The sequence below is a fragment of the Chelonia mydas genome, chromosome 1, assembly GCF_015237465.2.
Source record: "Chelonia mydas isolate rCheMyd1 chromosome 1, rCheMyd1.pri.v2, whole genome shotgun sequence".
Lineage (NCBI taxonomy): Eukaryota > Metazoa > Chordata > Testudines > Cheloniidae > Chelonia > Chelonia mydas.
Window position 1 is genome coordinate 33498983 of NC_057849.1, and position 60948 is coordinate 33559930.

At 41.6% G+C, this 60948-nt stretch overlaps 1 protein-coding gene, 1 non-coding gene and 2 pseudogenes across 2 annotated transcripts; all 4 read right to left on the bottom strand.

Moving 5' to 3' along the window:
* Nucleotides 1-2260: 2260 nt before the first annotated feature.
* Nucleotides 2261-4490, bottom strand: LOC122465478 (annotated as a pseudogene).
* Nucleotides 4491-25524: 21034 nt separating this feature from the next.
* Nucleotides 25525-34480, bottom strand: LOC102940155 (collagenase 3). The gene is made up of 10 exons (XM_007057352.4): nucleotides 34181-34480; nucleotides 33847-34088; nucleotides 32536-32684; nucleotides 32312-32437; nucleotides 30926-31087; nucleotides 30191-30308; nucleotides 29232-29365; nucleotides 28711-28870; nucleotides 27812-27915; nucleotides 25525-26676 (listed from the first exon to the last, which is right to left on the bottom strand). The coding sequence occupies exons 1-10, from the start codon at nucleotides 34301-34303 to the stop codon at nucleotides 26576-26578; spliced, it is 1419 nt and encodes a 472-aa protein (XP_007057414.1). The 5' UTR covers nucleotides 34304-34480; the 3' UTR covers nucleotides 25525-26575.
* On the bottom strand, nucleotides 33503-33575 carry TRNAK-CUU. Its single transcript has one exon. It is a non-coding gene; the product is annotated as a tRNA-Lys (tRNA).
* An 8040-nt stretch (nucleotides 34481-42520) lies between the features above and the next one.
* Nucleotides 42521-54345, bottom strand: LOC102938749 (annotated as a pseudogene).
* Nucleotides 54346-60948: the final 6603 nt, after the last annotated feature.

A 60948-nucleotide genomic window follows, 5' to 3' on the forward strand; every position in this document is an offset into this window, starting at 1 on the left:
CACCAAGACCACTTCTTACAGATTAATGAGTCTTCTACAGCCTTAGCTAAAAGCCATGTGGATTTTAGCTCATGCAGTAGAGGCTCAAGCACGAAGTTTCAGAAGTCCGACGTTCAATCCTGCCCTCTGACGACCGGGGTCTGTCGGTGTTATATGTGCAACAACCAGTTCCCCATTCTTGCCAAATGAAGGATGGCAGAAAACTGCATTACTTAGGGCTACACTTATTTTTCCCTAACAACTCACAGTTCAGTTGCTGTTTTTACTATCTGTTTTAAAAGATGATTAATATGTTTAGTGTTTATTCCAATTAAGCTTGGCATCTATTCCATTCTGTTATTATCTTATACACTGGGTTAAATATGTCATTGATTTTTAATAAGCCAATGGCAAATAGAAAAAAATTCTCTAAGTAATAAGGGTCATCTACTTGGCTGTCATTTGTTGATCTGTTATTGTAGATGCATATCCAGTACCCTGTTCTCTACGGTAATTTCCTCTCATCAAGTGATATCAACAACAAAGGTTAAAGTCGGTTCCTTAACATATAGCTATCTAGGAACAAACTACAGAGTTACGATGTATAAAGAATGAGCCTGACAATAACACTGGAAATATTATAGGAGTTGTAGTAAGATAAGGCCATGAAACATAAACCCTGGTATCAAAGGCCCATTATGAGGCCTAAGGCCTGAACTAAAGTAATGGTCAAGACTGTTAACATAAAGCAAAGTTAAACTGTAAGCCCGAGGCAGGCCCTGCTCACAGAAGCTGGCAAGAAGAAGGCTGATATTGCACGTATACACATACCTAAAAGGTACTAAGCACTGGTAAGATAAATATGTGCCAGGATGGCACCAGAACATTCCGGTACTAACACATTCCACATAGATAATAAGGAACAGGCTGACCCATCCTAAAGACACGGTCAAAAGGCTAATATGATGGATAGAGTTGTTTTGTTCGAACCAACATGTACTAGGAGAGAGGCAGCACCCTTACACGTAGAGGGGTTGTACCTCAATACATCAGGAGTGATGTGTAACTTGTTTGTACCTGTGTATAAGAATGCACTCCTAAGGAGTTATCTTTGTCTTGCCTAGAGGGCAGTGGAGAATCCTGCCACTGACTGAACTGGTCCATTGTCAGGGAGCACATAGGTACTAGCAGACCTGTAGACATCTGATCCGGGGAGCTAGAGACTGTGTTTCATTTGGCAGTAAACCTGGCTGGGTACCTTAGTGCCTTATCGGAGTCTGTGGTCCTTGGGGTTTCTTTCGGGGTCTGCTGTGCCAGCTATCTGCGCAGAGCCGGGGCAGCACACAGAGGGAGCACATGCACGTAGCCGATTGTGGGGGCAATTCCTATGTTTCTAACTTTGATCCTTAGAATTCAGGCTGAAACTGCAATTTTCACACTGTATTGTGCAAGATGTATTGTAGCAGCATGACACATAAGTCAATGTTTGGAATCCATCAAAAAATTAAGTGCAAAGAGAACTAAGAATGTAGTGAGAGGCAACCTTGGCACTATTATCAATGAGGTTTCCAGGGTTTACTCAGGGCTGAGTCCACAGCACTGCATTTGTCAAGACTGATTTTCAGAAAATATTTCTGTTCTTTAGTTAATGCTTGTGCAGTCTCATATGCACGTGTTAAACCCACATCCGATATTTATTTGGTATATCATGTGAATCACTTTCGGAGTCTGTAACTCATAATGCTAAGTCCAAAGTACATCATGCAGAAAATTTCCAAATGCAAAGTAGTGAGTTATAAGTTTCCTTAGCTGTGTCCAACATAATACTGCCAACCTGCCTCTGATTTCATCTGTTGGAGATACTTAAATGTCCCCTGGGACCAGTGGCATTGCTGCATGGCATGCCAACAAAATTCATGCAACCTGGTGACATTCCTCAGCAATCTGCTGTTAAAGGTGAGGCTGCCCATCTGCAAGGAATGCAACCTATTCTCACTCACCACTGAACCAAAGCTCACTGAAGTCAATGAAAAGACTCCCCAATGATTTCAGTTGGTTTCGATCAGGCCCTTAGATGCCTCCTAGGTGATTAGTTCTTGCATTGTGCCTAGAAGGTTAGATGTTCAGGATAGTCATCGCCTTGATCGGTCGGTCCTCGTACAGATTGCACCAATCACAACACGTCTTCCATTCTTCTTGTATCCTGGCCTTCCTTCTCCATGTGCAGGATATCTTTTCATGATAAAATCTTCCCATCTCTTTGGAGGTGGGCCGAGTGGTCGTTTCAGTTCCCGTGGGTACCACTCAGTGACAGCTGCAGTTCATCGGTCGTCAGCGAGCCTCGTTATAGCCCCGGCCCATCACATTTTACTATGCCTGCTCTCAACAACAATGTCCTGCACTCCACTCTGCTGTCTGATCACTTCATTGGGGAATCAGTCACGGATTGAAATTCCCAGAATTCTTCTTTCCATCTCCTGCTCCGTGACAGACAGTTGCTGCTCCTCTGTCTTCATCACTGTTCATGTTTCCCTGCTGTACAACATTGCCGGCAGTACTGTTGACTTGAAGAGGCTGGCGCGTGTTGCCTTGTTGATTTTTCTTTGGAGGACATCCTTGATAGAATTGAGTGCACACCAACCTGCTTTTTTTCTTCAAGAGAATTCACCTTCCTGATTGTGGTGCATGTTAATTTCTTTGGCCCAAATAGGCGTATTGCTCAATTTCTTCTATTTGTTCTCCCTTGATTGTTATTTGGGTTTTTGGCAAGGTATCAGACCGCATAAATTTCCTTTTGGAGCTATTAATTTTCAGTCTGACTTGGCTGCTTTTTGTGTCAAGTTCTTGCAGCATTTTCTGTAGTTTGATAGTATTTTCGGCAATCATCACAATATCGTCCACAAATCTGAGATGGTTTAACTGCCCTCCATTGATGTTGATTCCACCCTTCCAATTCATCCACCTCATTACCATTTCGAGGCAGGCAGTGAAGAGTTCCAGTGAAACCATGTCTCCCTGTTTCACACCTTTCTTCACTGGGATGCGAAGGGGAGTATCAAATAAAGTTATATCTGTAGTTCTGTCAGAATTTGCTTCCTTTAATAGTTTGATGTAGTTTGTGTCGATGCCCTGCTCTGCAAGAGCTTTCAAGACTGCATTGATCAAACACTTTCTCATAGTCGATGAAAGCAATACACAGAGGGAATTTTTATTCCCTTGAGCATTCCAATAGCTGGTTTATAGTGAAAATATGGCCCATTGTGCTGAAATTCCTTCGAAAGCCTGCCTGCTCACTTGGCTGCTGCTCGTCCAGACTCTGTGAGAGCTGGTCTGGTATTATTTTGGTGAACATCTTGTAGACATGTGAGAGCAGGGCGTATTGGACGATAGTTCTTTAGATCTTCGTGATCACCCTTCTTGTACAGCAGAATAGTGTTGGACTCCTTCAGGCTACATGGAATCTTCTGCATTTCCAAGTAACGGCTAAACCTCTGAGCAAGGATTTCCCAGCGGTCTTGGCCTCCAGCTCTTATCGTTTCGATTGTCAGTCCATCTTTACCAGGGACTTTTCCTTCCTTCATTTGGTGAATTTCATGTCGAACTTCACTGACAAGGACTGGGAGTACATGCTCGTTGGTCTGTTGAAGTGTTGGTACTGGGACAATTATCTGAGACACGAACAGTTCAGTGTCATAATTAATTGAAAATAAACTAGCTTAAGTTATTCCCTCCTCTGGGTTTCCCTCCTGTTTACTTTTAGATTATAAACTCTTTGGGGCAGAGATTGCTCTTATTTTTTTGTAAAAGTGGCAAAGAGTCCTGTGGCACCTTATAGACTAACAGACGTATTGGAGCATAAGCTTTCGTGGGTGAATACCCACTTCGTCAGATATACCCATGAAAGCTTATGCTCAAATACGTCTCTTAGTCTATAAGGTGCCACAGGACTCTTTGCCGCTTTTACAGATCCAGACTAACATGGCTACCCCTCTGATGCTTATTTTTTTGTGTTTTACATCACTGAGCACATATATTTAGAGCAGTGGTGGGCATCCTGCGGTTCATGGGCCGCGCGCGGCCCATCAGGATAATCCACTGGCGGGCTGCGAGACATTTTGTTTACATTGACCGTCCACAGGTATGGCCCCCCCACAACTCCCAGTGGCTGCGGTTCACCATTCCCAGCCAATGGGAGCTGCGGGAAGCCCACCAGTGCCCACCACTGATTTAGAGCATTTACAATTTAAAAACCAGTGTTGCACTTACCAAATAATAGTAATTACCTAGTAATATAATTAATATAACATATGAAGATGATTCTGCCATGGCAGAAGGGTGGTCCACTGGCTAGGGTTCTAACTTAGGACGCAAGGAACCCAGGTTGAATTCTGTGCTCTGTCACAAACTTCCTGTGTCAGGTAGGCCCAGATCTTCAAAAATATTTAGGGGCCCGACTCCCACTGAAATCAATAGCAATAGGCACCTAAATACCTTTTGAAGATCTGGGCCATAGCCACGCTGTACTTCTGTTCCCTGTCTGTAAAATTCAGATTACAGCACTTGGCTATTGTGAGAGAATGAATACAACCAAGATGGCGAGGAGCCCTGATGCTATGGTAACGGGGACTTATAAGTACTTTGGATAGATAGCATATAAGTCGGAAAATGACATGTTTTTCTCAGTTGCCTTGCCTTGAAATATTTCTCTTAGAGCAAAATGCTCCTCCATCCCTCTTCTGTGTGGAAGGGTGTAAATTAGTGTGAAAGGCCCAGTTAGCATTATTTGTAGAAGATTTGGGAACTTCTGCTCTGCCAGTAAAGAGCTGCAAAAGGAATAATGACCTAAGCCAGCATGCGTATAACAGCAAAGGGCTGGGCTTTTTAAGCATTCCCAAGCAACACTGATTGAAAAGGCAGCGTGCAGCCTCCAGTTATCTTCTGTGACCAAAAAGGATGTTGTCCATGCCACATGAAATGTATGCTACACCTGGAAAGGAAAGGGTAGGGTTCAGAACTCAAGCCTCCAATGAGCAGACTACTACCTCCTGTGTCATCATCAGCCCTCTCATTGATAGCCGTGGAAATTAAGGAGACTCAATGCCTTTCAGGATCAGGCCCCTGTTCCCCAGTTATTACTAAAACACAAGGCTGGAAGTGTCAAATCCAAGTAATTGTTAAAGCCTGTTTCTAATGTGTCTCTGAATGGCGCTGATTATCCCTTCACTGCATCAAAACACGGTCATGTACCTTAAACTATGTAAATTTTGGGAGGTACTAATATTGTCCTACTTGGGTTTCTCTTAACAGAGCAGTCAATGTCCTTCTGCTTTATTTTCCAGAGTCCGCTCCCTGGACTGGTTAATTTTTATCTTTTCTGAAGACATGAGGCTTGCAGCCTACACACTCTGATGCACTCTCCTGTAGCTATACGCTTGGATCATTTGCCTCTGTGTGGGTAATGGGGTTAAATTCAGAGATTATGATATTCCTGATACTGTTTAGGAAATACATTGTTTACAACTGCCTGGCACTGGTGTTGAAAAAAGAAGGGATATTAGTGAATTGAAAAACTAAATGGACTTGCCATCCTTTAACACATCTGACAGCTGCTGCCCTGACATCCTCCCTCATTCCCTGTTCCACTTTGAATTAATCTTTCTTAAATATGGGAGACCAGAACTGCACACAATATTCCAGATGAGGTCTCACCAGTGACCTCATTCCCTCAGAGGTCCACTTGCAGCCCTTCGTGTATCATAGAATCATAGAATATCAGGGTTGGAAGGGACCTCAGGAGGTCATCTAGTCCAACCCCCTGCTCAAAGCAGGACCAAACCCCAATTTTTGCTCCACATCCCTAAATGGCCCCCTCAAAGATCCACTCTCCACTATATCATATCCATTGTGGTTGTTTAGTAGCTTCACTAAACTCAAGCAGTTTTCCTTGCTGGAGCCCATAAAGACAATCTCTCTCTAGGAATGAGTAGTAACTTTCTAATCAGCTGCGCCACTCTTACCAATCCATGCATTTTATTGGTTTCACAACACTCCCACTTAGTATTTCTGTGCCTTGTCCTCTGAGAAAAAGTACCACCACTGCCATCTAGTGGATCTGTAGCAGTTTTGCATTTAGTACATTAATGTAAAGTCTCCTTTAAATTAAAATTATTTTCTTTCTTAGTAGCTGGTCCATATATCAGACCACAACTTAGCAGTTACCCCAGTTGCTGCCTTTCCAGAATGTTGCTCAGTTTTAATGAGTCCAGTATATTTGTAATATCAGTTCTATTTGTCTCATTTTTATTTTGTGAGTGGAACTGTGCTTCAAACAGTTATGTTTCATCTAATTATCTCTCTCTTTTCACTGGCTCTAGTATGCGTTAGATCTATAGAACAGAACCTTTGTCTAGTGATACAGGGTTTTACAGAATAGACTCACTGTCAAGGCTGAATCCCCACTCTGTCACTTTGAGTACAGAAGGTGGGAGTCTGCAAGGATTTAAAAAATTAATACTTACAGCTTTTCTCTGACCTTGGCTTGGTAAAGGCTGCCACCACCCAAATGCAAAAAAACCCCATTGGACCCAAGAAGGAGCACCTGGGAATTTCTCCCTGTGGGGTACCCTCAAGCCTTTTCACCCCCGCCTTCAGGGAGGAGCTGAGAAAGAAAACAAAGGAAATTAGCTGTTGCTACCAGCTAATCAAACAACATGCACAAACCTCTTAGGACACCAAAAATCCAATCCAGTTCTTAAGAAAGGTAAATTTTGTTAAAAACAATAAGGAAGAAAATACATCTGGAACTTAGGCTTTTGCTAGATTTTAAAAGAGCAATTCCAAAAATTAAGCAACCAAAATAGCTTTCTTGGGGTTTAGCTTTAAGGTTACAAGCAAACAAAAGCATCTGGGGTTAGCACAGAGGAGTCCACAAGCTTTAAAAAATAAACAGAAATAAACCTAATCGCGTCTTTTAAACATGCCCTGTCCAATGATTTCTTCTAGGTATGGAAGATAAATTTTTATACCTGGTTCAAGTCTTACACAGTATTCCTGCTTATAGCATTGCTGCTCCATGTCTCCTTCTCCGGAGATCAACAAAGGCAAAGTTTCTTTCCCAATTTTAAAAAGTTCTATCTTCCCATTGGCTCTTTTGGTCAGGTCCCCACTTTTTTTTTTTCTTTACGTGGGGGACTTTTTAACCCTTTATAGGTAAAGCAAGTAGAGAACAACTACCAAGAGGGATTTTACAGCTAACTGGCTGGCTGCATGTCCATCAAAGGGAGCTATTCCCCCCGCCCCACAACTTCATTTATCACACTCAGCATGAGCCTAACCCTGTTCTATTGACATTGCTACTCTAATAGGTCATTCTGTAAGAAGGGTGTTTGGGGTTCAATGTTTATGGTGTTACAGTGATTTCCAGGCCCTATCAAGTATTCCCAGTTTGCAGGGTAAAGGATGGTTTTTCTCACTGCAGGACCTGAAAACTCAATGTACCCTTGAATCAATCAGTGGAAGCTGAGTTCTTTCTGACACCTGGATGATGTAACTTGCCCTGGGCTTCCTATGCACCCAGAGAGCTTTTCCAGCAGCCAACAATAGCTTGAGCACAGCAGTGCTTCCACCATGCACAATTTCCCTGGCTACACCCCCAGTTCCCCATGATGGTGTGAGTAATGGCATCAGAGAGGAAGTGAAATGGCTCTGTGCTACCCAAGGAAGGTTATGAAAAGGGGGGATTTCCTTGTACCTCCAATCTTTAGATTTTCTACCTTCTTTACACTGCCAGAGCAGTACAAAGGGGCCATAGCACAAAGGAGAATCAGGTCAGGAATTCATATATGAAATGTAGCCAACAAGATATGTTCAAAGAGGAGCATCTAACTGGGCCTTGAATGGATCAAGAACCTTTATGACTCAGGAGAACATCTGTCTTTTGAGGTTACTGAGGTGAAGTTTAATTATATCAGAAGACTGAAGTCTTTGTATACAGAGGGATGAATTTTCTGGGAGGGGAATGTTTTGAAAACTTCTCCATGCCGTTGTGCATTACATGAAAAGAAAATCATGAACACAAATACTTCCTGCTGAATGTTCTTCACATTTAAGGTGGTTGGGTCATTGTATTTGGTGGATGAGATACTATGCAATTACTGTGCAGTGCTGCAGTGCATTTTGTTCTATACTGATATTTGTTTGCATAATAGGTCAAATTCAGTGCTATCTGCAGGTACAGATTCACCTGAGGGCTATAATTGGCCCTGTGGCTATTATTTTGCAGCTGTACATAGTTCAAAAGTGTTGTCTAACGGTTAGCACCGATGGATATGAGTCAAGACTCATAGGATCTGTGCCCAGTTCTGCTTCTTACTCTTCTGTGAGACTTTGGGAAAGTCACTTTAACCTGTTTCTACCTCAGTGTGCTTATCTGTACAATGAGGATAATACTTACTTAGCTCACAGGGGTGCTGTTAGGCTTAAATTAATCTTGTTCTTAAATCATAGAATCATAGAATATTAGGGTTGGAAGAGACCTCAGGAGTTCATCTAGTCCAACCCCCTGCTCAAAGCAGGACCAACACAAACTAAATGAGCTCAGCCAAGGCTTTGATAAGCCTGACCTTAAAAACCTCTAAGGATGGAGATTCCACTACCGCCCTAGGTAACCCATTGCAGTGCTTCACCACCCTCCTAGTGAAATAGTGTTTCCTAATATCCAACCTAGACCTCCCCCACTGCAACTTGAGACCATTGCTTCTTGTTCTGTCATCTGCCACCACCAAGAACAGCCTAACTCCATCCTCTTTGGAACCCCCCTTCAGGTAGTTGAAGGCTGCTATCAAATCCCCCCCACACACACACTCTTCTCTTCTGCAGACTAAATAGCCCCAGTTCCCTCAGCCTCTCCTCATAAGTCATGTGCCCCAGCCCCCTAATCATTTTTATTACCTTCCTCTGGACTCTCTCCAATTTGTCCACATCCCTTCTGTAGTGGGGGGACCAAAACTGGACACAATACTCCAGGTGTGCCTCACAAGTGTTGAATAGAGGGGAATAATCACTTCCCTTGATCTCCTGGCAGTGTTCCTACTAATACAGCTCACTATGACGTTGGCCTTCTTGGCAATGAGGACACACTGCTGACTCATAAGTGGGCAGAGTAGGCCCGTTCAACATAGCTGAGACGGGGGCCGGTGGGCAGCTATCCCACCCTAGAGGGGGCAAGAGAGGTCTCTGTCAGAGAGGCAGACTGCCTTCCAGAACTCCTTGGAGTTCTGGTAGGACTGCAAACTGCCACACCCCTTTAAGGGTACAGAGTAGTTACCTCGTTGTGGCTGTCCAGGTCTTCCGGCCAGCACATAATGCAACTTTCTCGGAAGAGTATTTTATATTTTTATCCAACTTCTTTCTATTCCAGGACCAACTAGAGAACTACTGCTCTCATCTTTGATCTCTGCAAAATAAGAACTACCCTTCCAGGTGCTGAATGTGTTGCCTCTGCAGTGCTTCCAGCCATGGAAGAATCCCTTCTGTCAGCCAGCTGGGCTGTGATGTCTTTGTCTCTACTTCCATTGAAAGAGGACATAGGAACATCAGCTGTTGATTTTTCATCATGGTGACCTCAAGAGGAACACATCTTCCTCACTTACGTGGTCTCTTATGGGTAAAACTCAGGGATTATCATCCAACAGGACCTCCCCTGTGTTCTTATGATCAAACCATTGGGTCACAAGCCTCTCACCCCAGCTGTATTGTCCAGTCTCATTAGGTGTTGTCATTCTGACTCTTGGCCACTATTAGGGTTCTCCTTTTAGGGTCCTGTTTCTGAATCATGTCCACCAGTCAGTGTTTTCCCAAATAAGGAACATTGAGGGACTAATAGGAGGTGATGACTCCAGCAAGATGATCTCAACCCTTTGTGTTTAGGTGAACAGCTGAGACTCTTCAGTGGCATCTCGACTAGTGGGGCCTGTCATCTTCCTGGCCACAACTCATGTCCCTTTGTCCTTTAACTTACAAATGTACAAAAGTACTTCCTTACCCATTCACACGTCTCCTTCTTACACTTCCTCAAGATGGACAAGGCCTCTTTAATAATATAAGAATTTGCAGAACTGTCACCGCATCTGATATGCTGGGTGAAAGGTTGCTTTAGTCTATCAAGGCTCAAAGTCAAGCTGCATCAAAGCTACTTATTAATGCCATTAACATAAAGCTCAGTGTCTCCATGACTGCATGCCTATATGTCCTGCACAGGTCTTCTACGTGGCAGTAAAGAGCATGCTGCTAGGTCACTAGGCCAGGGCAGTCTTTCGTCTCATTATCCTAACAACTCTATGGTTGCTGTTGACATGGGGCTATGGTTGTCTCTGATCCTCTCAAGTCATGAACGCCCATTTGTGATTTTTATGGACCTTGGGAGGGGGACAGAGTTGTCCTTAATTGTTTGCTCTTTACTGTGAGCATTTAACTAGATATCCTTTTTCTAAGTGGGTTTACCGATATTTCAGCTTTATGGGGGGGGAACTGAGTTTTTTATTTGTTTTTGGCATCTATTATGCTTCAATCAGGTCTTTTCTTGTGCTTTCTTTAGGCATTTGACTTTGTCCTTTTCCCAAGCATTGCTTTTCCTATTTAATTCTGGTAAGATTGGGCCTAGTGTGTGGAAAAAGGGCCTGCTCTTCATAGATTCATAGATTTTAAAGCTAGAAAAGACCATTACATCATCTAATGTGACTTCCTGTACAACACAGGCCATAGAATTTCACCCAGTTACCTCTAAATTGAGCCCAATACCTTGTGTCTGACTAACCTATGTCTTCCAGAAAGACATTCAGCCCTGGTCTACACTTGGGGGGGTGTCGATTTAAGTTACGCTACTTCAGCTACATTATTCATATAGCTGAAGTCGACGTACTTAGATCGACTTACTGTGGTGTGTTAACCGCGGTGAGACGACTGCTGCCGCTCCCCCATCGACTCTGCCTATGCCTCTCGTGGTGCTGGAGTACAGGAGTCGACGGGAAAGCACTTGGGTGTCGATTTATTGTGTCTAGACTAGATGCGATAAATCGATCCCCGCTGGATCGATTGCTGCCTGCCGAGCCGGCGGGTAGTGAAGACATATCCTCAGTCATGAGATGAAGACTCTCCCACTTCTGTAATGCCCCACCTGTTCTGGAGGCTGCTGGGTCAGGAGAGCAAAGGAAAGAAGCAGCATAAGTTGGCTGCTCAGAAGTAGCCTTATGGTGTTTAGAATGTGTATGTGTGCATGTGTGTGTGTGTTGGGGGTGGGGGTGGGGGTTAAAAAATGTGGGGAGCCTGAAACAGCTGCTCTGGGAGCAAGGGGTCTGGAGAACTCCAAGGACTCTGAGGCAGTTGTAGCGGGCTGAGCTTCAGCTCGGGATGGTTTTGGGGGAAAAGAGGGGGGAAAAAAACAGCAGCAGCTTCCCCTCTCCCCCCAAAGCGCTGCTGCGAGCAGGCCAAAAAGCCAGTGGTGGAAATGGCTGGTGGAGTCTGGAGAGAAGCTGCACGGTGCTGGGAGAGAAAGAGGCCAGAAGCAGGCGAGGCAGCAACTGGCACCAGAAAAGAAGGGACACAGAAGGAGGCCAGTGGATAGGTACCCTGGTGGCTGAGTTGTGGCGATGGAGAGGCTGAAAGGGAGAAAGTCCAGGTCAGGAGGGACAGGTAAAACAGAAATAGTAGGAACAGTAGGGATAGTAACAAAAGGGACTGTAGCTAGAAAGAGGAAAGGCAGGTGGTATAAGGGGAAATGGGATAAGTTTAAAGGAAGAACAGTGCAGTTAAACAAGAGGCAAAATAACTAGAGTTTTAAATTATATGCAGTGTTGTTGTAGCTGTGTTGGTCCCAGGATATTAGAGAGACAAGATGGGTGAAGATAAACGTTTAGATAGACCTAATCGCATCTATCTAAACATTCCCTGTCCCAGTGAATCTTTTTAGGTATGGACGATGAATTTTCATACCTCGTCCAAACTTTACACAGCATTCCAGCTGCCCCCAGAGAGAACAACAGAGAGAACAGAAAGAACAAAAGAGAGACAAAGGGAAACCCTCTTTCCCATTTTAAAAAGTTCTAGCCTCTTTTTAAAATTGGCTCTTTCGGTCAGGTGCCCACTCTCTTTTCTTTACCTGTGGGATATGTTAACCCTTTACAGGTAAATCAAGCAGCTACCAAGAAGGACTTTATAGCTAACTGGCTGGCTGGGTGTCCATAAAATGGAGCCCCTGCCCCATCCCCGCTTCATTTATCAAACCGGTTAAGAAGGCTTGCTTGCTTCTTCTCCGGGCAGTATGGGGTCAGACTGGTTCTTGTTACATCTTTCTCTGCAGGGCTGAAAAACCCTCCATTATCAGATTTCTGTTTTCCCTGTAGGTACTTACAGAATGTGATCGAGTCACCCCTTGACCTTGTCTTTGTTAAGCTAAGATGACTGAGCTCTTTAAAGCCTGTTTTCATTCCAAGGGCTATTTTCAAATCCATTAATCATTCTTGTGGCGCTTTTCTGAACCCTCTCAATTTATCAGCATCCTTCTTGAACTGTGGGCAGCAGCAATGGACACTATTCCAGCAGTGCCAGCACCAGTGACAAATACAGAGGTGATATAACCTCTCTACACATCCTCAAGCTTCCTCCATTTATACATCCTTTGGGGATGAAGGCTATCTGTTCAGAATGATCCCACTGACTTGTCCACTTCCTTACTTTGAATCTTTAGTTATTTCCCTCAGGTTTCTTAGAGGTTGCTATATTTCCATTCGCTTCCACTGCTCACCTCTTGGGTCTCTGTGCTAACTCGGGAATCCCATGCCATTTGCTGTGTCCATTAGTCCTGTTGTGCGTTGCGACACCTAACTGTTAGGTGCCCTGCCAGCCAGTGAATGGACAGCTCTGAGTCAGGTGCCCAGGTTCTCTATACAATGAATGGAGAGAGTTAGGTGCCCCAGAATGGGATTCACAAAAGCCAGAAAGCTGAGTGGGAGCTGTCAATACTAGGTAGTAGGAAATGCCAAGGAGAGGGGCCTAAGTCCCACCCCTCAAAGAATCTTAGGTGCTTAACTCCTGACCGGAGGGAGGCATTAATTTCCACTTGAGACTCTCAGCTGTGAATTCCCTCCTGCATTTAGGTGCCTAAACCAGGTCAGCCCTTTCTTGCAAAGACACACTGAAGAGGTGCCCTTACCTTGTGGTCCTGGGGTTACAGCACTCACCAAAGATGTGAGACGTACAAGTCCCCACTCTGTCTGATTTGGAGCAGGGACTGGAGCTTGCATTTTTTTACCTCCCAGGTGAGAACCTCTGTGCTGTAGAGTATTCTTGGGTAGATCTTTTGCAGTCTCACCTGTTGAAGCTGTTCCACTTTGTACAAAATAGTTTAATATTCACGGGAGCAGGGACTGGAACTTGGGTCTCCCAGGTGAGTGAACTAACCGCTTAGCTCAAGAGTAATTTTTACTCTCTCAGCTGGTGAAAATTGAAGTATTCACACAAAGTGAAACAGCTTCAACAGGAGCGAGCCAGTGAGATTCACAACAGAGGACTGGGTACTCAGCTGGGAGGTAAAAAGAAAAGGAGTACTTGTGGCACCTTAGAGACTAACTGGGAGGTAGGAGTTCAACTCCCTGTTCTGAACCAGACCAAGTTCAAGTCCCTGCTCTGAACCAGATGGAGAGATGACTGGAATGTGGGTCTCCAACATCCTGGGTGAGTGCTCTGGGCATAAGGGGACACGACCATTCTCACGGCAACAAATTCTTGCAGGATTTAGGAGGCTTTGTGCATGTCCACTGGTAGAAATTTAGGCGCCGTGGGACTTTACTGGTAGAAACATAGCTGCCTACAAGGCGAGGCAGCAGCTCAGCAGAGGTTTTGAGGACCTAAAGTTTGCACTTAGGCACCTAAATCCCTTTGTGGGTCTAGCCCATTGTAGCTGCAGGAGAAGAGCAATGTTAAGGTTTCAGGACTCTGAGAAAGTAAGTGGAGAATGACATGGCTACAAGACAAAAAGGGGTTATATGTAAAACAGGCCTGGCAAACATGCACTATTACGGTAGTGTCCAGGGCCCCCACTCAGGATCAGGATCCTATTCTGTTACACCTTGTCCAAACACTGTTCCTGCCCCAAAAAGCTAAGAATCTAGGGCAGAAAAATGTTCACCCTGAGCAGAGTTATTCTTTTCTCTCGGCACCAAGCTGGTCTTATCACTATGCTCCCATAATTGCTGTGCAAGTTTTAGCAAGTGTTGCTTCCTGTTACATAATAGCCTAATGCTCTGGTACATCTTTTCTTTTACTGGGTGTGTCAAGGCTCTCACGGTCCTAGTTCTTTAACCCTTTCGTCTTGAGCAGGGAATAACTACAACTGAAGAATACTGACCGTCTTTCTCTCCACCCTACCTGATATCAGATGGGATGCCTTAAAGGTGGTCATTTGAGGAGAATGTTTTTCATTTACATCCCATCTGAAAAAGGATTGGCTGACAAAGCAAATGGCAGGGGATGTCTGGGTTAGCAAGAGACCAAAGTGGTGAGAAATGGAAGAGACTGGAACTATAGCAACTTCTAAGCAGACTGAAAAAATAAGTAATGATTCAAACTAAGGAAGTGGACACATCAATTGGATCATTCTAAATGGATACAACACCCACACGGACAAAGCTGGGATATTCCCTACATACAAGTTGAAAGCAATAGTTGCTTATGCAGCTCTCCAGTATTAGAAATCATTCAGGAAAAGTAGAGAGGAATCCACCTGGTGTTTAAGTCTACAAGACTTAGACTCAGAGTTTAAGGCCAGAAGGGCCCATCTAGATAATGGATGGTCTAGATAATACTTAGTCCTGCCTTGAATACAGGGGACTGGACTAGATGACCTCTCAAGGTCCCTTCCAGTCCTATGATTCTATGATCATGATCATCTCTGACATCCTGCACGTCACAGGCCACAGAACCTCATCCACCCAGTCCTGTAACAGGTGCATAACCTCTGGCTGCATTACTGAACTTCTCAAATCTTGATTTAAAGACTTCAGTTTTCAGAGAATCCACCATTTACTCTAGTTCAAACCAGCGAGTGATCCAGGTCCCACGCTGCAGAGGAAGGCAAAACAGCTTTGTATAACACTGATAAGAACAGGTTCTGTACAAGGTTACATTGATCAGGTGCTAGCTGACTTTGCATTTATGTAGTCAAACAGCAGCTGAAAAAGCCAGCCTGGCGGCTTAAACTGGGTAATAAAACATTGCTGGAGGGAATTAAAGCAAGGCAGTGTGGGAAATCTACGGGCCAAATAGCATTAAAAATGTAGTTCACGCATAATCCCATTACTTATTTAGTTATTAATTAGGGCTGTCAATTAATGACAGTTCTCATGATTAACTCAAAAAAATTAATCGCGAGTAAAAAAAAACACTGTGATTAATCGCAGTTTTAATTGCACTGTTAAACAACAGACTACCAATTGAAATTTATTAAATATTTTGGATGTTTTTCTACATTTTCATATATACTCTATTCCGTGTGGTAATTGAAATCAAAAAGTGTACAAAAACAAAACAATGCAAAACTTCAGAGCCTACAAGTCCACTCAGTGCTCCTTCTTGTTTGGCCAATGGCTAAGACAAACAAGTTTGTTTACATTTACAGGAGATAATGCTGCCCTCTTCTTAGAATCATAGAAGATTAGGGATGGAAGAGACCTCAGGAGGTCATCTAATCCAACCCCCTGCTCAAAGCAGGACCAACCCCCACCCAATCATCCCGGCCAGGGCTTTGTCAAGCCATCCCTTTAAAGCTTCTAAGGATGGAGATTCCACCACCTCCCTAGGTAATCCATTCCAGTGCTTCACCACCCTCCTAGTGAAATAGTTTTTCCTAATATCCAACCTAGACCTCCCCCATTGTAACTTGAAACCATTACTCCTTGTTCTGTCATCTCCCACCACTGAAAACAACCTAGCTCCATCCTCTTTGGAACCCCCCTTCAGGTAGTTGAAGGCTGCTATCAAATCCCCCCCTCACTCTTCTCTTCTGCAGACTAAATAACCCCAGTTCCCTCAGTCTCTCCTCATAAGACATGTGCCCCTGCCCCCAAATCATTTTCGTTGCCCTCCGTTGGACTCTCTCCAATTTGTACACATCCTTTCTGTAGTGGGGGACCCCAAACTGGACACAATACACCAGATGTGGCCTCACCAGTGCTAAGTAGAGGGGAATAATCACTTCCCTCCATCTTCTGGCAATGCTGCTACTTTTTAGCCAGCTTTGCAAGGTATTTATGTGCCAGATATGCTAAACATTCGTTTGCCCCTTTGTGCTTCGGCCACCATTCCAGAGGACATGCTTCCAAACTGATGACGCTTGTTAAAAAAATAATGTGTTAATTAAATTTGTGACTGAACTCCTTAGGGGAGAATTGTATGTCCTCTGCTCTGTTTTACCTGCATTCTGCCATATAATTCATGTTATAGCAGTCTCGGATGATGACCCAGCACATGCGGTTCATTTTAAGAACACTTTTACCGCAGATTTGACAAAATGCAAAGAAGGTACCAATTTGAGATTTCTAAAGATAGCTACAGCACTCAACGTAAGGTTTTAGAATCTGAAGTGCCTTCCAAAATCTGATCGGAACGGGGTGTGGAGCATGCTTTCAGAAGTCTTAGAAGAGCAACACTCCGATGCGGAACCTACAGAACCTGAACCACCAAAAAAGAAAATCAACCTTCTGCTGGTGGCATCTGACTCAGCTAATGAAAATGAACATGCATCAGTCAACACTGCTTTGGATAGTTATCGAGTAGAACCCGTCATCAGCATGGATGCATGTGCCCTGGAATGGTGGTTGAAGCATGAAAGGACATATGCAGTGATGAGCTGCCAGAAGCTGAAGAACCAGTTCCTTCAGTCGCTTCGGGTCTTCAGCAGCACTTCAGCAGCACGTCCTTCAGTTGCTCCCAGTCTTCAGCAGCACTGAAGGACCTGCCGCCGAAGTGCCGCCGAAGTGCCACCAAAGGCCTGGAGCGAGTGAAAGAACCACCACCGAAGTGCCACCGAAGGCCCAGAGTGCCGCTCAGTGAGTAAAAATTCTCAGGGGAGCTTACCCAGCCAAGAGCTCAGGCAGGACAGAAAGGACGGTCCCGCGGGCCACACAGTTAGCCCACCCCTTTAACAACCGGTTCTAAACTGGCTTCAAAATTTAACAACCGGTTCACAGGAACCGGTGCGAACCGGCTCCAGCTCACCACTGGACATATGAATCTTTAGCGTATCTGGCACATAAATATCTTGCGATGCTGGCTAGACAGTGCCATGAGAACGCATATTCTCACTTTCAGGTGACATTATAAACAAGAAGTGGGCAGCATTGTCTGCATTACCAGTCAGCTTAACTTCTGTAGCTGGAAAGATAATGGAGCAAATAATTAAGCAATCAATTTGCAAACACCTAGAAGAAATAAGGTGATGAATGACAATTTTAGAGGCATAGCCGTGTTAGTCTGTTTCAGCAAAAACAACAAGGAGTCTTGTGGAACCTTAAAGACTAACAAATTTATTAGAGCATAAGCTTTCGTGGGCTAAAACCCACTTCTTCAGATGTATGGAGTGAAAATTACAATGGGAAGGCATAAATATGAAATTGGCCTCGTTAGCACTACAAAAAGTAATTTTTACTCTGTTGACATTCATACCTTCTTGTCAACTGTTGGGAATGGCACCCATCCACCCTGATTGAACCATTGACCCCCCCACACACACACTTGGTAAGGCAACTCCCAGCTTTACTTGTCCTGTTCTGGGACATTGACAACATTGTAGGAAAAATATAATAAAATTATAGATTGGGGGGGAAAATGTTGGGGCTTGATCGTGGACTGCTGAAGCTGATCAGTGTTTTGCCCTTGATTTTAATAGGTGCAGGAGTGGGCTCTTATTGTCAGTCTCGACACATGGTGTTACTAAATATGGTAAATTAATACTCAGACCGCATCTGCTTCGTTCTTGTTTCCGGATGAGACAGACACACAGTTTGTTGGCACACAGTCATCAGAGACAGAGGAAGAGAGTCTAGTTCTGCAATTGTGGCATGTATACAAAGGGCTGCTTTGCCAAGGGAAGTGTTCTCGTGAATGATTTTAGAAATCAGTTCTTAATGACAAATTGCCTCCTTGGAAACCTCCGCAACTGTTCTGATTATATCATCTCATCACAGCACAAGGATGGTGTTGAGTTTATACTGTTGTTCAGGTGATGTGATTAGGGGGTTATAACTCAATGTACTGAGAGATCTGAAAGAATAAGCAGGCATACTGAGCTGGACAATCTCCATTTAAAATAAAAAATTCTCTGAGACTAGCCTGATTGCTATTTTCTTTGTAAAAGGTGCGCTGTCATCCCATGCTTTTGCAAAAGAACTCATTCACCAAGTCAGCGCTGACATCAAGTTTTGGGACTATTTTGTTGTACTACCCAGTATGACGAATTATAGAGAGCTCAGGGCACTTAAACATCTAGTTAGTCACTACTCCTGCCTTTCATAACCCCCTCCTTCCTCCTCTCCCTCTTCCACCTTACCTTTCACCCCTCATGCCCTTCCCTCTAAGGTCCCTCTCCCTTCCTTTGTCTTTCTGTCAATCTAATCAACTCCCAGCAAAACCGGACTCAAACATTTTTTTAAATAATCATAACATGACCATGACATTTGCAGGCCATCATTATTCACTCTGTATGTGTGTTATATATCATTCCCCTGTGGGGCTCAGGCTGCAGGTCTATAAATCACTGTGTAGATATTTGGGCTCAGGCTGGAGCCTGAGCTCCGGAACCCTCCACCCTCATATGGTCCCAGAGCTTGGGCTCCAGCCTGAGCTCAAACGTCTACACAATTTTTCAGCCCCGGAATTGAGCCCCAAGAGCTTGAGTCAGCTGACCTGATATCCCTCTGTAGCCATTGTCTAGGCCTCCCCTCCTTCCGCTGTCCTGCCCCTATTAAGCCTTCCTCATCTCATCCCCTGAATTGGGGGAGGAGGTGACATAAAACCAACCCTGTCTACACAGCGATTTGTAGCCCTGCAGCCCAAGCCCCACAAGCCTGAGCCATCTGACCTGGGCCAGCCATGGGTCTTTTAGCCCTGGGCAGATGAACCCTTAGAGGTCAAAGAAAATTCAAATATAAAGGGTTGAAATGCATTCCATGTTCATTGTAGGATCCAGACCTTGTTTATACTATCACAGATACAGTCTACAATAACTGACAGGGCCTGATCTTTAACTACTGGAGTCAGTGAGTACTGGCCCCAGCTCTGTGACAGGAACATTGTGACTTTAGGGGCTGCTTTTCTTGTGAGACCTGGCAAAAACTCAGAATTTCTTCTGCTCAGGAAATTTTGACAATTTGAAATTTCCGGGGAATAGGAAATTTAAAAAAAAAATCCATTTGGGAATCACTGACACACAGTGCTTCCAAAATGAATTATGTTCCTCAGGACACCAGCAGCTGCTGCCTGAAATGGACGTGATTCTTTCCAGTTTCACTACTGTCAACCAGTCTGCAGGAGCCAGAGAGCCCAAGGATCCCCCCAGCAAGGTAGGGCTGCCCCAAGTCACATACTCTAGAAGACGTGAAGTCCCTGGCCCGAGACCAGAACCTGGCCTGTGAGTCAATTAATGTTCATCAAACCCAACTTGTTTCTGTGAAATATTTCAGGATTGATGAATCAGCATTTTCCCACAAAACAGGGAAAACTCCTGAGCTGATCCAGTTCTGGTGGTCTGGTGACACTGGACCAGTGAAGCCAAATGGGGGTTTTGCCATTCATTTTTAACTGGCTCAGGAGAAGGCCTTTATTAGCAGTCTCAACAGAAGGTATTACTAAATATGATAAATTAATTCTCACACCACAGATGCTGTGTGCTTATATCCTGATTAGACACATATACAGTTTGTTCACACACAGTCATCAGAGACAGAGGAAGTTAGGTTAGTTCCGTGGTTACAGTATACATAAGAGGGTATGTTTGCCAAGGGAACTGATCTAGCAAATGATCTCAGAAACCAGTTCTTAAAAACAAATTATCCTGCCTGTGTGTCTGTCTGTCTGTCCAGGAAGTTCTGCCATTTCCTGTAAAAAGACCAGGGATTATCATCCCACAAGACCTCCCCTATGTTATTCTGATCAAACCATTGGATCATAAGCCTCTCATCCCAGCTGCATTGTCCAGTCTCATTAGGTGTTGTCATTCTGACTCTTGACCATTTTGGGCGTTCTCCTTTTAGGGTCCTGTTTCTGAATCACAGAATCATAGAATATCAGGGTTGGAAGGGACCTCAGGAGGTCACCTAGTCCAACCCCCTGCTCAAAGCAGGACCGATCCCCAACTAAAGCATCCCAGCCAGGGCTTTGTCAAGCCTGATCTTAAAAACTTCAAAGGAAGGAGATTCCACCATCTCCCTAGGTAACGCATTCCAGTGTTTCACCACCCTCCGAGTGAAAAAGTTTTTCCTAATATCCAACCTAAACCTCCCCCACTGCAACTTGAGACCATTACTCCTTGTTCTGTCATCTGCTACCACTGAGAACAGTCTAGATCCATCCTCTTTGGAACCCCCTTTCAGGTAGTTGAAAACAGCTATCAAATCCCCCCTCATTCTTCTCTTCTGGAGACTAAACGATCCCAGTTCCCTCAGCCAATCCTCATAAGTCATGTGTTCCAGTCCCCTAATCATTGTTGTTGCCCTCTGCTGGACATTTTCCAATTTTTCCACATCCTTCTTGTAGTGTGGGGCCCAAAACTGGACACAGTACTCCAGATGAGGCCTCACCAATGTCGAATAGAGGGGAACGATCACGTCCCTCGATCTGCTGGCAATACTCCTACTTATACATCCCAAAATGCCATTGGCCTTCTTGGCAACAAGGGCACACTGTTGACTCATATCCAGCTTCTCATCCACTGTAACCCCTAGGTCCTTTTCTGCAGAACTGCTGCCGAGCCATTCGGACCCTAGTCTGTAGCACTGCATGGGATTCTTCCGTCCTAAGTGCAGGACTCTGCACTTGTTCTTGTTGAACCTCATCAGATTTCTTTTGGCCCAATCCTCTAATTTCTCTAGGGCCCTCTGTATCCTATCCCTGCCCTCCAGCGTATCTACCTCTCTTCCCACTTTAGTGTCATCTGCAAACTTGCTGAGGGTGCAATCCACACCATCCTCCAGATCATTTATGAAGATATTGAACAAAACTGGCCCCAGGACCGACCCTTGGGGCACTCCGCTTGATACCAGCTGCCAGCTAGACATGGAGCCATTGATCACTACCCATTAAGCCCAACAATCTAGCCAACTTTCTATCCACCTTATAGTCCATTCATCCAGCCCATACTTCTTTAACTTGCTGGCAAGAATACCGTGGGAGACCATGTCAAAAGCTTTGCTGAAGTCAAGGAACAACACTGTTTTCCCCTCATCCACAGAGCCAGTTATCTCTTCATAGAAGGCAATTAGATTAGTCAGGCATGAGTTGCCCTTGGTGAATGCATGCTGACTGTTCCTGATCACTTTCCTCTCCTCTAAGTGCTTCAGAATTGATTCCTTGAGGACCTGCTCCATGATTTTTCCAGGGACTGAGGTGAGGCTGACTGGCCTGTAGTTCCCAGGATCCTCCTTCTTCCCTTTTTTAAAGATGGGCACTACATTAGCCTTTTTCCAGTCATCTGGGACCTCCCCCGATCGCCATGAGTTTTCAAAGATAATGGCCAATGGCTCTGCAATCACATCCGCCAACTCCTTTAGCACTCTCGGATGCAGTGCATCCGGCCCCATGGACTTGTGCTCGTCCAGCTTTTCTAAATAGTCCCGAACCACTTCTTTCTCCACAGAGGGCTGGTCACCTCCTTCCCATGCTGTGCTGCCCAGTGCAGTAGTCTGGGAGCTGACCTTGTTCGTGAAGACAGAGGCAAAAAAAACACTGAGTACATTAGCTTTTTCCACATCCTCTGTCACTAGGTTGCCTCCCTCGTTCAGTAAGGGGCCCACACTTTCCTTGGCTTTCTTCTTGTTGCCAACATACCTGAAGAAACCCTTCTTGTTACTCTTGACATCTCTTGCTAGCTGCAAGCCCAGTGTGATTTGGCCTTCCTGATTTCACTCCTGCATCCCCGAGGAATATTTTTATACTCTTCCCTGGTCATTTGTCCAATCTTCCACTTCTTGTAAGCTTCTTTTTTTTGTTTAAGATCAGCAAGGATTTCACTGTTAAACCAAGCTGGTCACCTGTCATACTATTCTTTCTACACATTGGGATGGTTTGTCCCTGTAACCTCAATAAGGATTCTTTAAAATACAGCCAGCTCTCCTGGACTCCTTTCCCCCTCATGTTATTCTCCCAGGCGATCCTGCCAATCAGTTCCCTGAGGGAGTCAAAGTCTGCTTTTCTGAAGTCCAGGGTCCGTATTGTACTGCTCTCCTTTCTTCCCTGTGTCAGGATCCTGAACTCGACCATCTCATGGTCACTGCCTTCCAGGTTCCCATCCACTTTTGCTTCCCCTAATAATTCTTCCTGGTTTGTGAGCAGCAGGTCAAGAAGAGCTCTGCCCCTAGTTGGTTTCTCCAGCACTTCCACAAGGAAATAGTCCCCTACAGTTTCCAAAAACTTCCTGGATTGTCTGTGCACCACTGTATTGCTCTCCCAGCAGATATCAGGGTGATTGAAGTCTCCCATGAGAACCAGGGCCTGAGATCTAGTAACTTCCATGAGTTGCCGGAAGAAAGCCTTGTCCACCTCACCCCCTGGTCCGGTGGTCTATAGGAGACTCCCTCCATGACATCACCCTTGTTGCTCACACTTCTAAACAGCTGCATTGTCCAGTCTCATTAGGTGTTGTCCTCTAACTCTTGGCCACTTTTGGGGCTTTCCTTTTAGGGTCCTGTTTCTGAATCATGTCCACCAGTCAGTGTTTTTCCCAAATAAGGAACATTGAGGGACTAATAGGAGGTGATGACTCCAGCAAGATGATCTCAACCCTTTGTGTTTAGGTGAACAACTGAGACTCTTCAGTGGCATCTCGACTAGTGGGGCCTGTCATCTTCCTGGCCACAACTCATGTCCCTTTGTCCTTTAACTTACAAATGTACAAAAGTACTTCCTTACCCATTCACACGTCTCCTTCTTACACTTCCTCAAGATGGACAAGGCCTCTTTAATAATATAAGAATTTGCAGAACTGTCACCGCATCTGGGATGCTGGGTGAAAGGTTGCTTCAGTCTATCAAGGCTCAAAGTCAAGCTGCATCAAAGCTACTTTTTAATGCCATTAACATAAAGCTCAGTGTCTCCATGACTGCATGCCTATATGTCTTGCACAGGTCTTCTACGTGGCAGTAAAGAGCATGCTGCTAGGTCACTAGGCCAGGGCAGTCTTTCGTCTCATTATCCTAACAGCTCTATGGTTGCTGTTGACATGGGGCAATGGTTGTCTCTGATCCTCTCAAGTCATGAACGCCCATTTGTGATTTTTATGGACCTTGGGAGGGGGACAGAGTTGTCCTTAATTGTTTGCTCTTTACTGTGAGCATTTAACTAGATATCCTTTTTCTAAGTGGGTTTACCGGTATTTCAGCTTTATGGGGGGGGACTGAGTTTTTTATTTGTTTTTGGCATCTATTATGCTTCAATCAGATCTTTTCTTGTGCTTTCTTTAGGCATTTGACTTTGTCCTTTTCCCAAGCATTGCTTTTCCTATTTAATTCTGGTAAGATTGGGCCTAGTGTGTGGAAAAAGGGCCTGCTCTTCATAGATTCATAGAATTTTAAAGCTAGAAAAGACCATTACATCATCTAATGTGACTTCCTGTACAACACAGGCCATAGAATTTCACCCAGTTACCTCTAAATTGAGCCCAATACCTTTTGTCTGACTAAACTGTGTCTTCCAGAAAGACATTCAGTCTTGAGACGAAGACTCTCCCACTTCTGTAATGCCCCACCTGTTCTGGAGGCTGTTGGGTCAGGAGAGCAAAGGAAGGAAGCAGCATAATTTGGCTACTCAGTAGCCTTATGGTGTTTAGAATGTGTATGCGTGTGAGGGGAGCGGTGTTTAAAAAAGGTAGAGAGCCTGAAACATCTGCTCTGGGAGCAAGGGGTCTGGAGAACTCCAAGGACTCTGATGTAGTTGAAGCGGGCTGAGCTTGAGATGGTTTTGGGGGGAAAGAGGAAAAGAAAAAAATATCATCATCAGCTTCTCCTCTCCCCCCAAAGTGCTGCTGTGAGCAGGCCAAAAGCCAGTGGTGGAAATGGCTGGTGGAGTCTGGAGAGAAGCTGCACAGTGCTGGGAGAGAAAGAGGCCAGAAGCAAGCGAGGCTGCAACTGGCACCAGAAAAGAAGGGACACAGAAAGAGGCCAGTGGATAGGTACCCTGGCGGCTGAGTTGTGGTGTTGGAGAGGCTGAAAGGGAGAAAGTCCAGGTCAGGAGGGACAGGAAAAATAGAAATAGTAGGGATAGTAACAAAAAGGGACTGTAGCTAGAAAGAGGAAAGGCAGGTGGTATAAGGGGAAAAGGGATAAGTTAAAGGAAGAACAGTGCAGTTAAACAAGAGGCAAAATAACTAGAGTTTTAAATTATATTCAGTGTTGTTGTAGCTGTGTTGGTCCCAGGATATTAGAGAGACAAGGTGGGTGAGCTAATATCTTCTATTGGACCAACTTCTACTGGTGAGAGAGACAAGCTTTCAAGCATACTGAGAGCTCTTTTTCAGGTCTGGGAAAGGTACTCATAATGTCACAGCTCAGTATGAGGTGGAACACATTGTTTAGCATAAGTAGTTAACACATATTTCAAGGGACCATTCAAGGTAAAGTGTTGGTATCAGTTATTTGTTCTTTATTCATCATTCAAGTTAGAAGGAAATTATATTCACTTCAGGTAATTTACTAGTAATTGTCATTTCTTATATTCTGTGCAGTCATGTAATTTATACTTGTTTCTTGTTCTACTTATTTTGGGGCCAACACTGAATACTTTTTGCAGAATAAAGCAAACTATTTTAATAAATTTTGAAGGGAAAACAGAATTCTCCTGAAAAATCGAACTATGGGTAAAAAAAGTAATTATTAAAAACCCCAAGTTCTGTTACCGGATTTCTTTTGTAAATACCCTGTATAGTAGAACCTCAGAGTTACAAACACCTCAGGAATGGAAGTTGTTGTAACTCCGAAATATTCATAACTCCGAACAAAACGTTATGGTTGTTCTGTCAAAAGTTTACAACTTAATACAGATTTTAACTTTATTATGAAGAATGCTGCTTTCCCTTGAATTTTTAGTAGTTTATGTTTAACAGAATACTGTATCGTATTTGCCTTTTTTTTTTCTTTTTCTTTTCTGCTGCCTGATTGTGTACTTCCAGTTCCAAATGAAGTGTGTGTTTGACTGGTCAGTTCATAACCGGTGTTCGTAACACCGAGGTTCTCTTTTGCCTTTTTGGCATGCACTAGTCCATATTAATGAATAAGACTCAAAATTCGCTTTAATTCATTCAGTTTATTTAATACCTTTTAAAGCTGAAAAGTAATCATAGTCATGCATTGTTTGAGTTGACTGAAAAAACAGAGGACTCATAAGGCACTGGAACAACTGAAATAAATATCAAGTGGGTGAAAAACTTTGACTTAAAACACCAAACGGCATAATTTTAACATTATTTTGAAGTGGATTGACAGATTCTAACTGTTGTAAGTCAGCATAACTCCAGTGAACATCCGTGGAGCTGCATCAGTTTACAGCAAGGGTGGATCAGGCCTGGTGTGCTCTCAATTGATCTATATTAGTGCTAGATTGCAGCCGCCTTCCCTGAGTATCTCATAACTCTTGGTGTTTGCCATCTCTTCCTGGTTTACACAGTGTATTCAGGCTAGTGGTTTCCTCTGAGCCTAGTTTAGGCACATTGCTGTTTCACCATCCTCACTCTGGCTTCTTGTAAAGATGCCATGGTCAGTGGTTTCCATGGGGACATGCCAGTATGAAAACATTTCCACATTCGATAGCTCCAATATCTTAAGCTGGTGTCTCCACACTCCTGGTGTTAGTCCTGCTGTCCTGACCCATTCTTTACATGCATGAAATCCCCAAATGATCTAATGGATTTTTTACTAAAGTACAGACTGCAGGATTAGCCCTAATTACTTAAATAGCAGTCACCATTGCTCTGTTCCTAAGAGGTACCAAGAACCTCTTGCAAGATGCTCAGCACCCTCAAATTATTGGAATTGTTTGTACTTGCGATCTCACAGGATGCATTCAGCATCTTGCAGGGGGATCTGGGTTAGTTCTGCATTGATTTTAAATGGTCTAATGTCCCTTGAAATGCTAATCATTTTCTTCTCTCCGCCTATTAAATTAATTCAGTTCCAGACTGACATAAGCTATATAGTTCCCATATATACAGTACAGCTTTGGTGGTAGATAAACAGAGTTTGTTCACAGAATCATTCTCTATAAATCCCTATTCCCACAATAATATTTCCATTTGCTATAGGCTGTTCTACAGCCTGCAGCATGGTACCCAAGTAGAAAGCGATTAGCACCAGAACATGGAGTTAGTTTTCAAGACACGAACAATTCTTTTACTCCAGATGCTATATTGAAACTGCAGTGGTCCGTTGAAAAAGTAGATGTAACCTATGGGGGAAAAGACTTGTTAAAAGGAATTGCAAGCAGAAATTAATGCCATTTGTTAAAAGTATTACTCAAATAAAAAGAAATCCTGGGTCTTCAGACTAAGTCTATTCAGCAAAATGATTTGCTATTTGAAACTCTGAGCTAAATTTTCAAATTAGCCTCATTCTGGCTCTTAAATTAGTGCCAACGGTCAATATTTGGGATGCTCAGAAACTTGGTTCTTCTCTTGTACATAGCACATGCCTGTGAAAATCATGTGGTTACTCATTTATTTAATTCTCTGATTTGCAAATGCTATTTAAAGACGATATAGTCTGGTCTCAGAGACATGGACACATTGTGTAGAGTTCTGTCGCTGAGTTCTGACCCAGGTTTTACCAGAGACCTGTTGGGTGGTCCTGGAAAAGATACTTCACCTTCCTTTCTGACAGGTTTCAGAGTAGCAACCGTGTTAGTCTGTATTTGCAAAAAGAAAAGGAGGACTTGTGGCATCTTAGAGACTAACAAATTTATTTGAGCATAAGATTTCGTGAGCTACAGCTTATACTCAAATAAATTTGTTAGTCTCTAAGGTGCCACAAGTCCTCCTTTTCTTCCTTTCTGAGTTTCCCTCCTACAAAATCCTAAAACCTGCCCACCAAACTCACTCTTTTGAAAATATATAAAGCACTGTACAATGACAAGTGTTCCTATCAAAAAGGAAGGAAACAATTTAAAATATCAGGAAATAATACATGGTGATTAGAGCTGGCTGAAACTTTTCAAATGGAACACTTTTCTATCAGAAAATGTTGAATGAATATCACGAGAACATTGATTGCACTGAAAATTTTGACAAAATCATTTAAACATTTCCTTTCTATAAGATCAATATTCTTTGTTTCAACTTTATTGCTTTGATTTTCATAGATTATGTTACTTGAAATTTAACATTTCTATAAGATCAAAATGAAATATTTTTAAACTGAATGGGATAAGGTTGTTTCAAAATTTCCAAAATGAATTTTTTTCAGAAATTTCATTTCACAGGAAAATTTCAACTTTTTGTTTTGCTTTGGGACGGAAGGAAATTTGTAAATGCTGGGAATTCTGAATTTGGACCACTTTAATGATAATAATGAAAGGGAAGAAATACCATTTTTTTGGTAGACTGCATCCACTCTATTGCCAATTCCTGGGAATTCTTCCTCTATCAGTTTGGGGTAGCCTTTTTCCATAACTTGGTTTTCTTCATCATAGCTATGTTAAACATGGAAAAAATACAAATTCAATGAACCTGCATGGCTTGCAATCTGACAAAAGTCCTATCACCTTTAGGTACCTTGTTCAAAGGTACCCAAGTTGTAAGTGGCTGGAAGTCGCTAGATTGTCTATGCCAAATGAAATGGTGAGTATAAGTTCAATCCTCCAGGCCTCCTTATACCAGAAACACAACCTCAGCTGGTACAAGAACAATAAAGGTAAATTTTTAAAGGTTGGTTAATAAACTACAGAATTGAAAGGCTAGATTCTACATGGATTGTACGTAGGTATATAAGGGTGATGGTGCTGCATGTCTGTCACTGGAGCAGGTAGGCAGAAATTGTCAGGGGATGGATGGAACATTGGCTCTAAACCCAACTCATTGGCCAGCACAAGAAAACTAGAACAAAGTGGGTCATATTGGCTGCCTGTTTAGGGCAGCAGTAACCCGGTGCCACACATATCCAGGAAGAGGGAAGCAGGGAAGGAATTGTGTCTAAGAGGTATATCTGAGTTACAGTTTCTCCTGGGGATAAATTCTTATTACCCTCTTCTCAGGGTTGTGCTGAATGTCATAATTTAATCTTAAGTGTTTATATAATTTTGTTACTTAAATCTTTATGGTACATTCTAAAGAGCTGTTATCCCTATAAAACTTTGAAACGAAAGAAAACATATGATCCATGAGGCCATAAGTGTTTACGCTGAAACAAATAAACAAAAAATTGGCCCTTTTGCACACAATTAAGCTTGGCAGAACTGAAAATAAGAACTCATAAATCTCTAACATACCTCCAGTACTTGTCTCCAGTAAAAAAGAGAGTCTTGCCAGTGTCTTTAATGTGGACAGCCCCATCTATTGTTTTCATCTCTCTGGGGAATCCCAATTCATATATTTTTTTAGGGTACCCTTCAACTATGTCATAGCCATTCAGAGCCCAGAATTTCCTGCCTGTAAATAATGATGACAAAATGTTAATCTTTTATGAGCATCAATGGAAAGGTATTAGAAGAGTAAAACCCAGCAATAATTATTACATTGTTATTATTTGACATTATTAGTTTTATGTGACTTAGATTATATGGGGCCAGATCCTCACCTGGTGTAAAATGAAGCTGTTACACCAGATGAGGACCTAACCTTCTAGTCTAAATTCTGTACTCTCTAGCCCATTGAAGATCTTGTAGTATTGCCTGGGGTGAAACCAATAGAAGTTTGTCTGAGTGAGGACTGTAGATTTAACCCTAAGTAGTTTTATTCAATGAGACTGATTAAGATACTTCCACTTTTCTGCCATTTGCAAAAGGCTTACCCCTAAATATGAACACATGATCTTTCATGGGGTTTTCATAGGCAGCATCAATCTTGTTTGGAAGTTCTGGCCAAAATGACTTAATTAACACCAGTTCTGCGTCAACCACCTGAGGATGTAGGCGCCAGAAGAACCTAAGTCAGAAAGAGAAAATGGGCTTTTTATCATCTTCTTTATGATATCATGTTCACAGTGTTTCACAAATATTAACTAATTTTGGGTTCTCAGTCTTTTCTACAACGTGGAACACATTTTAATTCAAGAAGAATCTTATAGACCTCCACCTCCTCTCCTAGCCATGATGGTTCAGACTACCTAGCTCATTCATAACATGAACACTTTCACAGAAGAGAACAAACCGATGTCTTGATTTCATTTTGTCCAACCTTTTTTCCTTAAGAAGAGAAACTACAGATAAACGTGGCAGTGCATCACATAAGATTGCTGCGTGCAGTGCAATTTTGCCCAGAAAATTAAATAGTTTCTGAATTTTAGAGAAAAATCCAGTGCAATCCCATGAACCAGTAAGTATGTCTGCTTGATCACGTGGAGACTGAGCCCAAGTCACACCAGTTTCACATCAATTTAACTGCATTGACTTCCAGGAATTCTTGATTGTCACCAGTGTGACAGGGAGTCAAGCCCATATTTATGTTATAAAGGCTGCTTAAATGTGAAATGCTGTATGGCCCTTACAGTTATTTCTGTTGATTTTACAACCTATTTTAGTTGCGCTTAGAAAAAGAGATTAACTTCTAAGGGAGAAATATAGCAGGTTTTTTGGAAGATAGAAAAAGATCTAATCAATTATATTTTCAGAAACAAACGATAAAGTAATGGAAATTAAAAAGGTTTTTGGGCCAGTTTCTTTTCTCAGTTGTACCAAGTGTAGTTCTAGTAGTGAGTTGGCTGGGCCCTCTACAGCAAAAGAAGCATATAGGTAAACCACACATTGCAACCTGTCCTTGAAGATCATCATTTCTCCTCGAAGTTCTGTTATTGCATCAAGTGACAAATTTTCATCACATTTCTCTGGAGTTTTGGGGTGTTCGGGGTTGGGATCTCTGTCTCCTGCACCTGTAACCGTAAATTATAACTTAGCTTTGACTGCTTTTGTTCTTCTTCCATGTAAGATAACTATGTACTAAATGGGACACTGAAGAGTCCACCAGTGCCAGAATGAATACAACCATCAAGGACAAACTGTCTGGACTAATGATATTCAGTTTCCCTTCTTATTCTTCTTCTGGCAAATCATGTCCCTATGTTTTGGGGTTTAGTTACATTGCAAAGATATTTGCGGCTAAAACTAAATGGGTGCCATTGACACCATGTCTTTAGGGCCTCTGAGAAGATTGCTTCCTCCCAAGGTCTCCCCTATGGGCATTTCTGTTTCTCCTACTTCATAGTCTTTGATCACCCTCCCATGGGAGACAGCTCAGAGACCTTAAGTCCACTAAAGCAGGTAACCAGCCAGCAGCAATCACCTGTGCAGTTTCTACCTGAATGTTAAATGTGGATATCTTCTGACCCTGAGGCCTGGTTCCCAGGATCCAGGGTTTCTATCTTAATTTACCATGGTAGTGACCATTGAGCAATAGGAACAACAACAGCAGATTGCTCACCCTAAGGTAAATTGCAGTGCAACATGTAATTCCAAGATACATGGATAAAATGGCAAAAGGAAGACAAACCATAGAGAGCTTGGATCCCTTGCACATCATCGTCAGGAAGCAAGAACCCAGTGTTGCCAGTGTAGGTGTAAATAGGGAACATCAGAGCTCCCGCGTCTCTGGAGTGCTCAAGTCCCAAAGAGTGACCAAACTCATGGGCAGCCACAAGAAACAAGTTGTATCCTATAAGAAAACAAAGCAAACGTAAAAATACTTGTTAAAACAATATACACATGTATCTGAATGCAGTTTATTGCCTGATCCTCTTTCACAATGTCTTTTTTGCACTGATGATACAAATCAATTATATAGATCTCTATATCATCTAAGAAGTGAACATACATGAAATAATTAACCCTAAATATTATTAACTCCATTTTACAGATGGCGATGCTGAGATACACAGTCCAATCCTGCTGTCTTCATTCAAGACAATGGGAATTTTGTTTGAGTAAGGGCCTAATAGCCTGAGCCCTTTAAGTTTTTTCTTACACTAAATTGTATTTGAAAAATTTCCCACTATCACCAACTCCAGTTCAACTCAATCATCTTAGCAATGTTGGAAATTGTAGGATGAAATCCTAGTCCAATGAAGTTAATGGAAGTTTTGCCAGGATTCCATCCCTAGTGTAGGTAGTCCATTGACCATCAATGCTATTTCCAGCATTGGATCAAATAAATCTGCTCCCAGCAAAGCTAGATGACACAGTGCTGAAAAACAGTGTCCGCAGTTGAAAAAAACAGTGACAATTGGATCCATTTTTCAAAAATGGCTCCTTGTGCAGACAAGGGCAAATATTTTCAAACTTCATAAAAGTGGCCTGATTTTCAGATATGGTAAGTATCTACAACTCCCACTGGCTCTACTGCGGGGTAACACCATCTGTCTGAGATCCAAGCTGGACACCCTCAAATTGCAAGCGAAACAATGAGATATTTGAATAGTAAAAAACCCAAACTGCCTTGTTTCTCTGGGTTCATGGATCATGTGATTCATTATTCTGGTGTATTCAGACAACTGACAGGTATTCTAGAAGAGAGTTGCAAATTCCAAATTTTAACACAAATAATTGTTTTGTCCATAATTCATGCAAGACGTGTACCATACTCCTATCTACAATCTGGGATTAAAAACAGCTCCCTGTGACTTCAGTAACCAATCGCGCAACATGAATAATAAAAAACAACTACAGAACAGTCAAAGCAAACTGTTTACAAACAACATATAGGGTGAAAATTATCCATCCAAAGTATCTGGCAAATATTCTGAATAGCAAATACATTTTATGAAATCAGGATGAGATTGTGAATGATTTGCTATCCAAAAAGGACAAAATTCATAGCCAATATTATTTGAAACAAATAATGCACCCAGCTCTAGTTAAAATGATCTTTTGAACAGGTTACCTCTGGAATCAGTTGACCAGGTTTCATCATCGTCAAAATGAGCATCTCCTCCATAATTTGGTCCAGGAGGAAAAGCATGAGCCAGTAATCCAGAAGGTCCATCAAAGGGATAAAAGTCACCATGTTCTACAAAGCAATATTTAAAATACCGACAGCATTTACATCTCATTTTTAAACAGGTGAAAATGTAATTAAACTGCCAAAAAGTAAACTTTCTCTGTTACCTTTAGTTCCAAAGGAAATCATGATATCAGCAGTGCCACTACGAATTCTAGTAAAGTTCAGTGGTGTCACTTCAGACCAAACCTTGAATGCTTTTTTGAATGCTCTGTCCACTTCAGCACGTGTCAGATCTCGAGTGTAATTCACAATTCTATCAATCAGATAAAATATCTTCAATTAACTTTTCTGCAGGTCCAAGGAACTTTGCAATGTACCTGTATGAAAACCTACTTTTGACTGGGAGACAGCCATTTCTCAAAAGCTATCCCTAAAGTGCACTTACCTCAGAACAAAGAATTGGATTACTAATGTACAGTATTCCAGAAATAAAAATGTACATTTCCATCTACCAGTATCATTCAGAAAGATAATGACCTAACAGTTTGGGATTTGGGGTGTGTTTTTTGGGGTTTTTTTGCCATTATTATATGCACTAGAAAAACCCCAGAAAACAAAAAGTTTGTTCTTTATTAAGATATTTTGTATAGATAATATGGGACTTTAATCAGTATATTTTACTAAAAATATTTTGAAGAGATATGAAATATCTCATGCACCTGACCATTCTGGAGAGACAATACATGATCAAGGAGACATTGAAGAGATACAACGGTCACCATTACAAAACAATGTTTGTTAACAGTTTACTACATAGCATTATCAGAGATACCACTTATTTCCATATTCAATACATAGGGAAAAGAGCCCTCTCTCTTTCTTATCACTCTTTGGTTTCCTGCAAATAGTGACTTTTTAATGGTACCATTGTATCATATTGTGATCATAGAATATCAGGATTGGAAGGGACCTCGGTAAACCATCTAGTCCAATCCCCTGCTCAAAGCATGACCAATCCCCCATTTTTACCCCAGATCCCTAAACAGCCCCCTCAAGGATTGAGCTCACAACCCTGGGTTTAGCAGGCCAATGCTCAAACCACTGAGCTATCCCTCCCCCAGCACAATCAAATGCCCAACATAGGGCTTGAACCTACAACTATGAGATTAAGAGTCTCATGCTCTACCAACTGAGCTAGCCAGGCTGACTGATAACTGAGTTCATTAAAGAAATTTAGATAGGGCCTGATCCAAAGCCCACTAAAGTTAATGGTAAGACTCACATTGAGTTCCATGAGCTTTGGATCAGGGCCATATAGATTTTAAAACTGCAACATGAGATTTTTACAAAGTCTGGACTACCCTTTGTTCTTGCTGAGCTTGTCAACCTAATATACGACATAATGGCTGTTGAACAACTATATAGCAGGATAACTTGAAAATAAGAAACAATAACACTAAATGTTATAATTTTACCTGTATGTTAAATTATTTTTTGACCACTTTAGTTTTCTAGGAAAAAAGTTGTATTCCCCCACATCGGGGACACCACATCTTGGCTGTTGCATCAGCTCATATGTTTCTTCATCTAATATGCCAGTCACCTCCAGCCCAAAAAAAGACTGCATTTCTCGAAGTTTGGCTGCCACTGAGTTGGCATTCTTCTTCCTTATGCCAGCAGGATTGGAACGTAGGTTGTAATGTGTCTTTAGATAGCGCTAGGGGAAAAAAAATATTATTTCCAGTTTCCAAAGAACAAAGGCAATCAAACAGCCGACCTTAATATGTGAAGATTGATTTTATACTGTACCTCTGCAAACTGGAGGTCTTCCATTGTGAATTCATCGCTGTCTTCATGGGGAATAGGCAGTGTCAAACAGCATGACAAGCCCAGCAAGAAAAGGAAGGCAGCTGCAAGGCTTGGATGCATCATGCTGAATTCTTGGGTTCTGAAACTCTGATTTTTTAGAGTGTAAATACCTTTACTTTTATAGACCTAAACTGGTGAGTCATCTCTTGTGGACAAATTAGAACATCCTTGTCATTGCAAAGTAAAGATGCTTACACAGCTGGTTTATTTCTTCATTCCAAGAAGTCCTGGTTTGGGCATCTGTGGTCCCACTAAGGGCTTAGAAACTATATCTTTATATAAACATGCTCTCAGCATATTTACAGATGCTGTGGGAATTTTTGTGTAGAAGCAACTCAGCATTATTTCATTATTTTGCAATAACTTACACTGACCTACTTTTTCGTCTTTGATAGGATAATTACTTTCCTTTTATTTTGTCAGACAAAGCGACACTATATGACAAGCTCTGCGAACAGATGGATTGTCTTAAAGTAAAATAATTGCATAATTTTAATGTCTATAGTAATTCATTAGCACATCAATTGTTTTGCAAACTTACCATCTTGATTCATAAGACAACAACAATGTGGAGTTTATTATATTACTAACATGTTCCTGTTTTGGGGTTTGTTTGTTTGTTTTCATTTTTAGTCTAAAACTCTAACAACAATTTTGCTGCTGGAATCGTGATAGTAGTGGGTCTCAGTACAGATCAGAATCATTTACAGACACATTTTCAGAAATGGATTTGGATGACTCAGGTTTTGGCTACCGAGCTGAGATGTACCTGAAAACACAGCAACTGAAAATCAGTATTCACTTTTGAAAATGCTGGCCTTTGAGAAGTATTTGATCAATGGCAAATATGAGCCTGTAAAATGGCCAGTTGATGGAATCTGACTTCCCTTAAAAAGAATAATATAATTTAAATGGGATACCATCATAGGTCCATTAGGCACACAGTTACTACTGTCATGTGGGCTGTGTAAAAGCCTAGATAGGTAGATTCTGTTTGTGTACAAAGCATGATAGAAGCATGTGATTATGTTAATTTACAAAGCACAAGATGTAGTGAAACTGGTAATATGGCAGCAGTGAATGCTACAGTATTTTTGAATTTGAGGCTACTCCTTCTCTCTATAAAGTCAACTCAATCTAAGCTCATTCTGCACTTTGGAAAATACAGACTGGCTACCATCACTGATTCTGTCCACATCACATTACATTCCTACTGGCCTGTAAGTCAGATCAAGGTTCTGTCAGTGTTGAAATTTACCCACCACTTTCATTTAATCTGATCTTTCATCAGAGACCTCACCCAGCTTTATACTTACTACACAACACGTCTCAGCATAATTCAGCCTATTGATGAAACAGGAGCCAGTGAAGCTAAATGAGTAAAAATTCAGCCAGTTGCCCAAATGACAAATAATGTTTTATCAAGTGATGACAAATTGCAAAAATAGATGAAAGTGAGTGGAATTTTGCGCTGGATTATTTGGCCAAGTTTCTAATTTAACTGCAAGTTTGAGCCAGTGCTAAATATAGTCATAGCAATTAGAGATGGAAAACCCCTATTAAATCATCTTGTCCATTCGCCTACAAATGCAGGATTTTCCCTTTCTAATATGCTGATGTGGATACTGAAGCGATGAAACACATATACCAGAGTATGGTTTAATGTGGAGGCCTCTGTTTTTCTAAACTATTAGCCAATGAGAAACGCCTCCCTGGACTACCCAGCAGGGCTCTTCTAATGTGGAATTTAGCTGGGCCCTGGTTTCTACAAACCTTAGGAGGGTCTGAGCGCAATTCCCTTCTACATGCCCAGGCCTGCCTTGACAGGCAATCAGAGTCCCAACCTATTCCCCTCCTCCATGCTGGAGCTAGGAGAGGTAAGCCATGAAGGTTTACCCTCTTATCATGCAGTGTTGTGCTCTGAGCCCATTGGGTTACAGAGACCTCACATCTGACGCTTTCTTAACGCACCAACCGCACTGGAGTTTGCCAACATTGTGACAAATGTAATGTAAATCCCTAACCCGGACGTCCAAGATGCCAGATGGAAGGTGAAAAAATCCCACAGTCATTTCTCAATTTTCCCATATGGGAAAAAAAATCCCTTTCAGACCCTCCATAAAATCTGGTGATCAGTATAGTCCCCAGCAGCCCAAGAACTCCAGAAATAAGGATGTGAAAGGCTGATGCTGGAACAAAGCTAAAATGGCTACAAGCCAGCAGTGGGCAGAACCTCTTCTTCCTCTCCCTGCCTCTGGAAGTGGGAGCCAGTGGGTCAGTCTGTCCTGACCCCAGTCATCCCGTTGCAGTGGGAACAGGTAGGACAGGCTCAAAGCTCAGACCCAGTTAAAGCCAAACCCTGTCCCAGGGAAGGAGGGGGAAGGGAAATAGGGAAATCAAGAGGAGCCAAATTCCCCTCCCGTTCTTCCCCCTTCCATCACCCACAGGTGAGGGGAAGGCGAGGGATACTGGCATCATCGCCACTCCATGGATCTCTAGTTACACGCCCCAGTTAGCAGGTGAGTGTTATCCAGTCCACCTTTAGATCCTTCCACATGCACTCAGATACTGTGGTGGTAGGACAGTAAATTCTTATCTCTTCTTAAAATACAGTTCTACGCTAAGAAGGAACTTTGACATAATAGGATTGTGGGGTTTCACATTCTTGTGTTGCATTCATTCCTTGTCAAACTCATTCAGTTTGCCACTAAAAAGATAATTTTTCTAACTGCAGCATCTGCAAACTCCCTCTGGGTTGTGACAGTTACACTAGTTTCTTTTCCTCTCATGCATCAACATCAGCAATAAGTAGCTAAGTTCTTTTGCTTTGCTCATCCCCTCTCTTCTGCCCCTTCTCACCTGGCTGTTACTGGCAGCTCAGTTCTGGTGCTCTGCCCAGCCCCTACTCCTCACCCTACACTGATGCATTTCAGGTCATTGCTGCATTCACATTCAGGCCACATATCGTATAGCTGGCAACTCAATGAATAGGCAAATCACAGGTAATAACATTGTAAATTCTGGCATACAATCTTTCTAATAACGGATGCAATAATGATTTAAACATCTCCTACTTCCTTCCCTCTAAAAAAACCCTGGGTCAGTCAATTCTCAATATTGCATTACTGACATATGTGGTATTGCTTTTAACTGGATTAAGTGGTAGTGGCAGATCCTCAGTTAGTATTATCTGCATAACTCCACTGACATCAGAAGAGCTCTGACAATTAACCCCACCTGAGTATCTGCCTTGTAGTGCTTAAAATAACCTTCCAAAGTAACCTTTTACTAAATTCAATCCCAACTGTTGTTGTGAAGTTCTTGAGCATCACTCCTGTGTGAAACAGCAGCAAATCTGAGTCCTAAGTAGTCTCAAAGATACGTGTTAGTATCCAGAAATAATTTAAACTACTGTGAATCCCAGATGCTCTGAAATTAGCTTCCTCTAACTAAGGGAGTATGTAATGGAACAGCTGGAGTGTTTGTGCACCACTGCCCACTACAGGCTGGAATTAGAAGTGGCCCACTGTGTGTCTTAGGCTCTATGCTGCTAATATCAACTCTTTTCTTGCTCAGGTGGTAAGACCAGTGCTTAATTTGTAATGAAAGAGTTGCCGGGGCTCAAGCAATTTTTTTACTTTCTTAACTGACATGGCAAGCATAGAGGTGCTGGGACTATGAACTGCCAAACCTAGAGGTGCCAGGGCTCAGCTCACGCAAGCCCTGGCACAGATCAAGCACTGGGTAGAAGCCTGTGCTTTTGGCATAGAAGGCTACAATTTCTATGCTCATTGTCATAGTGAAGTTCTGAGTGGCCATGGTGTGCAACATAGTGACACCGGCAAATTCCTAGGTGGTCATAGAGAAGGGTGATGAGATAGCAAATGTAAAAAATCGGGACAGGAGGTGGGGGGTAATAGGCACCTGCATAAGACAAAGCCCCAAATATTGGGACTGTCCCTATAAAATCAGGACATCTGGTCACCCTATCATAGAGTTATTACAATAAGTATAGATTGGCTAAGTGATGCTTAAAGGTGAGGATAGATAACCACCTACAAACATTTGAAGGTTATAAACATAGGAGGGAGAGTAATTATTTAGGGACAAATCGACAAAATTAAGAAAAGAGAACAGTTTTAGACTGTAGTATCATTCCCCCAAGGAAACGGTTTGAAGCCCTGAACTTCGGATATTTAAGGTGAGACTAGTCAAAACACCAGTAACTATACTGTCAAGGACTGCCCTGCACTAGCAGGAGGATGGACTAGATAGCCAAAAAGTCCTCTTCCATCTCTAATTTCTATGATTTAATGAGTGTTTTAAAGTTACAGGCTCCTGAGTACCTTGAAGTCCATAATGAAAGCACTCTTCTAAAGACTCTGTTTTGGAGGCCTTTTCAATAATTGCCTTGAGGCCTCACAGCCCAAAGGCACAGACATTTTATTTGTAGAAAAAATTACAGTGGGAATGATTTTTTTTCTAGGCAAACACCTTACCTTATTCAGACATGTATTAAAAGGTATAAAGTTAAATATAGAAGGAAAGGGGGTATCTTTTTGAACTTTAAATATTAAAACAAATAAGAAAAACAATCCACCCAACAGAAGATTCTGCATAATAAATGTTGGTCCTTTTTATTTAAAGGCAACATCCATAAATGAAGAGAAACTTTGCTTGTGGGTAGAAAGACACAGCAAAGAAAAGGGATAGGCTGAAAGGTTGTTTGAGTATGTAATTATTTTATCACAAACACTAAACAAAAATTTCTCAGAACATTAAAATAGAAGTTGATTCATAAAAGATAATTTATAATAGCCACCTCATGTGCAGGCCATGGGCTGAATCCTGCATTCTGCGCACACCCAGTTGTTTTCATTAGGGAATTTTGGACATACAAGGAATGCAGGCACGGATTGTACTACTATCATTATTTCTATTACCCTCACGGCTCAAGGCCCCAACAGAGGTGCAGGCCTCTTTTGCTAGACACTAATGGGAAAACACTATCTAAATAGAAAAGGCAGACAAGGGATTGGAGGAACTGGAAGTGAGTCATAGAGAGATCATGTGACTTAAGATGAGAGAAATTCCATGACAGAGCTGGGAATTGAACCCAGCTCTCCTAAGTCCCAGTCCAGTTCCTTAACCTGACACAGCAGTAAAGCATGCTGTTAGGCGCTGGTGTTTTCAACTGGCAATTATTTGCAGTGATACCAAAGCAGCCTGACAATGTGGAGTATAAAATGCTATCCACACAGGTTCAGCTGATCACAGATAACACCACTATTAATGTTAAAAACATCCTGTGTAGAGGGCTGTGAAATAAAGCTTAAGGTGGGTATTGAGTGGGCCACAGGCCTTGTGCTGATCCTTTGCACACAGGTAAATTTCACCCAGTACAAACACGCCAGCACAGACTGTTACCTAGACAAACACGCGTCAGGAATGGTCTAGTTTTACTTAAGTGCAGGGGACTGGACTAGGTGACCTATTGAGGTCCCTTCCAGTCCTACACTTCTGTGATTCTATGATTTTGCAAGTGTTGCGAGTGCCAAATTGCTGAACAATGTGCTAACAACCAATATGCTAACAACAATTTCTGAAATTCTCGTATTTTGGGGTCATGTGTAAGGTAAGTGGAATTGATGGTCATTTTCCAGGAAGCTGAGAGGTAGGAGTTTTCACTAAGAATCTTTTTTTCCCCCAGAAAGACATAGAGAAGAGAGATGGTGGGATTGATTAACCCCAAACAAGCACTCAAGTGCTAATCATTCAAAAGCAAAGACCGTGCCAAGAAAATGGTTTCAAAACAAGTTAAACAAATGAAAATAAATGAAGCTGTGTCATATTTTGATTTATTCCAAAACTTCAGTGCCCAAAATAGCATTATAAGGCATATTTTTTCTTCATTTTTTTTTATGTGACCCTAAGCTGGCAAACAGTGAACTTTAGAAAAACAAATAGAAGTGAATAGGCCACTTTGTCAACCTCTGCTATAGCAAGTTAACTTTAAAATAGAAACATCTCTAATACTTAGGGCTAGCTCACCACATTCAGTAACACTTTTCTTCCTAACATCCCTGTAAGATAGGAAAGTAGTAAAAGGCCTATTTTGCAGCTGAGTAAAAGTAAGTATGGAGCAGTTAAGTAGCCTGCCCAAGGTCACACATAAGGGCCGTGCTCCTGCAACTGAAATTATACAGGCAAACAGCTGCATCTGTGTCATTTTAATGGGGCTCCACCCACTTATGGGAATCCAGTTGCAGCACCAGAGCCAAGGAAAGTTGGGAATAGAACCAAGGACACTTGGGTTCTAGTGTCCTGGTCTAACCACTGCATCCTCATTTCACTTGCAGACAGTTGTCAGTGGTATCTAATACAGCTGGTTAGGAAACGGTTTTCCTGTCCCTGGAAAACATTTGAGATTTCAAAAAATGTTCCCATCATGAATCAGGACAAAAATTCAATCTCCAAAATTTTTGCACATTGACAAACCATAAACATTTCAGTTTGGATCAATCAAAATGTTTTGTTTCGATCATTTCAAAATGTTTCATTTTTATTTTGGCCATTTTTTGTTTTTGTACAAGTTATTTTTTTTACTATGATTAATTCACAGTTCAACACAAGAAGTTGTTTTGAGCTGGGACACCAGAACTTTTCATTCTGAAAATGTCAAAGCAGGCTGATTCAACAATTTTGAAACTTTTTGAAAAACAAATTTGAGTTGAGAAATTCATCAAAACTGACTTTTTTTTCCTTAAACAGTTTTGGTTTTGACAATTTGACCTTTTTTTTTAAACAGGAAAACAGTTCATTAAAAAATTCCTGTCCCATTCTAGATTCTGAGCTACTATAGTTTCTATTTTGCTTCAGCAGTGAATGTATTGTGCTAACTATGTGGTATCTCTTGGCAATTGTTGACTTTTTAATGGCAATCACAGTAGAATCATAGAATCATAGAATATCAGGGTTGGAAGGGACCTCAGGAGGTCATCTAGTCCAACCCCCTGCTCAAAGCAGGACCAATCCCCAATCAGATCATCCCAGCCAGGGCTTTGTCAAGCCTGACCTTAAAAACTTCTAAGGAAGGAGATTCTACCACCTCCCTAGGTAACGCATTCCAGTGTTTCACCACCCTCCTAGTGAAAAAGTTTTTCCTAATATCCAACCTAAACCTCCCCCACTGCAACTTGAGACCATTACTCCTTGTCCTGTCCTCTTCTACCACTGAGAATAGTCTAGAACCATCCTCTCTGGAACCACCTCTCAGGTAGTTGAAAGCAGCTATCAAATCCCACCTCATTCTTCTCTTCTGCAGACTAAACAATCCCAGTTCCCTCAGCCTCTCCTCATAAGTCATGTGTTCCAGACCCCTAATCATTTTTGTTGCCCTTCGCTGGACTCTCTCCAATTTATCCACATCCTTCTTGTAGTGTGGGGCCCAAAACTGGACACAGTACTCCAGATGAGGCCTCACCAATGTTGAATAGAGGGGAATGATCACGTCCCTCGATCTGCTCGCTATGCCCCTACTTATACATCCCAAAATGCCATTGGCCTTCTTGGCAACAAGGGCACACTGCTGACTCATATCCAGCTTCTCGTCCACTGTCACCCCTAGGTCCTTTTCCGCAGAACTGCTGCCTAGCCATTCGGTCCCTAGTCTGTAGCGGTGCATTGGGTTCTTCCGTCCTAAGTGCAGGACCCTGCACTTATCCTTATTGAACCTCATCAGATTTCTTTTGGCCCAATCCTCCAATTTGTCTAGGCCCCTCTGTATCCTATCCCTGCCCTCCAGCGTATCTACCACTCCTCCCAGTTTAGTATCATCCGCAAATTTGCTGAGAGTGCAATCCACACCATCCTCCAGATCATTTATGAAGATATTGAACAAAACCGGCCCCAGGACCGACCCCTGGGGCACTCCACTTGACACCGGCTGCCAACTAGACGTGGAGCCATTGATCACTACCCGTTGAGCCCGACAATCTAGCCAACTTTCTACCCACCTTATAGTGCATTCATCCAGCCCATACTTCTTTAACTTGCTGACAAGAATACTGTGGGAGACCGTGTCAAAAGCTTTGCTAAAGTCAAGAAACAATACATCCACTGCTTTCCCTTCATCCACAGAACCAGTAATCTCATCATAGAAGGTGACTAGATTAGTCAGGCATGACCTACCCTTGGTGAATCCATGCTGACTGTTCCTGATCACTTTCCTCCCGTGTAGGTGCTTCAGGATTGATTCCTTGAGGACCTGCTCCATGATTTTTCCGGGGACTGACATACATACATGTAGACTATGTCATTAAGAACTAGAACCCATAGGACTAGTAGTCTGACATGTTCGACTGCCTCACTTGTCGTGCCCACAGACTGAGATGTGGGTTAACAGCACACTATGCAGTTTGCACTCAAAGTACGAAGAACACACTTATGGCAGATGCTATATTCAAATTGCTTTGATCCATGGAAGAAGTAGATGGAACCTACAAGAAAAGAAAATCAGTTTAAGAATCATCACAGCCATCATGTTACTTATTCTTTAAGAAGGTAGAAATATTATCACTTTGCTACTTTGAACAATGTAGCTACAAAATATCCAGTGATCTCTCTGGCTATCACAATATTGGAAAACAGCCACTTTGTAGTCCAGCCAACCTCAGATCACCCTTCTTCGAAATGGGAAGGAATTGGTTTGGTTTATAGTATTTAAAAAAAAAAAAAGGACAAGGAAAAGCCAGAGGTTGCAGTAATAGTACACAACTTAATTTTCCACATTGGTTTTGAGCTTTCTAACACATTATATTTCTATTTTAAAGACTTCTAATATTTACATTATACAAAAATCTATTTCAACACTATGTTGGTAGCACCAGGCCTCTTTTACATAATTAGATCTTGTTATGTTTTAATGCACTAATTTCTGTATGTCAGTCAATGGGCACATCCAACCATTATGGCAAAGCATTTTTACTAGCATGAAAATTTACCATTTTCTCGGTATGCTGCATCAATTTTATTTTCAGTTCCTGGGAAATCTTTCGCTATTAGTTTTGGATAACCATTTTCCATAGAATGACGTTCATCACAGCTGTAATAAAAATGAACAGGAAAAAACAAATTGAAACAGATTATCCAATTTATGGTGATTCAATAGTTATTTTAAGCTGAGACAGCTCAGGGTGGAGACATATTAGTGGGAAGGAAGGGAAAAGCTTGCACATCTAATGCCTGTCCTGTATCTGTTCTGTGGATAAATTGAGGACTTTGATCTCTAAGTCTATGGATTCTACACCTCCCAAACTCTAAAATAGAGATATTAAATATAGAGCCAGCACTAACCTTGGTGAACCCAAATATTTGGATTGAATTGACAACACAAGCAGGTTACCCAACTTCTTTATGTCCCACCAATATTATACCTCCAGTACTTGTCTCCTGCAAAAAACTTGGTCTTTCCAGCCTTTGTATCATGAAATGCAGCATCTACCTTCTGGAGAGTTCTTGGAAATCCAAGTTCATAAAGTTTCTTGGGGTAGCCCTAAAGTATGACATGTCCTTTTCGAGCCCAAAATTTCTTTCCTGCATGAAGTATTTATGGAAGGAAAAACACTATACATTTACAAAAAGAAAAGGAGTACTTGTGGCACCTTAGAGACTAACTAATTTATTTGAGCATAAGCTTTCGTGAGCTACAGCTACGTGCATCCGATGAAGTGAGCTGTAGCTCACGAAAGCTTATGCTCAAATAAATTAGTTAGTCTCTAAGGTGCCACAAGTACTCCTTTTCTTTTTGCGAATACAGACTAACACAGCTGCTACTCTGAAAACTATACATTTAGTGATACCAAATCACTAGGGGAATTTTCAAAAAAGCAGAGGTGAGCAGCAAGAGCAACCCCTACACTTTTCTATCCCATCTAAGTTTTTATATCACACACACTATTGCAGAATCTGAGCAACTGAGAGAAGCCTGCCAGGGTGGCACATGATTCTGTCCTTTCTCAAACCAAACTCAGGCACTATGGCCATGAACTCCTCTTGATGGGATGCATTCAGATGGTACCAAGGATTCAAGTGGTCTTTGTAAAAATATAAACTCACCTATTTTAATATGAAGAAATTGCCAAAAATAGATTAAGGACACAATCCTGTGGGATCTTGACCTTAGTCTACTTTTGGCAACTTCTTTGTATTAAAAGAAGTGAGCTTGCACTTGTCTCAATTTAAGCCAGTGGGTAGTACCACTGGCACTGCCTACATGCATAAGTGTTTGCAGGATTGTGATCTTAATTAGGACAGCAGTTTATTCAAGGTAATAGAATTCCTCTACCCCTACCCTCTGCTCCTGTAGTCTCAGAGAAGGCTTTGTCTGGACCAGCAGGAGAAAGAAAACCCTTGGCCCTTTTAAGGATTGCACCCTCCTTTTTTCCTCCTCTCTTTGTGGGCACTCAGCACTACTTGTGGGTTTGAGGGGTGGAGTAAGGAGGCTCTGTGCCTGATTGGTTGGACAGAAGGGTGCACAGAAATCCCATTGGCTCCCACACGCACAACAGGAGAGTTTATAAGCCCTTCCCACTGCCTCAGGGTGCCATTCTGTGCTGAGAAGAAATGTTCTGTCCCACTCATGTCCCTTAGGACTGGAGCTTTGGGCTTTGCTATGGGTATTCTGCTAGTCACCTTTTCAGGGCTGGGAAGGAATTTTTCCCACACTTTCAGACTGGCCTAGGCAATGTGGGTTTTCACACCTTCCTATCAGCAGCACAGGAACAGACATGATGGGTAGGGTAAGGTTGTAAAATTCATTTGTTGCAACTTAGCAGGCGCCCAGTGCAGGTGCTTGTTCAGTAGTAAGCCTGATTCCCTGATAAACCAGAATTGAAAGTGGATTGGGAAAAGGCATCTCCTAAAGAAGGTGGGGGATGGGGTTGGGCCTCATAATGTCAGGTACAGCAAGGAGACAAACCTCTTCCCTCCCCACTCCCCTTGTATGAGCGTGTTGGGGTGCCAGCGGTGTTGTGGGACCAGATTAATTATGTGGAGGGGGAGGAGGCTGATTACAGCCCTCCCCCAGGTGGTACAGATGACAGAAGGAAGGATAACCTGCACTGGATGAGTTATTGCTGGTAGTTCCCAGGTGTGTAACTTAATAAAGTTGTGGCCTAATTAAACCACATTCCTGGTGTCTTGTCCTTCATTCCTTGCAGAGCCAAAACCTGCCATTGACTTCAGTGGGAGCTGTGAGATGCACAAGTAATTCAGGATAATGTCAAAAGATTCTCCTGAATCACACTAACATTGAAAATTAAGGCTATCATCAGTGCAGATCGAAGACAACAGGCTGTCCTTCAAAAAAAAAAAAAAAAGAAAAGAAAGCTGGAAAAAAGTAGCCATTGAGGTGAGGGTGACTGTAAATGTTTGTTTTTAGGAATTTTGAGAAACAAGAACAATATTTTGTTAAAGCATTTACGTAAAGAAAATAGAATGGTTCGAGCCCTGGTTTTTGTTTGCCAACCACAGTTATTTTGTATGTTCAGCTGCTATTTTTAAAAGAAAACTTTCAACTCCATTTTAAAATCTCTTCACACAAACATTTTAGGAAGAAAGAAATAGAAATTCTCACAGAACATCTGATGCATTAAGTTTTCAATGAAAAAACTACAAGAAAGTAATAAACTTACCATTTAGGATTTTAATTACTGGTAAATTATTGCCCAAATGAGGACTTAAGAAAACTCCTAATGCTGCCTGTAGAGTGAATGTTTTCAGCCTGCAGAGATGATCTTTATCACAGGTGGCATACAAATAAGTATTTGATATTTTTCTATAATAGTGAGGAATTATGTTGAATCTTTATTTACTTTTTCAAAAGCTCAATCCTTCACATCTTGAAAATCAGTTATTGATCATTTGTATACAAATGACATAGCTAATTTTCCAAGTCAAGAAGGACTATACACATCCAAGGAGATACCCAAGCATTGGACAAATCATTCATATGGTTATTATTTGTTGTTTTTTATGTAGCACCTAACCTTCAGTCATGGACCACTGTGCTAGGAACTGTACAAATATTTAACAAAGAGATAGTCCCTGCTTGAATGGCCACATTTACACTTTGGATGGTTACATGAATGCAATATAAGAACTAAAATAAAATAGAGTTCTAGTCTGAAGGCAATGGAAAAGTTACTTACCTCTAAACATCAACACAAGATCCTTGCTCGGGTGTTCATAAGCTGCATCAATCTGGTTTGGAAGATCTGGCCAAACTGAATTAATAACCATTGCATTTTCTCCTGTCATCTGAGAGGTTTGATGCCAGAAAAATCTAATTTAAAAAGCAAAAATATATACTTATACTGATATTCATTTATTTATGTAAATGATCTTCAGATTAAAGAGGGAAAAGATAATGGAAGACATATGCAGAGAACGCAAAAGAGCTTGATACTAGGAATTACTAAGATGACGCCAGGGATACGTTAAGAGTAAGGAATGTCCTATGGAATGACAATAACTAGCACTGTGAGAACATTTCCAAGTTCTGTTCATGAGAGCTTTGTGACTATTTTGTGACCATTCATGCACTTGTCTGAATGGGTTTGTTGGCTCTGAAGCTTATAAAGTTTGGGTATGAATGAACCTAGTTTTCCCAGGCTTGAATGTCATTGCGAGCCAAGGTTCAATGAGTTCTTGCATGTTCACACTGGGTTTGCTGGTTCATCCTGAACCAGAAGCAGGAATGGTGGCCACACTGAGAGAATGTCATGTGACCTTCCTCATGTGACTTCTCCTAGTAAACAAAGTTCAAACTCAGAATTCCTTGATGAACAACAGCCCTAGTGTATCAGTAGCTCTCCAGTTGGGGCCAAATTTGGCACCTAGTTTTTGGTGAACAATTCATGAAAAGTAAAAGGTTCTGATTTACAAATGCAGGTCAAATTTCAACTAATGCTGATTCTGAATAGGTCAGTCTGATTAAGGCCTCTAGGTGCTACCATTATACAAATAAATAAATAGATAATGATTCATGCATTTTGCACAGAGCCACCTTAATCTAATGCTATAAAGCGCCATGCACACCGACACGATAGTGTTAGTGCAGTTAATGGATTCTGCTATATGTAAATAACATTATCAATAAAAATTTACTTTTCCTTCATTCTTCCTTCCCCTCTTCTTTTACACTCAACACAAAAAAGCCCATAGGTACATAGGTGAAATAATAAATAGCAGTACTCTGGGGATAAAGTTTGGAAAGCTTTGTTCCCCACATGGTTTCTCAGTAGGATGTGCTCACCATCTCCTGTTTTGTGGCCTTAAAAGTAACTAAGCGGATAGCTGTGAAATGAAATGCAAATGGTAGGGATGAATTTCGTCACACTACTTACATGTCCTTAAAGATTACTTTCTCCCCATGTATCTCTGTAATGGCATCTGCTGAGAAGTTTGGATCACATCTCTCTGGGGCTTTGGCATTCACAGTTCTTTCTTCTAGACCTGCAAACATTGTTCACTCAGCCATTACCTCTTGCCCAGCAGGCACAGTGCTTCTGTTCCACTTCTGTGATAAAGATCATCTGCTCATAAGCAGGATTAGTTGGGGAGGTTAAAGTGCCAAAGAGAAATAGTTTGGAATAATGTTGTTAGGCAGACATGACAGAAACTGCAAAAATGACATGAGCTTCCTCAGAAATGCTAGTTAACTTTCGCACAATATCATAAAGAGCTTGGATGCCTTCCAGATCATCTTCAGGAAAACCAAAGTCCCTAGTTCCAGTGTAGGTGTAAAGAGGGTACATTACAGCTTCGGGATTGCTGGAGTGGTCTAGTCCCAAAGCATGGCCAATCTCATGGGCAGCAACTGTAAACAGGTTAAAGGCTGCAAGACAGCAAAGCCAAATAAGAATTAGCCAAAGCAATTCAGTTTACAGTCTATATTACAAAAGTGGCTGGCAGGGTCACCGGCTTTCACTGAATTAGATGTGTGTCCCAGACCCTCCCATCAAAGCACACATACACCCATGCTGAACCACTCCCTTTTTCATAATGGACCCATGAACAAAAACTCTCCCTTTAATTGGCACATAAATGACCTCCACGCTCCTCTGTGCTCCTAGATGGGCTCTCTCCAAGATTCCCTGAAAGGGGGTCCTGGCAGCTTCCTCACTTTCTCCTTATTGGGATATTTATGCTGCTTTCTTTCTTTCTTTCTTTCTTTCTTTCTTTCTTTCTTTCTTTCTTATGCCATTTCTCCAGGAGACCAGGCAGCACCAGTGCAGTGCACATCAGAACACTGAATTAACAGACCCAACAGAACATAAGAACATAAGAATGGCCATACTGGGTCAGATCAAAGTTTCATCTAGCCCAGTATCCAGTCTTCCAACAGTGACTAATGCCAGGTGCCCCAGAGGGAATGAACAGTACAGGTAATCAAGTGATCCATCCCCTGTTGCTCATTCCCAGCATCTGGAAAACAGAGGCTAGGGATACCATCCCTGCCCATCCTGGATAATTGTCATTGATGGACCTATCCTCCATGAATTTATCTAGTTCTTTTTTGGACCCTGTTATAGTCTTGGTCTTCACAACATCCTCTGGCAAAGAGTTCCACAGGTTAACTATGCATTGTGTGAAGAAATACTTCCTTTTGTTTGTTTTAAACCTGCTGCCTATTAACTTCATTTGGTGAGCCCTAGTTCTTGTGTTATGAGAAGGAGTAAATAAAACTTCCTTATTTACTTTCTCTTCACCAGTCATGATTTCATAGACCTCTATCATATCCCCCCTTAGTCGTCTCTTTTCCAAGCTGAAAAGTCCCAGTCTTATTAATCTCTCCTCATATGGAAGCCATTCCATACCCCTAATAATTTTTGTTGCCCTTTTCTGAACTTTTTCCAATTCCAATATATCTTTTTTGAGATGGGGTGACCAGATTGTTGCTCAGTATGTCAACACCCAGGCACCCGATACTTCCATTAAAGGGCCCAGACTCACAAAATGTTAATCATCCTCTATCCCCACTGACTCCTTGAGAGCACATGATACATTAAAGGCAGCCATTAGCACATCACAACACAGGGCCCAAGTCACTGAAAGTTGCAAGATTTGGCCCACAGAGTTTGTAAAGTGCTTTAAAACAGAAAATGCTATAAAATGTAAGATGTTGTTACTAGATCAGAAGCTCTTGAGACAAGGACTGTATTTACACAGCGTATAGCACAAAGAGGTCCCAGTTCTGACTGGAGCCTCTGGTTGTTATTGTATTATAAATAGTAATATTGAATAGTTATTAACATTCTGGTATCATTAGTCCAGGTTTCATCGTCATCAAAGTGGATACCTCCTCCAAAGTTTTCTCCGGGTGGGAAAGCATGAGCCAGTTGACTGAAAGGTCCATCAAAAGGGGAAAAGTCACCATGCTCTGTAAAGCAAACAGAATGTTAAATGCCCCATAAAACAGCTGATGAGATTAATGCAAGAAGCCAAGTTCTAACCTGGCATGTAACCAGGTCAAACCACTCTGGAGTGGTGCAGGGTGTAAATCAAAGCAGAATGTAGCCCATAGAATTTTAAAACACTAATAGCTACTTCCCACAGTCACCTTTTGTTCCAAAAGAGATCATGATGTCAGTAGTGCCGAAGGAGAGTCTGAAGAAGTTAAGAGGAGTCACATCAGTCCAGACTTTGAATGCCTCCTGGATTGCTTAATCCACCTCTTCCTGGGTCAGATCAGGAGTGTAATTCACAATTCTGTTCATTAGCACATGCATGGATTAGAAAACCTTTCTGTCTACTCATGGCAGACTATTTGAAATGAGTGAGATGCACAGCCTCGCAATTTTTCGGATGCTTGTCCTAAAGTGTAAAATGCAATGTCCTGAATAAAGGTCACACTGCAAGGAATGTTTACAAGTACAATAAAACCTTTGCTGTCTCTTTGTTTCATTTCATAGCAAAATTATTTATTAAACGTGTTTGAGGCTGATGAAGTAAGTACTGACTAATTAAAATCAGCTGTGATATAGTTTAACAACAAGACTATTAAAATTTCAGACAAAGATAAATGTTAGAAATAGAGCTTTTTGGAGAAAAACATTCAGGGAGTAGGGAGAGGGGAGATTTGCAAAAAATAAACAGCATCACAATGATGAAAACCAAAACCTTTTAGTTTTGTTAACAAACCCCTCCCCCCCCCCCCAAATTTTAAGGAAAATAGAGTTTCTGTGAAAATTTTGTTGCTGCAAAATAGCTATTAATAAAAAATTTCTGAATGAAAAGTGGTGAACAGTTCCAGTTAGACACTTATATACATCTATTTCCCTCTCCTCCTGTCTGGAGGAAAAAGTGTCGTGTCTATGCAATAAATTAGTCCACACTGCTTTCCAGTAACAGAAGGTCCAATTCTGCTATCCTTGCTCAAAGTAAGTAGAACCTTACTCTGTGAGTAGGCCAAACAATGTGCATCACATGCAATTCTTTGACAATCTTAATGGGATGGTCTTTCAGCTCCCCCGACCTTTTTAAAATTAAAGTCAGTTTTACTCTGTAAATACAATACCTACGTATCAAAGACAATATTAGCAATCCGAATACTACAAAGTCAACTTTGACATTTTCAACCCAAAGAAGCCCAAACTGAATTAATCTGGCAATATTTACCATCTAAAAATGATTCCCCCATCTCTAAAGTTTGCCCAACTTCATCACCTTAACCAAAACCTATTACACGTTTTTGTGCTTGGACTCGGTCAATAATAACAATACTGTATTTTAATATATGTATGTACAGCACCTAGTACAATGGGGCCCTGAACTCACTTGGCACCTTTTGGAGCTACCATAATACAATAAATAATACTAATGCATAATGTAAACTGAGACCAATGGGCTTCAAAGGGACTCTTGCATGTAGTGAACAAACAGGAGTGAATTTCCATTACAGATAAGTAAAAAACATTTTGAACCTGATTTTGCAGCATTAGACACTCTGAATGACTATGAAGAAAGAGAGAAGAAAGATCTAGATGCAAGAAAAGGATAACCTGAGAGATTTTAAGCACAGATGTCATGATCTGAAACGCCAGAAAGGACTTCTGGATCTAGTTTTGAATTTGTTGAACTTCAATTTCCACCCACTTATGCCTTGTTCTGTAAGGCTGAAAAGCCTCCCACCTTCAGATATCTTTCCATGTGTTATGTACCTATACACAGTGATTAAGTCATTTCTCAGACTTCTCTTCAATAAGCTGGATAGATTGAGCTCCTTAAGCCTCACATTTTATGGCTTGTTTTCCAGTCCCTGGATCATTTTTGTGGCCCTCCTTTGAACTCTCTCCAGTATTTCCACATCCCTCTTGAAGTGTGGAGAACTGGATATAGTATGCTAATGGTGGTCTTACCAATGTAGTATACAGAGGCAAGATCACTTCCCTACTTCTACTTGATATTCCTTTTTTATATGTCCCAGGATGACATTAGTCCTTTTTGCCACAGCATTGCACTGAAACCTCATGCTGAGGTGATTATCTACAAAGACCTTTAAATATTTCTGGATTATTATAGCTATATAGTAAATATATGCACACAAATTATATAGCGTTGATTTTTAGCAATACCAGCAGCAGCAGGGGAGCAAGAGACCCTTTTTTTCTTGAAGCGCTATAGAAATCAGTGGAAAATATTGCCCAACAAAAACAGAGAACTAAAAGGGGGGAAATGCAAAATATAGCAGACTCCTTTTAGCTGTATGTCAAGTTATAAGTTGGCCATTTGATTTTCCTGGGGAAAAAGTTGTATTCTGCCACATCAGGGACACCACATCTTGGTTGTTTCATGAGATCTAAAGTTTCTGAATCCAGCCAGCCAGTTATCTCCTGGCCAAAGAGTGACTGCATATGCTGGAGTCGACATGCCAAGGAGTCCAAGCTTCTTTTCTGCACAACGTCTGGATTAAAGGGAGCTTTGTGGGTTAGATGAGCTAGATACCTCTGCAGAGTCTAGGTCACTATCCATGATGGCATCAGTTTCTAATGTTGCCATTCTAGGAATTGGCAATGGCAAACAATGTGCCAGGCAACAGAATAGGAGGGCAACGGAAACAGACGTCTTCATCTTTATCATGTCTGATTACCGAATAGTGTTGAGCACCTTTTTATCATGAAATAGTCTTTTATAATGAAAAATACTGAGCATTTGACTCATCTCCTAGCCACATGATACTGGTACATCCTCCCTCTAATTCAAGGACACAAATGGTCTGTATCACATTCTTTTACAAACAGTCAAAGCCTATGGTTTAAAAGTTAAAAACACTGTAATCTCTCTTTTTCCTTCAGGGCTCTGTCTCAAGGAAGGTAGCTTATTTTCTACAAAAGTGGTGTAACACAAGCAGTGAGTGACAATAGTAAGCACACACAGAGTACCTCATTCTAAACCGGAGAGACCACCTCTACGGTAAAAAGATATTAAAGTCCCAGTTCACAGATCTTCTTTGGTGTCTCTGCTGACTGACCCAGGAAACCATTTAGAGTTACATTGTGGTGTGTATTTAGATGAGGACGGACACCAATTTCACACAGGACCACTGAACATCTCTGACACTGATCGTTAATTTTAATGACACACCCTGCCCAGAGCACACAAAGGATTTATTGTTGGCGCAGGGATCTGTACAGGAGAAAAGGCAGACAGTGCAGATTAAATAATAAAGCTTTAAAAAGCTGGACTTGGTCATTCTTTTGTGGATAAAAGCATCTAGTTCAGTTTGCCATCGTTAATTGGAATCAGGTTATTTGTTACTTCCCAGGATCCACCAAAACGCTCATGAACTCCAAGAGTTCCATGACTTCCAGCACAAATGATTATCCATAATGGAAGTGCATTATTTGTCAGCCATTATTCACTGCTCTTTATTTCCCCATTTATAATATGCCAGTCATCCAATCAGGGATGAGAAACAAAACCATATGACTGAAGTGACCAGACCTGTGCCACAAACAGTAAAACACTGCAGTAAATAGCTTCTAAAAGACACATAGGCCTCAGAACAGGAAAGACTTAGACATGTGCTTCAACATATGCACAATGAGTAGTTCTATCGGCAACAGTGGATCTTAGTTTGAAATTACTCATTTGTACTATTTTGTGGCACACTGAAACATTTTTAAGAATATCTAGCATGGTTTGCAAATGATTCACCTTGATCACCTTGATCCATCGGTCCTTCAGCCCTCATATAGATTCCGTCAATTACAAAATGTCTTCCATTCTTCTCTTATCCTGCCCTTCCGTCTCTATGTGTGGCCATGCCTTTTTATGATAAAATCTTCACATCTCTTTGGAGGTCAGCCGAGTCGTCATTTCAGTTCCCGTGAGTACCACTTGGGAACAGGTGCAGTCCATCAATTGTCAGTGTGCCTAGCTATATGCCCGGTCCATCGCATTTTATTGTACCTGGTTTCAACAACAACATCCTGCACTCCACTCTGTAGTCTGATCACTTCTTTGGGGACTCGGTCGTGGATTTAAATCCCCAGAATTCTTCTTTCCATCACACTCTCTGTGACAGACAGTTGTTGCTCCTCTATCTTCATCAATGCCCAGGTTTTGCTGCCATACAACATTACCGGCAGTACTGTTCAGTTGAAGAGGTTGGCGCGTGTTGCCTTGTTGATTTTTCATTGGAGGACATCCTTGATGGGACTGAGTGCGCACGAACCTGCTTTCTTTCTTTGCAAGAGTTTACCTTCCTGATCGTGGTACATGTTAATTTCTTGGCCCAAATAGGCGTATTGCTCAACTTCTTCTATTTGTTCTCCCTTTACTATTATTTGGGCTTTTGGCAAGGTTTCATACCACATACATTTTGTTTTGGAGCAGTTAAGTTTCAGTCCAACTTGGCTGCTTTTTGGGTCGAGTTCTCGCAGCATTTTCTGTAGTTTGGTAGTGTTTTTGGCAATCAGCACAATATTGTCTGCGAATCTGAGGTGGTTTAACTGCTCTCTGTTGATGCTGATTCCACCCTTCCAGTTCATCTGCCTCATTACCATTTGGAGGCAGACTGTGAAGAGTTTCGGTAAAACCATGTCTCACACCTTTTTTGACTGGGATGCGAAGGGGAGTGTCGAACAGACTTATAGCCGCAGTGCAGTCAGAGTTTGCTTCCTTTAGTAGTTTGATGTAGTTCAGGGGAAGGCAACCTATGGCACGCGTGCCAAAGGCAGCATGCAAGTGATTTTCAATGGCACTCACACTGCCTGGGTCCTGGCCACGGGTCCAGAGGGCTCTGTATTTTAATTTAATTTTAAATGAAGCTTCTTAAACATTTTAAAAGCCTTATTTACTTTATATACAACAATAGTTTACTTATATATTATACACATAGAAAGAGACCTTCTAAAAATATTAACATGTATTACTGGCACTCAAAACCTTAAATTAGAGTGAATAAATGAAGACTCGGCACACCACTTCTGAAAGGTTGTCGACCCCTGATGTAGTTTGTAGCATCACTCTCCAAAAAAGGGGCTAAATTTGTAAACAATGGTATTTGTAATAAATAGTTTGACGAGATCTAGTGTATGTAATAGAGATGAAACCAAACTGCAACATTTAGATCTGGATCCTAGTTTCAAATCTCTAGAGTTTCTGGGGATCTGCAATTGAGATCATTATAGAAATAGAGGTCAGCCATGAAATTAGGATCTAGATGTAAATTCAGATGCTATTCCCCCCCCACACACACAATATTTGAAGGTGTTCAAGGTCGGGGGGCAGGGGGTTGATGTGGGCCAGTCGCTTGTCCAAATGGTAGCAAATTCATAATTTTAGGGACAAAGATTTCAAAAGCATTTAATAGTCACATTTTCAAAAGTGACCTAGGTATTTAGGAACCAAAGTCTCATTGACTTTCAATGACACTTAGGTGCCTAAGTGCCTAAGGGGCAGATTTGCAAATGTGTTTAGGTGCCTACAGATCCAGACTGGCACCCAGCAGGATTTACAAAAGCACCTGAGCAGGTTAGGTGCCTAACTCACATTGAAATCTATGGGAGTTAGTCACATAACCTGCTCCAATGCTTTTGTAAATACCATCAGGAGCCTATTTGCATCTTTAGGCACTATAAATACCTTTAAAACTCTGGCCCTAAGTTGCTTTTCAAAATGGGACTTATGTTCCCATGTCACTTAGACACACTTGAAAACGTTGCCTTAGAAGACTAGATGACTAACAGAGAGAGCACCACTTTAAAAAAAAAACAGATTTCTATTCAAATTGTAACGTATACAATACAAGAATAACCTGAGCAGGAAAGGAAGAACAGAACACCAAGAATGCAGCTTTCTCCATGCAATTTCCAAACACAAGGATTGTTTTACCTTGTTGGGCAATTCTAACTACAGTGTGTCATCATTATCTCTGGCAGGAAAAGAATAAATAACAGGAAGAAATGCTAAATTTCATGCTCAAAGCTGAGACTCCAAAAAAAACCATTTGTGACAAAGTAAACTGACAATGACTCAATTTATAGGATATATGGTTCAGTGGCCACCCGGTAAGCAACATGGAAATGTTTCTTTCTTTCTTAGAAATGTTGTTAGTAATAAAACAGTGGGAAAAAATGCTAGTACTTAGCACTTATAAAGGGTCTTACAGCTTCAAAAGGCTTTACAAGCATTAAATAATCTTCAGACAGCCTAGTCAGCTAATTAAGAGATGATTAATATAATAGAGAAAAATGTAAAATTTGGAAACCTGAGGTAGTGAGATTAAGGCCCAAAATTTCAAAAGTGGCCTTTATTTTGGGTGCATTAATTTATGGCTGTCCAGCGTTACACATGTAGGGTCTGATTCTCAGACAAGCTAACACCCCCAACTCCATTTGAAATCCCTGAGTAGTTTAGGTGCTGATGCTTTTGTAAATACCATTAGGAGCCTATTTGCATCTTTAGGCACCATAAATACCTTTAAAACTCTGGCCTGAAATCAGGCCCCAAAACTGAGCCACCCAAAATTACAGAGCACTTTTGAAAATGTGAGCCTAAACGACTTGATCAAGGCCTCAGAGAAAGTTAGCTGAAAGCTCAGTGACAAGAACTGGCTCAGTAAATATGATGGCAAACTTGCAATCCCAAACAGCTGGCAATTGTATTCCCTGTTTATAACTAGGCTTGGCAGAATTTGTATTGTTTTATAATTTTGATGGACAATATCAATATTAACTTTTAACCTTTTTTTAATTTTTTATTGATTTAAATGTTTACAATTGTGGAAAATTATGCGGGGGCAGACAATTATTTAATGACAGTAGTTGTTCAGATTCAGTAAGTTAAAGCTTTATAACCATTAAAACACAAACTGTCAACACTACAGGTCAAAATATACAAGGTAGATATCCTTAAATAAAACTCTAAGAAGTTATCAAGGAGCATTTTTTCTTACTTTGTCTATTTTTAAATTTCAGTTATTATCAATTGAAATATTTTTTCGTCTGTTTGTGTGTGTGGTGAAATTGATGTTTATTGACATTTACTGATAAAAATCTAATCCTTCTAAGCCTATTTATAACATTTCTAAAACAAATTAGGGCAAAATATTCTTTGCAGTCCAATCCTCCAGCCAATAAGTCTAACAAAGTAATGTCTATTAGCACTGGTCTTCCACATCAAATCACTATCTGAGCTCTCCTTGCCACCTGCCTAGTTCCAACCAGATGTCCCCATGATGGCGACTCAATACGGAAAAGAAAAAACATGTAGGTTCCTTCCACTTGAACCACATGCAATGCACAGTAGTGATCAATATGCTTAGAAACAGGAGTATGGAAAGGGAGAAAAGTTCCAGGTGATGAAATGACTATTTGATGCTATCTTCAAAATGCTACTTGTAAGAAGCTGAACATTTGGTAGTAACTTGGATCTAGTATTTAAGTTGGGCCCTTCTCTAATTCTTTCATTAGGGGATTCAGACTACAAGTCAGTACCAAGTCAATAAAAGTAACAAACTGCCTGTGAGACCCAAAACAAGCATTTGTGTTGCATGCAGCTTATGTGCACAGTTGTACAGGATCAATTAATTTTATGCTTTCTATGATTGAAGTGAACTAAATCTAATCTCTTATGAACTGATAAAATTCAGTACAAGGCCCTGTGAGTCACCTGAATACTGTGAGTCAAGCTCTGGTCTCAAACTTAGACAATACTTGTGGTTTATTAAAGAATGGGAAGACAAATAATGTGCGGAACTTCCTTGTCCTGTTCTCTGGAAAAAGAGAGAGGAAGGTGTTGCATACCTTTCACAAACATTTCAAAGCTGATATTTTTCAGTGAATCACCATTTCTGCAGCTAGTAATAAATAATAGCCCAAAAGCACAAAAACAAACTGTTGACGTGCAAAATGGTTTCATGTTAAACAAGGGTCAAAACTTCATTGCAGAAAGTGAAGAAAGCAACTAGGGGACAACCATTTTAGACTTGATTCTTGATTCTACATATTTTTAAACACCTATATATATTTGACAATATATGGGCAAACACTGCTAGGAAAAATATAGAGAGCATTTCCTCATCTCCCAGTCTTCAGGCACATGATCCATTTTACTGTATGTTACGCTGCTATGAACTTTTGTGCTGCAGCTCTCCTTTACCAGTCACTCATTGCACCGGCCACGTCTTCCAACAACAGCAGCTGGTTGTTTGTAGAGTTAACCACTTCTATTTGAAACATTCTAGTTAATATATTTGACTTGCTTACATCAATATTTCCACATATCCTATAATGTTTCAAGTTTCTGAATACTGGGTACATATGGTAAAGTGCAACCAGAGTCTTCTATCCATTAATCTGAATTGTCGTATACTGCGGGGGCTGGGATAGGTAGAGAAGGTAGTTAAATTCTAATGTAGTGATGACCATCTTGATCACTACCAGGAACTGCTGGGACTTCCAGAACTAGAAGCATGGGCTGCGACAACTTGAGCTAAATGTCTAATTCCCATAGCTGATATTTGTAACAATCCATATATTCTTTGGAACGGACACTGGGGAGGATGCGTAACACAAAGTGAAGTAGGTTACTCCTACATGGCCTGAGTTCATCACTCCTACATGGCCTGAGTTCATCACAAATATCTGGGTTTGGAGGAGGGCACAGCTTGCCAGAAGCAGTTAAGATTTCTTCTAATGAAAAATGACTAACTATGGACCCACATGAAGGAAAATGAAATGAATTTGCATTAAAGCTTAATGTGTCATTTGGATTCCAATTACAAAATAAAATGTTTGTTAGAGAAACCTGTTTTCACTTTGAAGTGTGTATGTTATTTTGTGAAAATCCTTATGATTGGTACTGGTGAAAAAGCTGCTGAGCCTGATTCTTGTCTCACTTACACCCTAGTGCAACTCCATTGAAGTCAAAGGAGCTACACTGAATTTACACTGGGATAAATTGACTAAACTCTGGCCCATTATTGTCTTAGCATCTTGGAAACAGCAATGTTGTTATGCACCTGAATTATGACAACAAATGAAAAGAAATGTAGTGGCTTTAAACACCTACAGCTAGATTCTTTATACAGTGTATTCTTGTTCTCCTTTGCCATATATGTCCCTTTCACACACAGAATCTGATTCTTGCCTTGGAGACAATGCACTTCTCAAGGATGAGTGTGTGTGCCTGGGGAATTCTCTCTCCTTGTGGGCACACTGTCAAACTTTCTTAATTCCTGAGATTTACCAACCTCCAGACATGCCTGATTAATGAAGGATTGTTCCCCACAATTTGATTTCAAGTACTTTTCCCTGACAAGCTTTACACCTCTCAATCAGTGGGGTTTCTGACATTTTCCAGAATGGGCAGGGATGGTGTCCCTAGCCTCTGTTTGCCAGAAGCTGGGAATGGGTGACAGGGGATGGATCGCTTGATGATTACCTGTTCTGTTCATTCCCTCTGGGGCACCTGGCCTTGGCCCCTGTCGAAAGACAGGATACCGGGCTAGATGGACCTTTGGTCTGACCCAGTATGGCCGCTCTTATGTTCTCATGCTGGAGCCCAAGCTCTGAGACCCTCCCCTTCGCAAGGCTTCAGAGCTTGGGCTCCAGCCCAAGTCCAAATGTCTATACAGCCATTTTTAGCCCAGTGAGTCATACTCAGCTGAGGTTAGCCAACCACTCTGTGACATGGGACTTTTATTGCAGCGTAGACATACCCTTAGAGTCTCACTACCAGTTGCAAGGGCGCTGTCCGCTCTGAAAGGGGTGGTGGATTCTCAGCAAATCACAAGATCAGGCTCCTATTGAAAAGAAAAACATTAACAAATTTGAAAAATTGTAGAACTGACAACACGGGTGCTTAACTTTTCCGTTTCTTCACCTAGCCCTTACTCACCCATCCCCTCTTTTGTTTGTAATGTGTCCATTCCAATTCTTCAGGGCAGGGACCTGGTCTCACAGATGTCTATAAGGCACCTGGCATGCTGTGGGGGCTCTGCAAATAAAATAAATAACAGAACAGTTACCAGCCCTTCCAGTCTAATCTAATAGTTACCTAATTTCCAATCACAGCCGAAGCACTGACCAGCTATGCAAGTTGAACAGTAACCACAATGGATAGCTTCATAGTTTTCCTCATCTTTTTATGAAGGATTAACGTGTTCTTCCACATCTCCTCATCACGTTAAGGAAAGGGATGGCATGCCTCCTAATGCCCTCTGTGCATCCCCTTACACCTCTATGCATCTCACACCTATGCAATGGTAGTCCTGTTCCAACCAGTGTTGCCAACTCTCGTGATTTTATAGCAAGTCTTGTGATGTTCAGTGTTTTTCTTAAAGCTTCAGCTTTTGGAGTCACATGGCCACTCGCATGAGTTAAATTTCTCAGGTGTATAAATCTTTGCAGCACCAAGCCCTTACATGGGAAGTTCTGATGAGACTATTCTTTTATGGGGGAGGGGGTCGCAAGAAACTTTTCTTATATATGCATCATTACTTAATACAGTGTTTATAAACAATATTCTCTAAAGCAGAGCAAAAGTAGAGAAGAGCCATGTTTTACATGAGAAAAGTACTAAATAGGGCAACATTTTGAAAAATGTACAAAGATGCATTTTTCAAACATGTGTTTCCCCACATACTGGAAGGAGCTTGTTCTCAGGGGCACAGTGAGGCAGTATCCTTGGATCTGGGCACCATGAGCAAGTTGGTCCCAGATGAAGCAGCGAATCAGAGGTAGAACAGTGGAGAGGCACATGCACCATGGGCTTGGGAGGATGATAGAGTGCTCAGGAATGGGTGAGAAAGACAAGAGTACTGTTAGAGGGGTCTGAGAAGGAGTCCATCTGTAGTGAAAGGATCTAAAGCCTATGGAGTTAGGCTGGATTTACACTAATGTAACAGAAAGCAGAATTGGGCCCTCCTCCATTTGTTTTCATAGAGTAGTCAAAGATTGGATCTCAGTCTCAAATGGTGAATGCACCATTTACATGGCACTGGTTTGATTTGATCAGTCTGTTGCCTTTTCTCAGATTGGTCAGTTGCATCACTTTGGCATTCAGTGTGTAATATGTGGGTGAATTTAGTGGATGCACATGTCAAAGGAAAAGAGCATATTCTTATCTTGTTTTGCTGTATGTTATGCTACTTTGCCACTTTACATCCATTTTCTGGTCAATTTATATGCAATTTACAG

Bases quoted from the DNA above. Each gene is read 5' to 3' on its own strand.
- LOC102940155 (XM_007057352.4), bottom strand. From the start codon at position 34,303: ATGATGCATCCAAGCCTTGCAGCTGCCTTCCTTTTCTTGCTGGGCTTG. The intron at 29,366-30,190 runs GTTGCAATGTGT...TTTCTGACTTAG, and splicing joins ATGATGATCTTCAAGGACAG to GTTCTTCTGGCGCCTACATC. The intron at 27,916-28,710 runs GTATGTTAGAGA...TGTTTAACATAG, and splicing joins ACTGGAGACAAGTACTGGAG to CTATGATGAAGAAAACCAAG.